Below are 59,760 nucleotides of genomic sequence, written 5' to 3'. Positions count from 1 at the left end.
TTTGAGAAAGAAATAATTTTAAGATTTAGAGGCTGATAGATTTAGGAGGAGAGGGCATACACACAGAAAAATAAATAGGATAAAGAGAAAGATATACGCAGATACATATATATAGAGAGAAAGAGGTTGGGAGCTAGAGAGAGAGAGGTTGGGAGGCTGAGAGAGAGTGAGAGGTTGGGTTATTGAGAATTTAAGAGAGAGAGAGAGAGAGAGAGAGAGAGAGAGAAAGGGAGAGAGAGGTCGGGAGACTGAGAAAGAGGGAGAGAAAGATAGAGGTTGGAAGACTGAGATAGAGGGAGAGAAAGAGAGAGGCTGGTCGACTGTGAGAGAGCGAGAGAAAGGAAGAGGTTGGGGGACCGTGAGAGAACGAGAGAAAGAGAGATGTTGGGGGACTCTGAGAGAGAGAGAGAGAGAGAGAGAGAGAGAGACTGGGGACTTGGGAGATTGAGGAGAGGAAGACAGTTGAAGACATGAATAAAATAAGGGGGGACAGAGACGGGGGAAATTGCGTGGCGCTCGCAGAGTCGCAGGCCACCTTCTACATGGCCAGTCTTATAGATTTTATTGCCCTCATCGCGATCATTCCAAGTCCTCCTCGTCCTCGTCGCCATTGCTGCATTCTCCATCAACAACCGCGCCATGAGCCTAGCGGCCGCCTTGACTCTGGCTATGGCCGTCTCCGGCACCGTCATCTTTCTCGTCGTGGGCCGGCAGAGGCCCCCCTCTATCGCTTCCTCGCCGGCCCGCATCGCTGGTAAAAGCCTATTCCTCACACTATCCTCGCTCTTTCGCCGTCTCTCTCGATCTCAATTTTTTGCAGATTCAACGAGGAGGGGAGACGAGCGCGAGAAGAAGAAGACTGGGATGAAGAGGGTTCGCTTTTCGGAGCGTGTCGTGGAGAGATATATCGAGAGCGGCGCGCAGGAAGCGCCGGCGCCGGCGGCCCCGCGCGCGAAAATGCCGGCGAACTGGGCGGCCCTCTACGGCGGGATGCTACGCGATCGCCAGCGACGAGATATTTGTGCTCGTAATTGGTGAAAGGAAGCCGTGGGAAGCGCCTTGCACTGTTCTTTGAGGAGAAGATCGGGCAGAGGAAATGAAGCGGCTTTCGGGGGGGGGTCTCTGATTTCAGGGAGAATCCCCGGCGGTGAGACACCTGGCGACGTGTGTTCTGTCGACAGGCCAGACTCAACGGTTGTTGTAGAAAATTGAATGTGGGTGTTACCCGTTGGTGCCCCCCATCGGCCATCACTGCTGCATTGTTTTCCTAGAGAGAGAGAGAGAGAGATCATCATTCGTCCCGTCCGGACTTATTTCCACATCGTGAGTTCATTGGGAAGAAGAACACAGAGGGAGAGGAGTAGGGGTCTAGGGGAGTAATAGAGAGAGAGAGAGGAAGGAGAGAGAGAGAGAGACGGAGGAGACAGAGAGACGAAGGAAGTGAGAGAGAGGCGGAGGAAGAAAGAGAGAGAGGTGGAGGAAGAGAGAGACGGAGGATGAGAGGGAGAGAGACGGAGGAAGAGAAAGAGAGAGAAAGTGGGACAGAAAGAGAGAGAAAGAGGGAATGGGAGAGAGAAAGAGGGAGTCGGAGAGAGAGACCGGAGAGGGAGAGGAAGAGAGTGAGAGAGAGAGAGAGGAGATTATCGCCGTTCCATTTCGACATCGTGAGTTCATGATCTCAAGAAGTTGGACGTACCGGATTGCCATTTCTAATTTATTAATGATTATTTATAATAGGCTACATAACTCTCTCTCTCTCTCTCTCTCTCTCTCTCTCTCTCTCTCTCTCTCTCTCTCTCTCTCTCTCTCTCTCTCTCTCTCTCTCTCTCTCTCTCTCTCTCTCTCTCTCTCTCTCTCTCTCTCTCTCTCTCTCTCTCTCTCTCTCTCTCTCGCACTCCATCCCAATTAGGCTTTGGGGATTCGGACAGATCATTCGAATGTTCGATCTGATCGGGCATTCGAAGAATCCGAACACCGATCTGCCCCGTACAAATTCGATCCGAACCTGATCTGAGCGTATGTTCGGATCGGACTGTTCAAACAAGGTGGCTGTTTGGATCAAATGTTCGAATAAGATCCGATTCGAACACGTTGTTTGAATCGGATCGATTCGAATTTTCGAATCCAGCGCCGCTAGCTCCAGCCAGCGACCATCCAGCCGCCGCTAGCGCGGGCCAGCGGCCGCTAGCGCCGGCCAGAAGCCGCCAGCGCCGGCAAGCGGCCGCCACCGCCGGCCAGCGGCCGCCAGCGCAGGCCTGCGGCCAGAGAGTGTCGCTGGCCCCAATGGCCATTTGTTCGAAATTGTTCGAACTTGTTCGAACAAGGTTGAACAAATGGCAATCGAACACGAACAACCCAATTTGTTCGTTCAAAACTTTTGATCAAACACGAACAAAGGGTTTGTTTGATCGAAAGATTCTAACAAATCGTTCAAATCGGCTTGTGTTCGTTCGAATCTGTTAATCAAGATTCGAACGATCCGATCCGATCCGATCTCCGATGCCTACTCCCAATACCAGTCTATTTATCGATGTGTAAATATATATCATAGCTCTGTATCCTAATTCTCCCTCCCTATATCCGTCTATTTATTGTCTGTGGAAGTGTGGCGGTCCCTAGATGGCTCAAGCAACTATGCCACTACAAAGATTATTCTATGGTGGAGAGATGTGAGTGATGAATTCTTACACATATCTTGAATTGGTTTCTTAAGGATGATGGAATAAAGTGATACAATGAAATGAACAGAACTTATATTCAAGAAAATATAAATGGTGAAGTTAATGTTGGAATGTTTCTTGGTTTTGGCTGATCATTTTAACGGACAAATCCTGCGGAATCAATGTAAATATATCAGATTGGACTGAAAATATCACATATGATATAATCACCCTTCGTGGAATGATAATCTCAATTTTAGGGTTAAAATTTGTCGTTGGTGATTGAGATTATTCAATAAAATATTTTTAACCGTACTTAAAAATACTTAGTTAGTGATGAGTACAGATCGTCTCCACAAGGAACGATGATTAAGGAATTACTTTCTTATACTAGTGATGATGGACGAGAGGATCGACAAAAGCAAAAAGTGAGGACGTGAGCTAGTGATATAGATAAAAGATACATAATTCTAAGCTAATTTAACTTAAAGAAAAGAGTAAGTGATTGTGATGGATATGACGATGAACGACGGTATGAGGGAGGATAGTGGTTGGATGTGGAGTGGTACGATGGCAAAGATAGATAGACGGGAGAATGGGAACGTAAGTAAGTGGAGTGATAAATGAAACGTTGATGAAAAACTATAACTATGATAACGATGATGTTGGGAGAGAAACAACGCAAGGCAAATACACTTACCTTAGATCCTTACATTCTGCCAGGATCACGGCGATTTTGCAAGTGCCGGTAAGCTCCCCCTCTTCTCTTTTGTCTCTTCCCACACACCCAAGACACCAAGAACACTCATGATGGATCTCAAAACTCACTCTCTTTCAATCAGCCTACAAAAGTAGGAAGCAAGTTCAAAATAATTTTTACGATGATCCAGGCCTCTATTTATAGATAAGAGGGTATGGATAGAAGGAGGAGGGGAAGATCAAAAGTTATAGCGGTTGGAAGTTAAGAAGTCAAAGCACTTTATGTGGCTTTCTGTGGCTTTTTGTATTATGTGGCTTTTCATATTCTATGGCTTTTCGTATTCTGTGGCTTTTCATATTCCATGGCTTTTCGTATTCCGTGGCTTTTCATATTCCGTGGCTTTTCGTATTCTATGGCTTTTCGTATTCCATGGCTTTTTGTATTCCGTGGCTTTTCGCATTCCGTGCCACATGTACATGACAAAAAAAAGAAAAAATCTCTTTCTCGACGCTGACGTGGCGGCGCATCGGCGCGCCACGTCACCCTATGCCATAAAAAAAACTAAAATACTTAAATTTTCATATTAAATAAAATAAAAGCCCAAAAAATACGTATAAATATATATTTTGACTCGGAAAAATCAGATCTTTACAAATTTAATACAAACAATTCCAGAAAAATAATACTTTGTCTCAAAAGTTATATTATTTTAGAATATATTGTTAAAAAAATCGTAAAAAATACAAAAATTCAGAAATTTGTTCAAAAAATAGATTTAATCATCTTAAGCTTGATAACATGCAAATATGAGTAATTTAATGCATAAAGACACATAAATATAATAATATAAGGCACTAGAAATGCATGTTATCGCAGAACTAGTTCCACTCTTACTTTGCTCTAGAGTAACCCTATAACTGTTTGTGTGCAACCCTCCTCTAGATGTATTCACACGATCAATGTGATGATGGATCTCCTCTTTTATTTCTTCAATTATCCGTGAAGGTCGTTTAGATCTTCTCACCATCAACTGATTTTGAGATGCAGAGGAAAATATTGCAATGAGGATGCCTAGGTTTGGCTTGTATTAGCAACTAAAATGGGTGCCCCTTTATTTACATTTTTTTTAGGAATTTTCATAAAATTCCATACAACTTCAAGTACTTCCACTAATGCCTATAGATCTTATATGTGTGACCCTCTGGGCCCATGTACCATTCTACTCAATCACTTTAACGTCCCAGTTATATTTATAAGCTAAGTTTATTAATTAAATTTATCAACATATAGTTAAATTAATCACGGGTCAGCTTAACTAAATCTACAGGTTAGGTTTTCAACTTTTCAAGTGCCAAGCGATACCTTGTGCTTTGGGAGATATAGATTACCAAAAAACCTCTTGTGGAACTTCATGAAAAATATGATATAGAATATTTTTTGTACTTCGTCATCAAACATTTACCATCATCGATTACTTATTTGTATAATCATTAATCTAAATTAGACTCCGAATGACTTAGATTATGGTTAGTCATCAAACCCCAATCCAACTCTTCAGTTACTTTTGATGTGTAATATGGATCGTTGGATAACACTTTGCCTAATATCTCCAATACCCTAGCCAGGTATTTGATGTATCTTCTTCCTTGAGTCAACCTCTTCTTATATCAAGGACGGAGGATCCCCTCTTGACCACTAAATTGCTTTGTGTGTTTCGTACTGCATTTGAGCTAAGACACATGTGATTCCCATGGTTAGGATTCATATATCTCAGTCAAAATATGGTTGCCCATTAAGAAGATGTCCCTACTATCTCAAGTCAACAGTCCATCTACATAACCGTGATATGAATCAACATAATTTATACTTAGCTTTAATACCATCTACATAACTCTTTCTCTAAAGAGCACCCACCATCTTTCCTTAGTCTCACCATATTATAGGCCACGTGATCAACCACACTTATCATATAAGTAAGACCAGATAGTATTATTGTATCACAACGTCTTAATGTATGGATCTGAGTATATGTGTAATAGGAATATTTGCAATACACACTTGAAGAATAGCGATCAATATATTATAATCTCATCATAATCTGCTTAGTTATGTTATTGCACCTATTCATGGACTTCGTTATGGACATCAAATATGAAAAAAGATTAATAAATATGAATTTAATAAAGATTAATAAATATTAATAAAGATTAATAAATATGAATGAATTTAAATAAGTCATGGAAGTGTGATTGACATGACGAACACATAATATCGATCACGTGAAGGGAGGGGGCTTGTATCTACTTTCTTGGGGAGTTTTTGGAATTAAAAATAAAATATTTATGCTATGTTTGCTTTGGTAATGTGAACCATTACATTGGCTGGTTTATTTCCCAAACCATCTCCCCATCAACGAGAGGGGGAGACAAACATGCCTATGTGTAGTCAAAGAGAGAGACGAAGTGAAAGCGGGAAGTATATATATTGAGAGACAGATAGACATACACATTTATAGACGCAAATGGAGATAGAGAGACGCATAATTATTAACACACATAGAGACACATACCTTTAGACATAGATATATAGAGAGTTTGGGAGACACATCTTTAGACACAGATATATGGAGAGATTGGGAGACATATCTTTAGACATAGTTAATCATTCATATAAACAGGTAGAAAGAGATAGACAGACATATGTAGAAACATCAAGAGATAGAGATACACGGAAAGAGAGAGAGAGCGAGAGAGAGGGAGAGAGCGAGATAGGTGGAGGGAGAGAGAGAGAGGTGGAGGGGGAGAGAGAGAGGTGGATGGGGAGAGAGACAGAGAAAGGTATATAGAGAGAGAGAGGTGGAGGGGGAGAGAGAGAGAGAGAGCGGGAGGTGGAGGGGAACAGAGAGAGAGATAGATAGAGAGGGAGGTGGAGGGGGAGAGAGAGAGAGAGAGATATAGAGAGACAGAGGGGGAGGGGGAGAGAGAGAGAGATAGATAGAGAGGGAGGTAGAGATGGAGAGGGAGAGAGAGAGAGAGAGAGGTGGAGAGGGAGAGAGAGAGAGAGATAGAGAGAGAGAGGTGGAGAGGGAGAGAGAGAGATAGATAGAGAGAGAGAGAGGTGAAGGGGGAGATATATATATATATATATATATATATATAAGAGGTAGAAAGAGAGATATGTGGACACACAGAGAGATATACATATAAAAGAGGTAGAAAAAGAGATATGTAGACACTCGGAGAGATATACATATAAAAGAGGTAGAAAGAGAGATATGTAGACACACAGAGAGATATACAGATATTGAGAGAGAGGAGTTATTTTAATTTTTAATTTTCCCATCATCGATTGTTCATCCCCAGATCTCGCTTTAACGGTCAGATCCGATCTTCCAAGGTGACGAACCCTAGCGCAAATACTCATTATACACTTGCTAACTAGTCAAACAGCTGTTTTATTCTTTCAGCCTTTTGCTTTTGCAATATATATTTTTTTGTGTATTTAGGCCCTAAAACCTCCTCTTCGGCTTCGTCTTTCTTCTTCCCCATTCGCTCCCTAAGCTCGGCTGCGCGATTCCCCCTCTCTCCGTCGCTCCCGGTACGTGTTATTCTCGTTGCTGGTTCGTTCTGTTATCACTTGCCTTCTTTGGCTGAGCTTTCTCGTGAATCCTTGTTTAATTTCACGCGTTTGATTCTTTCCTGTGCGGCGCAACTCGTGTTGAATGTCGCCATTCATTGCCCTCTTCTTAGAATTATTTTCTCTTGCTTGACCAACTCATTCTCTCTGTTGCGGTGCTATACCGCCAGAACCCGACATTCATTAGAATCCAGCTAGCGTTCTTCTCATCTTTTTTAGGGTATACCCCGCATGGAATAACATTGATTATTCAAATTAGAATGTATTTTCCTGGTTCAATTTGAATGTTTGCTGACCCGACGTCCGTCCAAATATATCTATTTCACTTCGTTTGTGTGCTTCTTCTCATCTTTTTTGCTTTTACTATGGAATGGGGCTGCTCTCTCTAGTTCTCGGTTCTAAAGTGGTGCTCTCTGCATCAAGTTTTGTAACGTCTTTCTGCTGCTCAACTTGTTCTTGGCCTTTATATTCCTTAATGAACATAGTTTAATTGAGGGAAAATCTGTATCGACGGAAATCTTTATTATCTTCCTTACGATCACCTGGTTTTCCTTTGTATAATCTGGGATCACCCAACTCCTCCGAATCTGCTGAAAACACGACTACAATTCCCAATTTATCTATTCATCTTCGATTTACTGTGCCTTTATCTTGCAAAATCTCATCTTGTCAGTAGCAATTGGAATCAAAGAGCCATGAAAGTACGGTCGTCTGTGAAGAAGCTCTGCCAATTCTGCCAGACGGTGAAGCGACGGGGAAGAGTCTACATTCTGTGCTCCGCCAACCCTAAACACAAGCAGCGGCAAGGCGTCTCTACCTTCGCCTACGAGGGACCACCGCCGCCATCAACGTATTCCCTTCCCCCTTCCTCCATCGTTCCTGGGTTTTTTTCTTCAAAAATAAAATTCGTTCATGGGTTTTTGACGTGGGTTTTTTTCGAGAAATTGTAATCGTTCGTCGTTTTTTTATTCCTAGAAAAATCGTTTGGCGCTGGTTTTCTCCTTCAAAAGAAAATAATCGTTCATGGGTTTTTTTCTTCATTAGAGAAAAATTGTTTATGGGTTTTTGACATGTGTTTGTTTTCTTCAAAAAAAAGTTCGTTCATGGGTTTTTGACATGCGTTTGTTTTTTCAAAAGAAAAAGTTCATTCATAGGTTTTTGATTTGTCTTTTTCTTCAAAGAGAAGTTCGTTCATGGGTTCTTAACTTGGGTTTTTTTCTTCGAAAGAAATATCGTTCATGGGTTTTTTCTTCAAAGGGAAAAAACTTTCATGGGTTTTTGACATAGATTTTTCTCTTCAAAAGAAAAAAATCATTCATGTTTTTTTTTTGACATGGCTTTTTTCTTCAAAAGAAAAAAGTCGTTCACGGGTTTTTGACATGGGTTATATTCTTCAAAAGGAATATAAATTGTTCTTGCCTTTTTTTTTGGACACGGGTTTTCTCCTCTGCTCATTGTTCTGTTCTTCACTCGACGTTCTACTCAAATTCCATGGCAGGTCGGTGGATGGAGATGGCAAGGTCAACCAAACGAGCGCAAGCAAGTGGGGAGTGGGACTGGCAGCCATACTGAACCCCAACAAGCCTTGATTGAACCCTCGGCCTTCTGTTTTCTCTCGCCAATAAAAGGAAAGTAGGAAAATGCCTTGCGGGGTTTCGATTTTCGATCAATGTGAAGACTCCAGCTTGGGGCCTAAACCCGCCGTTTACGAAGAGGTTTAAGAAATAGGGTTTATTTCGATGTTTGATTATTAGCTGTGATTGAACTCGCTGGTAAAGACTCCAGTTGGGAATTAAATCCACCGTTTATAAAGACGCTTAAGATTAGGGTTCACCTTGTTATCCGGCTGGAAATATAGGGTTTCAATGTTCGATTAATGGGTGTTATTGAACTCGCTCGTGTAAAGACTCCAGCTTGTGGATTAAATCCGCCGGTTGTGAAGAGGTTTGAGATTAGGGTTTATCTCGCACCCCCGGCTGCGAAGTGGGTTTAGTATTTCAATTAATGGGTGTTACTTAAAACTCCAGCGTGGAGATTAAATCGACGTTTATGTTTATGAAGAGTTTCAAGAAAAGGGTTTATCTCGTTCTCGGTCTGCGAATTCTGGGTTTAGGACTTCAACTAATGGGTATGATTGAACTGGTTCGTGTAAAAGACTCCAGCTTCGAGATTATACTGCCGTTTATCTCGTTCTCCGGCTGGGAATTCTGGAACTAGAATTTCAATTAATGTGTCCGACTGAACTCGTTCGTGTGAAACATCCACATTGGAGACTAAATCGCCGTTTATGAAGAGGGTTTATCTCGTTCTCCGGCTGAGAATCTGGGTTTAGAATTGCAATTAATGGGTCTGACTGGAGCGGCGTAAAAGACTCCAACTTTGGGGGATTAACGGTGAAAATTAAAACCACCCTTCTTCCCTCCTCCCCCCGTTGATGAAGGCTTGAGACCAGTTAATCGTCTAGGATTAGGGAGGGTGAATATCGCTCCCGGTCCAGATCTGGCACGCCTTTGTCGTCATCGCGCGGCCGGGTCCTCCTCGCTGGCCGCTTATATCTCCGCAATCTTCTCCTCAGCGAATTCGAGATATTACCAAACGGTATAACAGCGAATCACCTGCTCTCTTCCACAATCCACACTGCCGCGCCATCAAGCACACCGCCATCTTCTTCTCCGATCGCCGCTCGTCGGCATATGAATCTTAATCCGAACTAAATCCATGGTTACCGGCGGCGACGGCGGGGGGAGATCGATCTCCGCCTGGATCGGGCAACTGGTCGCATGCATGGGGTAAGTCGCTTTCTGGGTTCGTATTCATCGTCTTCTTCGTCTTGATCCGACGGGCTCGCGAACAGAGCAGAGGGTGCCTCGGATGCTGGAGCAAGCCCTCGCCGATCATCGCCGTCGACGAGCCCTCCAAAGGGCTGAAGATCCGCGGAAGAACCGTCAAGAAATCGAGCTTCTCCGACGATCTTCCCAGCTCGAGCACTTACGATATGGACAACCACAGCGCCGTCTTGTCCCAGAGAAGCGTCTCCTCCGTCGGCCCCGATTCCGCCAACCCCGCCGGCTCCGATTTCGTCAACCACGGTGGGTGGCTTTCATCCTTGAATCTAATCAGAACCAAGTTTCGGATTTTCCGATGTTTTTTCTCGAATCCGAGCGGTCCCGGATACCAATCTTCTGTTGGTTGGCTTAAGATCTTGGTTTTAATCAGAACCCAGATACCGATTTTCCGGCATTTTCCCCGCAACCGAGCGATCCCGGATTCCAATCTTCCGTTGGTTGGCTCAAATCTAATGAAAACTCACTTTCCGATTTCCCCCTATCTTTTCCTCAAATCGAACGAACCAAATTCCAATCTTCCGGTGGATGGCTTAAATCTGGAATCTAATCAGAACCCAGTTTCAATTTTCCGACAATTTCCACAAATCGGCTTGAATCTATCGTCGGGTGGCTTGAAATCTGATCATAACCCAGCTTCCGATGCTCCATCTTTTTCTCAAATAGAACAAACCCAGATTCCAACCTTCCGTTGGGTGACTTAAAATCTGGAATCTAATCAGAACCCAGTTTCCAATGTCCCTTCTTTTCCTCAAATCTGACGAATCAAGATTCCAATTTTCCGTTGGGTGGCTTAAAATCTGGAATCTGATCAGAACCCAGTTTCCAATTTCCCATCTTTTCCTCAAATCTGACGAACCCAGATTCCAATTTTCCGTTGGATGGCTTAAAATATGGAATCTGATGAAAAGCCAATTCCCGATTTTCCGTCTTTTCCTCAAAATCGAACGAACCCAGATTCTAATCTTGCGTCTTCGCCGCGGCGCAGGCCTCCTGCTGTGGAATCAGACGAGGCGGCAGTGGAGGAGCCATGAAAGCCGGGAGAAGAGCTCGCCGGCGATACTAGAACCTGGGCTGAGGTCTGCCCTCCATTCTACCCTTCTGCTCATCCTAGAAAAGACGATTACTCTGTCGCAGATCGGTTGAGTGAGTTCTTCATCTTGGCAGCTGGAACGCGACCTACGACGGGCTGCTCGGAAGCAGCAAACCCTTCCCCCGCCCCATACCCCTCTCCGTACGCCATCTTCTTCCAACTATTTTCTTCTTCTCTGTGATCTTCTCTCTTCTAATCGCTCTCCTCTTCCTCGCTCTGTGTTGTTTTCTACAGGAGATGGTGGATTTCCTGGTGGACGTGTGGGAGCAGGAGGGCCTGTTCGACTGACAGAAACCGCTCCCCCATCTCTCTCTCTCTCTCTCTCTCTCTCTCTCTCTCTCGCAGGGTCGCCATCCGTCTCTTCATCTCTCTCTCCTAGTGTCCAATGTGTATACTACATCTTTTGGTGTGCATTTACGCGATAATTTGATGACTGCAAAATGCGCCAAGCGAGTTGGGCTTGAGTTGTTGTAGGATTTTTAGAAGGGCAAAAGGTGGAAAAGCGGGAAACCAGATGAACGGCTCTCTGCGCGCCGACGCGGCAAAGCTTATCTCCATATCTTTGTCTGCGTGGCAGTTGTCTCCTCGCGTCGAGTCGTCGTCTCCGTGGCGTGAGCAGGGGGGAAGAACGGTCCTAGATCTGATCAGATCCATTGAATCCTCTAGATTTCCCCTCCTTAAGAGCGGTGTGGACGCCAAAAACTTGTTTTTTTCTTGGGTTTTCCCCTCTCTTCCTCTTCTCTTCCTTTCATGCAGAACGCTGCTCGCCGCGCCGCGCCGTCTCTGCCCTCTTCTCTCTACTCTTCCGTCTTTCTTCTCCTCCGGCGGCGAGCAGCATGCAAAGCCTCGTCTACCGCTCAGGTCTGAAATCTTCATTTCCGACACGATAATATCGACGGTTGTCTCTCTGAAATCTTCATTCGCGATACGATAATCCCTCCGTTTCTTTGTCTGAAATCTTCAATCGCGATACGACAATTTCTCCGTTTCTTTGTCCGAAATCTTCAATCGCGATTCGACATACTCTCGGTTTCTTTGTCCGAAATCTTCAACCGCGATACGATAATCTCTCTGTTACTTTGTCCGAAATCTTTATTCGCGATACGATAATCTCTCCGCTTCTTCGTCCGAAATCTTCATTCACGATACGATAATATCTCCGTTTCTCTTCTTCCGTCCCTACGATTTTCTCACTAATTTTCGAGCTGGGATTTCTTCCAGTTGTTGAACAAGAAGATGACGTTGTCGTCTCGCGGCGGCGGAAGCTGTCGGATCTAGCGGACGCGGGCATCTTCCTCTCGCTCGCTCCTCGCGTGGACTGGCTCTTGCCTCCTCTGAAGAGAACTCGCGTCAGCGCGCCGTTCATCCCTCTTGCGTGGGAGAATTTGAATCGCTGCCCTTCTCTCGATTCCCTCAAAGACGAGTGCCTCGTCGAGATCCTCTCTCGCTTGGACGGCGACAAGGAGAGAAGCGTCGCTGCCTGCGTCTCCAAGCGATGGCTATGGCTTCTCGCCAACCGCGTCGACCGCGCGTCGCCGAAGAAACCCTTGTTGGATCTGAACGTAGAGGCCGGTCCCGGCGACAAAGAGGACCAGATCACCGTCCGATGCGTGGAGGGCGACGAAGCGACGGACTTGAAGCTCTTTGCCATGGCGGTGGGAAGCAAGGGAGGAATCGGGAAGCTGTCGATAAGGTCTGGCGGAGCCGCCGTCTCCGATCTCGGCCTCGCCGCCGTGGCCCGGCACTCTCCAAATCTCAGAGCGCTCTCTCTGTGGAACGCCGACAACGTCACCGACAAGGGTCTCTCTCAGATCGCCAACCGCTGCCCGCTCCTGGAGAAGCTCGACCTATTCGGCTGCCCTTCGATCTCCGACAAGGGAATCAGCGCGGTGGCGATGAAGTGCTGCCGGCTGAGCTCTCTGGCGATAGAGTCCTGCCCCGCCGTCGGCGACGACTGCCTGTGGGCCGTGGGCCACTTCTGCGCTAACCTCGCATCCGTCTCCATCGTCGACTCGGCGATGGTCGGCGATAAGGGAGTCGCCAGCCTGCTCTCTTTTCCGTCTTCCTCGCTACGGAGGCTCGTCCTCCGCCGCCTGGCCATCACCGACCTGTCCGCCGCCGTCGTCGGACGCTACGGTAAAACCGTGGCGGAGCTCATCCTCGCCGACCTCCCCAACGTCTCCGAGCGGGGTCTCTGGACCATGGGCTGCGCCGGCGGCTTGCGGCGGCTCGAGTCCTTGACCCTGGCGGGCTCCTGGGCCACGGACCTGGCCCTCGAAGCGGTCGCCAGGGGCTGCCCTTCGCTGAAGCGGCTCTCTCTCCGCAGCGCTGACCGCTTAACCGACCACGGCCTTCGGAGGCTCGCCGGCTGGTCTCCTTCCCTCGAGTCGCTGCAGCTCGAGGACTGCGCTCTCGTCGCCCTTATCTCTCTCGGGGAGAGCCTCCGCTCGCTGTCCGTCGTCCGATGCAGGGGATTCAGAGACGTGGCGTCGTCTGCGAAGCTGCGATCTTCCTGTCCGCTGATATCGCTAACTATCAACGACTGCCCCGGCTTTGGCGACGCCGGGCTCGTCCTCCTCGGGAAGCTCTGCAAGAGGGTGCAACGACTGAAACTCGTATCTCTGCCGGGCATCTCTGACGCCGGTCTGTTGTCCTTCTTCGAAGACTGCCGCGAGACGGTTTCTCTGCTGAAGAAGGTTAATCTCAGCGGCTGCGCGAGCGTCACCGACGCGGCGATAAGGGCCCTGGCGGAGTTACACGGGAGGAGTCTCCGAGTGCTTAGCCTGGGCGACTGCAAGAGGATAACGGACGACGGCCTGGCGGCTATCTCCGAGTCTTGCGTTCGTCTCGAGGACGTTGATTTGTCCGGGTGCGCGGTGAGCGACGCCGGCGTAGCGGCGCTGGCGACGTCTGCGGCTGGGCGCGATAGCCTTGGCGTAGTATCGTTGTCGGGCTGCGGGGGGGTCTCGGGAAGGAGTCTTCTTCATTTGGGTAACCTGTGTCCTCGCCTTCGCGGGCTGAATCTTCAGTTCTGCCTCTCCGTCACCGACCAGGACGTCGCCTCGTTCCAGAACGGAACGGGGCGGTGCGACGTCCTCTTCTAGAATAGTAGCGGAAGAGGAGAGGAGAGCGGCGCTGCCCGCCGCTCTCGGCCCGGTCTCGCTGGTTTTTTTGAGAAAGCAGCAGAGAAAGGAGAGGCCTTTCTGCTGCTTTCTTTCTCAGGCGAGGGTGGGATCGCTCAGTCTTCCGCGGCTCGCTAAAGCCGAAGTCTCTTCTCTAGTCCGTTTTTTTGTCGTTCGTTCGTCTGTTTCTCCGTTTTCACGCTCGGCGGATGGGTTTTTAGTCGGTCGCTGGATTTGTTTTTCCAGGGCGGGCGGGTTTTTATCGCCGTAACGCCCCGGTTTTTTCGCCAGCCCCGTCGAAGCCCCTTGCCAGCGCGAGCGGATGGGTTCTACAGTCTGTCTCCGTGTCTGTCTGTTTTGTCCGTGTGCCTCGCGTCTTGGATTTTTGTGGTTTCTTACAGTGCGTGCTTGCTGCTCAGGGCGACCCGTGCGGTGATGTTATCAGTCTCGGTTGCGGCAGCTTGCTCTTGCTTGTGCATGAGGGCTGCCGCCACGACCCTTGTGGTCGTTTTTTGTTTTTACCGAGCGCATCTCTCCGTCATGGGGCCCCTTCATCAGTTGCATGCACCCTTACCGTCTGCCTATGATTGATACATTGAACAATGATAAACTATGTTTGCTTCTTGTTTAAGCCTACGATGCGCGTTTTCTTTCATTCCCCTGCACGGGCCATAAACTATCATTTTATGCTTCATGGCGTGCCAAAATAAACTGTCTAGATGAAGAGAATACGTAAAGTCAAGGGTTTTTAGACGATTATTGGTTTGTTATCAGTCTCATAGCAGAATCCATTCAGTCCTCTTATATTGACCCACGTGATTCTTGGTCCTTGTAAATATCCTAGATCATCCGTCAAGGGGAGAAGGGAAGGGATAGGTAGGCCCAAGCGAGAGAGTAATCATGGTTTCCTCAACCCTTGGTTTAAGAGACCTTCCATCACTTAATAGTATTTTTATAAAAAATCCACAGAGCTTTAAGTATTTGGTTCGCCATCCAAGGACCATCCACTTAATGGTCCATGGCCTCAGTAACGTTGAATTGACGGGCCAATTAATTGAATAAATATCTTATATGATTAAAGAATCACATTTAATTGATTAATTGATTAAAGAATCACATATCTACTCAGCACAATCAATAGGTCAAGCTGCTGACATATGAGGTGCATGTCCAACTAACATAACGTTGCATAGCAGTCATTATCATGATCAACAATCCGAAGACAACTTGCCAGGCAAACATTAACAATAATTGAATTGAACCTTTAAAATAAAAATAAAACATTGATGATCAAATCACCTTTTGTTGAATCAAATCTGTTATCCTTCTGGTTCCATGAACGAGCTGTCACATGCCACACAAGTATGTGGATCTAGATGTATCCACACAGATCTTGATGTGTCAAATCTACTACTCTTTGACTCAAAATGCCCCACGATTGATCTGGGACAATCTTTGCGTCGTTCTGATTGCATCTTGGGGGAAGAACACCCAAGGATAGAGGGAGGAGGGAGACCGAAGACTTGCATGGGTATGTTTTGCTTGTAGCTCTATAATTTTATACACAATGAAGCTTATATAAAAATACCTGTACTTAAAGTATATCCTCTGCAGTTCTATAAAGCTAAGGTTTGTGACTCTCTAGCCCATGTGCCAATCTAGCAAAGACTTCATAAATCTAATCACTCTTTATTGGCTAAACTAGTTAACTAATCATATCTAACAAATGAATTATTTAATTATTTATAGATTGAACCTAATCGATAGATTTGGTTACCAACATGTGAGATGCCATGTTACACTTCATATTCTAGAACGTACACAAGATTCATCTGGTAACCATTGATGTGGAAGTGGATGCTCTTTAGGAAAAGTGTTCGCTAAATTGACTCCTATGCATGCTTAGCTCTTATGTAGGAACAAGTCTACTATTGAGTACTAATGGTTGAATCATTCATCCTTGGTATTAGAAGAGACTCACTCAAGGAATATTTTGTGATGAAGGCATTTGCTGCAATAGTAAAAATGCCGTAGAAAGTGATCTCCAATGATTTTCAATTCATAAATCTAACTAGGATTACAAGTTAGGCTTTTACTGTTGACCATACATTAAGTCGTCGAAGAGTCACACATATGTGAGATTGTGGGTGTGTAATAAATAACAATAGATCAATAAATAATCAAATAATGGCCATTTGTGTGATTTTCCATCAAATTACTCTATGGTCAACAATAAAACCCCAGTTGCTCATCCTAGTTGGATTTATGCACTAAAAACACATGGAGATAAACTTTCTACAATATTTTACTAACTTGGCTAGTGACTTGATCACATAATATTCTTTAAGTCCCCTCTTAAACCAAGGATGAATGATTCAACCTTTAGTACTCAATCGCCTTCAAGGACTAGTTCCTACATCAGAATTAAGCATGCATAGGTATCAATTAGCAAAATCATTTCCTAAAGAGCATCCAGTAAACTAGCGCAGTAAACTAGCGCCTCTGCAATAATGGTTAATGGCTGAAACGTCCTTGTTGAATGAGCTAGATTATGTAGTATTATATTATCTATATATTTCATTCTCATTCTTCAGTATCCTATAACTTAGCATCTTTAGATTATTGGTTTAATTATAAGCACTTACTGCATTATTATCTCATCAAAACTCACCTAAAAATTTATATAATCTTGGGGAATGTGTATAATAATTTCACATGCTTACTAATGAACATGTTTTGTATTTATATAATGAAATAGATGTAGAATGTAATATTTGCTTTTATATAATATATTTCCATATGAATAGGAAAACTATAAGTATCATATATATAGCCTAAATATATTTATTTGAATTATTTAAATATATTTTATAATAGCATATTGAACGAGAAATGGAATGTGTGATCCTGATGAAGCAGAAATTTTTCTGGTTTGAAATATTAGTTTCTTTACGACCACAAGGGGGTAAAGATTGAATCCAAATGAGGCAAGTATTGAACTAGTGAATTTTAGTTTTAACTTCTAGGTTTTTAGTTTAAATATTAATTTTAGGAATTAAATATAATTTGATAAAATAAAAGTATTAAAATACATTCAAAATTATTCTACATAACAGAGAAAATATCTATCCCAAATAATCTAATTTATCCAAACGTATTAAAATGATTTTGTGATTTTTTAGAACTTAAAAATAATAAATAATAGCCAATTAAGATTAAATACTTGGAAGCATCATTACGTTTAATAGCCAATTAAGTGGACCAACAAATTTTATCAACGATTGAAAGGAAGATGGTGGAAACTATGCCCTACGAAGTGGCGGAGTGATGCAGATTTACTGATGGAATATTTTTGTGGGGTATGAGATGGTAAAAACCTTGGATATTGATGATGATAACCTAGGAAAAAAGATTAAAATGGGGTAAAAAAGACATATATCACATTAAGTTCATTTTGAAGTACCCAACATGCCGAGCGGTGACTTTTCTTCCCATGTTTTAATCTGAATATCACTCCTTATATCCCTAACTTATGGAATGTGAAAAGAGACCCAAAATGGAGATATATTTTCTACCCTTGATAATTAGTATCTCGTTTTAGTGGTGGTCAGACCTAAGTTAAGGTCAGATGAAAAATTCATTGGTGATTTATTATGAGATTTAACTAGAAACAAATAGTAACAATAAACATTTTGAAACATTATATAATCCATATTATATTTCATACTTACAACCTCATATTTTAATATCTTACTGTACTATCATACATGACTATCTTATCTTCACAGTTTTTGCATACATGATATATAATCCTCTAGTATCCACCAGGTACTGAAGTCCAGCTAGGTACGTGTCATGTAACTAGTGCCATTAACGCTTCTCCAATTTCTTAGGTCCAATTGACCATAAAATACAATTACTATGATTCAATCACTGTTTATGCACCGGCTGAGGTCTTATGTTTGAACGATAATAGCCTTGGAAAAATGTTCATTACAAATATATTCCTATATATAAGAAGTATTGGGTTAGAAAATAAAAACATTTTGATCATACATGCAGGTATTATTTGTGCAGATATTGGCCAATTTCATGGGGTCCTGAAGAACTATCCTTCCGGCCACTACAATTTGGACAGTGCTGTGTGCAGTTTCTTTTATAAAAGTAGGGCTCAAATAAAAGACCTCAGCTAATGTGCAACAGCCGGTTGGAAGAAATCATCAAGGACTCCACAGTACACCCTGTAACTTTCCATGTCTCTCGCTATCTCTATCTTCATGTCCATCTCAATCTTCATCTCCATCTCCCAAACCTACTCTTATCTTTTTCCTGAATTTTTTTGCGTTCTTTAAAGATACTCATTTTTGCCAAGAAACATGGCGCTGGTATTAATACATAGCGTGATCATGTGATCTATCATTTTTGTTTCTAACTTCTTTTGCCCGGAAGAGCCGTGCTCCCACCACACCACAATGGCTTTAGAGGTATTAGCTTGTGGTATCCTCTATCTCTATCTCTATCTCTATCTGTATCTCTATCTCTATCTGTATCTCTATCTCTATCTGTATCTCTATCCCTATCTCTATCTCTATCTCTATCTCTATCTCTATCTCTATCTGTCTTCATGCCAATCTCCATCATTATTATTGCCTCCATCTCTATCTTGGTCTTAATGTTCACCGCCATCTGTCTCCACCTCTCTCTCTTTCCATCTAAATTTCTCCATATCAATCAGTCAGTACATGTTGATCATCTCAATTAATCAATCAATCAATCAGTCCCTCCCTGTTTCTCTTTCTTCCCCTCTATCACTCTCCATCTCCAATCATGGCCACAACCGTCATTTGAAGCAGCCGCATACCATCTTCAACCAACTAATCAAGATAAGCAATATATGATTTCCAACCCCCCACGTACTATAAGCACCACTTGTAGCCTTCACAATGGAACATTTAGGAAGCACACGAATCTAGTGGATACATAAATATAGCAGGAAGCACTCATGGAATTAGCAATTAGGAGGCTACATACATCATTTAATGCTACGACACGTTTTGGGGATGATAATACAATCTCATTCCTCAATTATCTTTGAGTCGTTCTCTCCATTCTCTCTCTCTACTTCTTTTAGTGTTATTAAATGATAATCGCCCCGTTTCCTCTCTATTTTCGTCTCTTTTTCAGCCACCGATGAGATCAGGCCATCCTGGCTGAGTACTCTTCCACAAGCCTCGCAAACGAAGACGACCTGTTATCCAGCAACTCGCTCGGGGAGCCAAACTCGACGACAAGGCCTGAAAAAAGATCAAAACGAGCAAAATCTCAAAAAACCAGGAATCTCTTATCCAGGAGACCGTTCAAACTTCAAAGGAGGGAAACCCACCATTATCCAGGAGCAAGACCAGGTCGCTGTCCAAGATAGTGGCGACCCGGTGCGCGACGGTGATGACGGTCGATTTTGCAAAGTGCCGCCTCACCGTAGTCTGGATCAGCGCGTCAGTCGCCGCGTCAACCGACGACGTGGCCTCGTCAAGAACAAGGATCTTGCTCTTCTTCAGCAGAACTCTAGCCAAGTTCACCAGCTGCCGCTGCCCCACGCTCCAGTTCTCGCCCTTGTCCGCCACGGCGGTCTCGAGCTTCTCCTCGCTCCTCCGGACTTCATCTCCGAGCCGGCAGCTGTCGACGGCCTCCCAGATTTGAAGGTCGGAGTAATGGCCGAGCGGGTCGACGTTGGCGCGGAGAGTGCCTTCGAACAAGGCGGGGTCTTGCGGGATGATGCCCAGACGCGACCGCAAGTCGTGAAGTCCTATCGTGTTGATGTCTACGCCGTCGATTCGGATCTCGCCGCCCGCCGGATCGACGGCGCGGAACAGCGATTGCACCAGCGTCGTCTTGCCGCTCCCCGTTCTTCCGACGATGCCCGTCTTCGTCCCCCCCGGCAGCGTGCACGTTATCCCCTTCAACACCATCGGCAAATGCGCCGCGTACCTCACCTGCCCGCCATATCATGATCACGGCGTCAACGATGATAATTGACTATATGATGATAATGATGATATAACCATGATGCTGATGAAAGGATGATAATAGAATGATAACGATAGGATAACGATGATATAGTGATGACAACGACGATATAATGAAGATGCTGTGATGATGATAATAGAATGATAGTGATGATGACGATTGGATTACAATGATGATATCGTGATGACGATGATGATAGGATGCTAATGATGATATACTGATAATGATGACGATAGGACGATCATGATGATATAAAGATGATGCGGTGATGATGCTGACGACGACGACGATGATATAATAATGATGCTGGATGACCATGACGACGATGATGATACAATAATGATGCTATGATGACGACGACGATGATGATATAATAATGATGCTATGATGATGACCACGACGATGATGTTATAATAATGATGCTGTGATGATGCTAGGAGGATGATGATATTATGATGACGATGACATTGAGATGATGATGATGATGATGCTGGTTATCCCCCTCAACACTACTGGAAAATGCAGCGCATACCCTTCCTGCCCGGGATGATGATGATGATGATGATGGCAACGGCGTAGACGACGATGATGATTATCATTTGCAGATGAGGCCGATAATATTATGATACGATGATGATTACGACTACGATGACGATAGAATGATAGTGGTAATACGATGATGATAATAATGATGGATGATGATGATATGACGAGGACGAGGAGGAGGAAGATTACGATGATGATGAATGAGAGGATGAGGAAGAGGGTCTACTTGCAGTCGGTATAGACGAATCTCGCCGTGCTCCGGCCAGAGAATAGGCGGGCGGCTCTCATCGATGACGAGGGGAGGCTCGCTGGGGATGGAGGAGTACTGGAGAATCCTCTCGACGGAGATGATCTTGTTCTCGAGGTTGCAGACGTTCCACACGGCCCATGCAAGCATCGTGTTCAGGCCGAGCCCGTAGGTCACCGCGAGGCCCGCAGCGCCTTCCAAAACCACAGGAAGAGAAGAAGTCAGTCCGACGCGGACATGGCGGCACGCTAGGCGAGAGTCTACTCACCCGGGTCGACGAGCCCCACCGGCATGGAAATCAAGAAACCCAGAGAAGACGCGAACGCCAACGACGACGCCATGTCTAAGCGAAAGCACAGCCACTCCATCGCGCCGGCGCCATACAGTCTGGGCCGCAGGCACGCGTTTATGAGCCGCAGGTCCTGCGCCATGAACCTGCTCTCTTGCTCGTGGCACCTGATGGTCGCCAGCCCGGAGACCGTCTCCCCAAAGTGATGTATGATGGGCGCGTTCAGCACCCCCACCAGCCTAGTCAGGTCTCTGGCTGCGGCCATGTAATATTGCTGGATATAGATTCAACTGTGTTAAAAGCTCAAGCAGATAACTAGCCTGTTGAAGAACAACGTCCTGCTTAAAATAGCGATAGTCCTTCCGTCCTACATCCCAGTTTTTAGACGTTCGTCCGAAGCGTCCACATATTTTCGTCCACGTCCTGTCCAAGACATTCTTGTCCTGTCTGATGTTTGGGACGAAAAAAATAGGCCACTTATGAATGCTCGGCTTTCCGTCTTGTATAGCCTTTTTCCAAATTAACCATCCCGTCTGAGTCTGTGCACTATAGTTGGTAAACGCTTTAATCTAACATGGTATCATGTATAGCGTTTAGCACTACTTTCATGGTAGACGGGATGTTATTCTTCAACACCATGAACCCTAATAAAAAGGAAGAACTTGAGCTTGGGTTTATACCTGGTACCAGACGCAGACGATGACCACGGGGATGAAGACGACGATGACCTGCCCTGCAACCAGGGACATGACGGCGACGATCCCTGCGAGCTGGATAACCGCAGCCGCCGACATCCCCATATGCCCGGGCACCGACAAGTCCACGGCGCTCTGGTCTACCGAGGCCTTAAAACCCAAAGGTCGACGTTCAATTAACAAGAAGTCAAGAGTCAAAAATGAAAATTCTACATTTTGATCCTCACCCGGTTGAGGATTCGGCTGCTGGGAGTGGAGTCGAAGAAGAAGAGAGGGGCTCGGAAGATGGACTGGTGCATTCGGCGGAAGAGGAGGGTGGCGGTCTTGGACCCGGCCACGGCGAGGAGGAGGGCTCGGATGGAGACGAAGGCCGAGCTCGCCAAGGACAGGAAGACGTAGACGAGGATGAGGGTCGAGGGCTTGACCGTTCGGTCGGTGCCCTTGATCACGGGCGCCACCGTGGCCATCCAGTAGTTGCCGCCAATCTGAAACACCTGAAATAGAGCCTGGGAAACCAGTATCAGCGGCACTAAAGCTCCACGATACAACGCCGTCATGTACTTCCAGTAAACCGATAGCCCCACTCTTCCTCTCTCTCTCTTCTCTTCTTCTTCTTCGTCTTCTTCTTCCTCTTCTTTTTTGGGTTCCCTCTTCCTCTCTTCCATCTCTTCCTGTAAATTCCCCTTTTCTTCTCTGGGAGATGAAGGGAAAGACGAAGACGACGAGATCGCCGGTGGAGCTTCGACGTGGGAAAGTCCTGATAAAGACTGCGCGTGGGCCTCGACCAGCTCCATGAAGTTGGTTCCAGGAACTAGAACTTCAGTATAACTCCCCCTTTGGATGATCCTTCCTTCTCTCATCACCTGCCGAAAAACAGAGGAAAGTTTAAAGAAGCGCAAAACCGAGAGACATGAATATAGAGGGAACAAACCAGGATAACATCGGCTGCTGAAAGAAACTCCACTCGGTGGGTCACAAAGATGACGGTCTTCGAAGCGAGGAGTCCAAGCAGGCACTCCTGACAAAGCAAAGTTTAAAAACACGAGACGAGAAGCAACAAAAGAAGGAGAGAGATAAAGAAAGAAACGAGCGTTACTTTGAAGAGATGGGTGCCGATATGAGCGTCGACCGCGCTGAAAGGGTCGTCCAAGAGATAAACATCGGCGTCGCGGTACAGCGCGCGGGCAATCTGCAGCCTCTGCTTCTGCCCGCCGCTCAAATTCACGCCGCGCTCGCCGACGCGCGTCTGGTCGCCGGAGGGAAGTCCCTGCAAGTCTTTCCTCAGAGCGCAAGCGTCAAGAACTCGCTCGTACTTGTCCCTATCCATCTCGCTCCCAAACAATACGTTGCTCTCTATCGTGCCACTCTGTATCCACGGCGACTGCGCCACGAAAGCCCTTCTCCCGCTCACCCTGACCACCCCCGTCACCCTCGGAATCTCCCCCAACACAGCCGCGATCAGGCTCGACTTCCCGCATCCAACGGTCCCGCACACCCCAACCTTAGCTCCTTGGGCAATCTGCAAGTTTACATCATCCAGCGTGGGCTTCTCCGCCGTTGGATCCCAAGAGAAAGCCCCGTGCGAGATCTCCACCGCTGACCCGTTTCTCGGTAACGCATCCACGTTATCGAGCGGCCGCTGCTCTAAAGAGAGAAAGCGGGAGATTCTATCCAGGGAGATCTTCGTCTGCGCGAGCAGAGAGATAGTCTCCGGGAGATTATAAATGGGGTCCTTCAAAATCCCGAAGGTGGCGATGGTGGACAGCACCTTCCCCGACTCCAACGGAATCCCCATTAAGACGCAGGCCAAGAACGTAACTGCGGCGATGAATATCGGCGCCGCCCAGTAAACGACGGTGACGACGACGTCGGCGTACACGTACCTCTTCAGCCAGCCCGCTTCGCTCTCTCGCAGGTCTAGAATCTTGCCGAGGAAGAACGTCTCCCAGGCGTGGAGCTTGAGCACTCTCATGTTCCTTAATGCCTCGGCGGTGGCCTTCATCCTGCGGTCCTTGGCCTCCATCATCTTCTCCTGATACCCCTGCTCTAACCTCGCGAACGGGACGTTCACCGCCATGACGGCGACGGTCGCCGCCAGAGCGACGAGCGAAGCGACTTGCAGGCTCCTGTAGAGGACGACCAGGGCAAGACCCACTTGGAAAGGGACGAGGAGGAGGTCTATCATGTACCAGCTGAACTCCCCCACTCTCTCCGAGTCGACGCTCATGACGTTAACCACGTCCCCACCGCCGTCCTGCCGGGCCGACACCGAGAGCTTGAGCCCCTTTCTGTAGATAACGGCGGCGAGCGCCGCCTGCGCTCTCATGCCGAACACTTGCGTTCTGAAGAACCAGTGCCGCTGCGAGACGCACTCCACGGCCTTGGCCAATAGGAAGAAGGAGACCAGGGCGAATCCCTCAGCGCCGATACTTCGGCGCCGCTCAAGGTACTGGACGAAGCTGTCGATCAGGAAGGGACCCGCGTACTGCGCCGTGGTGCACACCAGCGCGAAGGCTGTAGCCTGGGCTATGTCCCTCCACACCGAGAGAAGTAGAGCTTTAGACAGGTCGCGGGTCTCCACGGCGGCGCCGCCGAGCTTCCGGGAGAGGGCGGAGAAGACGCCGGTGACGGTATATTCGTCTCCGAGCTCGGGAACGTCGTCCAGCTCCAGCGCCCTAGACCGGCCCAAACAGAGCAATCTCCCAACCCAGGAGAAGGAGAGCTTCGCGAAGAAGCTCGCCGTCGCCAAGGTTTCTCCATTCCCGCCATCGCCGTCCAGCAGAGGTCGTCGTAGGGACCCGTCATCGTCGCTCTCCGGGGAGGTTTTTTCGATAGTTCTCTTCCACATTAAAGAGTCGATCGATCATCTGAGTGTGCCCGAACGCACGGTTTACAATAAGGCGGTGGGAGTTCAACCCCAGTACGGAGTTGCACGTAACGAGCTAAGTCTAAACCACGTGTCCGTGGGGGCAGCGACCTCCGCCTACTCTGAGTGGTTGGTTTACGATACCAGGTAAAAGAATATGGGAAAAAACAGGAAATAAATCAAGAACAGGAAACGAGATTCAGAGAATGAGAATGTTTTTCCCTTGTACAAGTGAAGAGGTGTGTACAGTTATTTTAAGGTACGGATGTTACTCAGTTTTATAGAATGCAAGAATTAAATTTAAATGGAGTCCGAACGCAGTTAAGTCATGAAGACTGCAGTTTAATTATCACAGATTATGGGCAGATACGCTTGGTGTCAGATGGCGGCAGTCAGACAGCGGCCCCCAACCTCAAGCCTGTTAGAAGGTTGAGTTTGGATTGAAGAAGACAGAAACGGGTGTGAGGGATCGATTTTGTCAATAGATCAGCAAGTTGGTCTCGCATAGAGATAAATGAAACCTGCATCTAACCTTGGGAAACATATTCTCGAACAAAATGATAGTCAATTTCAATATGTTTTGTGCGAGCATGAAACACAATGTTTTTACTAAGATAGGTGGCACCAATATTGTCACACCAAAGTGTGGACAGAGAAATTGATAGAATGCATAATTTATGAAGAAGGGATTTTACCCATATTAACTCAGCAGTGGCGTTGGCCACAGCTTTGTACTCGGCTTCAGTGCTGGAGCGTGCTTTAGTCGTCTACTTTTTGGAGGACCAATTAATTATATTCCGACTTAGATAAATTTAAAAACCGCTGGTAGATTTTCGATCTATAGGGTCACCAGCCCAGTTTGCATCACTAAAGATATGAAGTGCATTGAGTGAATTAGAATAAAATTGTAATATGAAGTGAAATGTTCCTTTAATGTAAGAAATAAGATGTTTTTAATGTCTCCAATGACATGGTAGAGGATCATGCACATGTTAACATGCCTTATTAACTGCAAATGGAATGTCGGGACGAGTGAGAGTCAAATATTGTAAGCTACCTACAATTTTGCGGTAGGTAGTACTGTCACATTCAAGATGTGAGTTTGTTTGGCCTTTGGTTAAGTCTGCTGACAGGTTTCCAGTCAATCATCTTTGCCATAGGAAGTATTTTTATGGCATAGTTGTCCTGAGAGATGGAAAGACCAACCTTATATATATTACATCTGAATGCGAAGGAAACTTTTAGCAGGTCCAAGGTCTCGTATTGCAAACTGGTTACTTAGAGCAAGAATTGTCAGAGAAATGTGAGTTGAGTTTAGTACAGTCACATTCAAGATGTGAGTTTGTTTGGCCTTTGGTTAAGTCTGCTGACAGGTTTCCAGTCAATCATCTTTGCCATAGGAAGTATTTTTATGGCATAGTTGTCCTGAGAGATGGAAAGACCAACCTTATATATATTACATCTGAATGCGAAGGAAACTTTTTGCGGCGGGTCAGCAGATAATGGAGATGTCGGCTTCGAAAGCGTCTTTGCTGGTGTAGGCACGTGCACTCCATCACCATGGATGCAGACGTCACGGGTCACAAAATTCAAATCAGTCAATGAGAACAGGTCCTTGACGCCAAATTTGCTCCAAATTTGGACACCGTGCAGATTTGTGCTATCACAGATTTGGACCACGAACTCCTCGCAATGCTCCACCATCACCAAACATCAGGTCTACTCAACCTCCAGTTCAAGCATACTGTCTTTCACTAGGAACTACATCGGTGCCATCAACGCCTACACAAACACACTTGTATCTGGACAGTGGAGCGAGTCATCATGCCACTTCGGATCCTTAAGTGATCAATCAGCCAACACCCTACCAAGGATGGGAAAAGCTATACATCGACGATGGTTCAGGTATATTGGAAATTCCTTCCTCTATACAAAATCACACAATATCTCTCTTCAAAACATCTTACATGTTCCCAAGATTACCAAGAATCTTTTCTATGTTCGGCAACTCACACTTGACAATAATGTTTGTGTTGAATTCCATCCACATGATTGTTTTCTTAAGGATCGAAAGACAAGGGCCATTCTACTCAAGGGTGAGGTTCGACATGGGCTATATCACCTGACATCAGATGTGTCGCAACAACCTTTTGTTGGACAAGTCTCTACAGAGCTTCGGCATCAGAGGCTTGGTCATGCTGCTTTAAGTATTTTGAAAAACATTGTTATGTTTCAAAATTAAGTTGAACGGAAGTTCAAATGCAAGATTTAAGCCTTCTAATCAGACTAGGGGGGATAATATAGATCTCTACATCAAGTACTGCATCATGAAGGAATCCGACATCGCATATCATGTCCTCATGCCCATCAACCAAACGGCGTCGCTGAATGAAAGCATCACCACATTATTGAAATTGCCCTCTCGCTCATGCATCATGTAGGTGTTCCTTAGCGCTACTAGGATGAAGTTTCTGCAACTGCATTCTATCTTATAAATCATCTCCCAATGATGCAATTGGGACTAAAATATCCCTTCGAGGTATTTCACTCTCAACCTCCTAACTATACTTTCCTTAAAAATTTTGGTTGCTTGTGTTTTCCCAATCTCAAGCCATATCCATCCTCCAAGCTGAGTTCTTGCTCTGAAAGATGTGTGTTCTTCGACTACAGCTTTCACCATAAAGGGTACAGGTGTCTCAACCTTTGTACAAAAAAAATTATTATCTTAAGAGATATTGTATTTGATGAAAATACATATCCATTTGCCTCTGTTTATTCTCCCACGGCATCGTTGTCTAACCATCAACCAAGTCCTTCATTTGTATCGTCCTGGACTACACCACATCCACTTATAGAAAATGAACCCTCATATCAGAATACATCCTTAGCCCATCCGTCAAATGTAGAATCACCGATTACAATGACACCCTCATCCCTCCTACCTTAACAACTCCAAGATGATTTCGGAGAATTTCCAGCTATATCACACCTCAACTAAGTGTCCTTTACCATCGTGTCATTTATCACTCAATCTTCCTACAGAACCCACAAACAGAAACACTGCTCTTAAGGATCCTCTCTGGTGGAAAGCCATGTCTGAAGAATATGTTGCTCTCATTAAGAATCATAAATGGGATCTAGTTCCTACACCGTCTAACACCAAACTAGTTGGATGTAAATGGGTGTTTCGTACAGAGTTACAATCTGATGGATTATTTGATTGATGCAAGGCATGCTAAGCCGCACAAGGCTTCAGTCAAACACCAGGTATTGAATACCACGAAACATATAGTCTTGTTCTCAAAATGACTTCACTCCGAATTTTACTCTCTCTGGCTGCCAGCTATAGATGGCATATACGTCAACTTGATATTTCTACATGCGTCAACCTCCTGGGTTTGTATCTACAACACATCCTCACCACATTTGTTGTCTCCAAAAATCCTTATATGGATTAAAACAAGCACCTCAATCTTGGGTTTAAAAGCTAAGTTCATTCTTCTTCATCCATGGTTTTACTTGCTCTCGCACTGATTCATCATTATTCTTTAAAATAATTGATCAAATTCCAGCCCGACCGGCATGCCAAGGCAAAAGTGAAAACACCTGGGTTCAAATGTCAGCACGTTCGAATGTTTTGATTTCGTTGGCCCGTGCGCGACCTGTTCGGCGTTTTATCATGTTCGTGTGTTTGTCTTCGTCGAGTCTGTGTCTGTCATGTATTGTTTGTATCCTCATGTGCCGTATCATTTTGTGTCACCTTGTCATGCGTTATCGTGTCGTTTATTTTTCTCAGTGTTTTATTTTGGTTTTAAAGGGGGTCCTTATGTATATGGACCCCCTTATTAAACCGCCCCTAAGAGGCCCATCTTGAAACCCTATATACGGGAGAGGTGGGCACCCTAGTCGGTTATACCTTGTTATCGATATTGAAAAGTTTGTTGAAAGCTAGGTCTCACAAAGGAAGAAGAAGGAGAGAAAGAGGAGAAAGAAGAAGAGGGAGGAGGAGAAAGAAGGGAAAAGGAGAAGAGAAGAGGAAGGACTATGAGCGCCGCTTGGCTCGCTCGTGCACTGCCCCGTCTGCATCTCTCGTGCGCGCCGCCAGAGTTGGTTGCTCAATTAGAGCGCCACCCTGCTGTGCATCGACCTCACGCCGCTAACAACCGTAAGCCCTCGTCCTTCGACCGAGCCCATGGGAGCTTCGTCCCTACGTGCATGCATGCATGTCGTGGTCACACAACATCGCAGACAATCTGCGGGCATTCACCAGCCCGAGTCACACCGCGACGCACTCCACGCGGCGTGAACTTGCACTCCAGTCGGTCGCCCACACTCCTCGTGCGACTACGCGACAACGCCAACTCCAGACCATTGACCATCCCTGCTCGACGCCGAGTCACATGCAACAGCCGTGGTTGACGTGTTTAGCCGTACGAAGTCACGTGGGTAGACCATGACTAACGTGTTTGCTCGACGCCATGTCTTCGACCCAGCACTATCGACCACCGCCCATGAGTTCTGTTGGCTGCGAGGCCTGCTTGGATAACCGCGGTCCTACGGTCTCGACTCCATTGCACGGCTGTCCAACCCATTGAGAGGCACGAGCCGGCAACATTGTCGGGTGTCTGTGTTGTGCACCCGGGTGTCCATGCCATTTGCTTGGCCCAACCACCCTATTCCTGTAGTGGCTCCACCTGACTGGTTAGACAGACCGCACCGTGTCGCAGTCTGGCTCTTATGCTAGTCGCCCTGCCGCCAAATGGACTCGCACCCCCCCTCGTGCCGATTGTCGTTGCTTGCAACCATTGCATGTCTTTGCTCACGCCGACCCACCATCTGGTTGCGCCCACCGAGTTCAGCAGCCGTCTCTCCACTGCCCTTCCCTCTCTCTACCTCTGACTACTGACGTCATCTCCTGCGCCACCTCCCGCAGCCAGTTGAGCGACATCTAGCCATCTCTGGACTGCTCCCACTGCACCCATCCGCACCAGCCCCTCCACCGATGAAGACATTGACAACGAACAACACCACTGATGAGGTATGTAGTTCTCCTTGCTCATCATTTACATTACTTTCTTTAGTATATTTTCCGCTGTACTCCACCGCGCTTGAGTTAGTTTAGGTGAGAGTTTAAATATCAAAAACTATGTATTTAGTAAATTCCCAAGTATGGGTCGAGACCGTCCGTTACATGTGAGCGCCAGCAGAATTATTTTGTTCGATACCATAGTCACCGTCATCGCTCCGATGAGGGTCATAAGGTCACTGCCATCATCACCGGTCGTCAGCCCTGGAGCTCGGAGCTAGGCAAATCCCTATGAGTCAGACCCACACGTAGACTCCGCCTAGGACGTCACACTCACATAGTTACATTTCCCTTAGGTATTTACCCGTCAGACGACATCCTTGACGACATCTGGCATGACATGCCCTCGACATCGTCTAGTGGACCTCATTTGTTTTTGATCTGTATGAGCCTGGTTTGCTTCTAGTGGTAATTGCTCTTCACCTTCCTCCACATCACTTAAGGTTAGCATATTTTCTTCAGATCGCAACGTGGCTTCTATTGCATCAAAGGAAATAAGTCCTGTATGGGTGTCCATACTAGTCCGGAAGGCCTGATATTTAGGGCCAAGTCTCCGAAGAAGGACAAACTTCAAGGTGAGTTCATGAATAGTGCTTCCAATTGCAGCAAGAGTAGTGCAAATGCTGTGTTTTTCTTGAACAAACTTGTCAACAGTTCGCGTACCTCGTCGATTGTTGTGTATCTTGTTTTTCAGCTCCATGACTCTTGATTCTTAGCTGGAGGAAAGTTTAGGGTTGAGTGTTATACATGCTTCAAGGGTAGTCATACTTGTATGATCGGGAGAACTTCGTTGCTCATAGACGACATCATAGTGGCCATGACCGCCATATCCTTCTTCCACCATGGGTGTTCAGGATCTGTAAGCATTGGAATAGAAGCAGGTCTCTTGTGGGTAAGGTGCTTACCTAAGCCTTGGGAAACCAAGGTAGCCCATACACAGCGCATCCACAGTGGATAATTTGTACGAGTAAGCTTGATTCCAACAAGAGAAACATGTGTTGCTAGGATTTTTATGGAAATCTATTTCATCACCGTTGGCGTTGGACGACACCTACATTAGAGGAACCTTCGGAACCCGATAGGGTGCACTCTGCTACCATGTTGAGAGTATGGGAAAATAGGAAATAAATTAAGAACATGAAACGAGATTCAGAGAATGAGAATGTTTTCCATTGTACAAGTGAAGAGGTGTGTACATGTATTTATAGGAACTAATGTTCCTCAGTTCATAGAATGAAAGAAATAAATTTAAATGGAGTCCAACTACAGTTTAATCATGACGACGCCTGATGTCAGATTATGGGCGAAGATGCTTGGTGTCAGATGGCGTCGGGTCAGACAGTGACGGGTCAGGCATTCTTCAGGAGCCTGATCTTGACATGTGTCTTTAACAGATTCCATATTTGAGATAAGTATGTCAAGTAACCCTCGTCTTCTTCTGTGTATAAAAAATAATTTATTATCACAGTGAGGTTTTACGAGGGGGCCAGCGGGAAATGATGGGTGGAGACCAGTGAGAGACGTAAGAGGAGAAAGAATTGGAGAACGATGAGAATGAGAGATAGAGACAGAGTATGCCTAGGATAAGGTCATAATACTAATATAATGTTCACAATCCTGATCGTCCATTTTTCATCCTATTTACATTTGATCTCTTAAGTAGTATAGGGGTACGTGTTGAAGTTTTCTGGACGAGTTTGATGACTCCCCATCAGCGCCCCTTCAAGCTCAACAACGCAAAGAAATTGAGCTTGCCCAGCTGTAGAAATCTGGTCATCGCACTAGATTTTGTCAGAAGAAACTCCAGTTGTCTCTTGCTGTTGACTAAGCTGATCCTCATGTTTTGGTTATGGCACAAAGTGAAAGTCAATTTTCATGTGCTTGCCCTCGCATGGAAGACTGATTTTGTGACAGAACAAGTTGCTCCGATATTTTCACATCAAAGGACTGGCAGCTGATCAAGTTGAGTCTGAATTTTCCTCAGGTGAGATTGGGTCAAAAGGACCTCTGAAGCTCATTTGGTATAGATTTATATTCAGCTTATGTGCTAAATCTTTCTAAGGTAGGTTAATTCCTAGAAGACCAAGTAACTAAAATTTTTCCCATGTATACTAAGAAGGTACTTATTGATCTCAAATCACATGGATCCTCTGTTCTATATGCGTGACTAAAGGAATTTATAGTTAAATCAGATTTTTTATGAATTACCAAACTGTAAAGACCAGTTCTTTTTAAACAACGAAGTCACCGATTAAGAGCTTGCCAATTGTCAGTATTTCTTAGCATCAAAAGGCAATATTAGGTCCAGTTAGAGTAAGATATTGAAATGGTCTAACAATTTCCTATAATTTTGAGTAGAGTTAACAGTGGAAATCTAGAGGGTGCATGTAGTAGATGAAGCTTTATCATATTACATGCGTGATCAGTGTAATATTAGAGGATGCACATTTGGATTGAGACAAGAAATAACCATGGGCATGCGAAACAAGCTCAATCATTAGAACATAAGAAGCTAGGCTTATGTCCTTAATGAAAAAAATGATCATATAAACTATTTACCAATTTTCCAATTTTTTTATAATAAGGACATATTTAAAATGTGATCAACATAAATCAAAATAAAAATTGGAATTTAATGTTGTCATTATAAATGATGGAAATATATATGTGGACAACAAGCGAATAACACATTACATATATTGTTTCCTGTTCATTAATATAATGTATTCATTATAGTACACATGTGATGGTTATATGATCAGACTTAGTGAATTACGATGAGATCATAATACATAGATCACTAGTCTTTAAGCATGTGTTCTAAATATTCATATTCAAATGATACTTGAGAGGGAAATAAAAGTATTCAGATAGAATAGCACTATCTAGCCTCACTAATATGATGAGTATGGTCAATCCCCTAGCCATTAGTGTGGAGACACTAATGAATTGATTCATACAAATCCCTATATGGCATTATATCAAACTGTCGATCAAGTAAATTCACATCATGGTTGTGTAAGTGGTCCTTAGACCTGAGACACCAAAGACAACTATGGACAGAAAAGTGTACTTTGACTATGACCTAAAAGTATCTAACCATGAGATTCTAAACAGTCTTATTTTTGGTGCATCCATAAGCTCACAAGACGAGTGAGTGGTCAAGAAGAGATTGTTCGCTCTTGGTATAAGAGGAGATAGCTTCAGGAAAATGATGTGATGAAGTTCTTTGCCAAGGTAGTGAAATATCATAGAAGAGTTCTTCGATGATGTCCAAACAAATAAAACTAAATCTGACGACTGATGTAGGAAAATTGCACGTGTAATTGTAATGTCGTTTTAATTTGTAATTTACCTGAATTAAATAAATTTAATAAAAATATAAAACTCACTCAAACATATAGTTAGAATAAGGTCGCCTCCACATGGACTGGCTTTTAGATGTGAATGTAATACTTGAGTTAAGGAAAATGATTATAATAAGTGATAAGAAAGAGAACAAGACAGAGAAAATATGAGGTATTATTTTGAGGTTTCTAGAGCTCTTAAATATAGTAGGAAAATAGGATATTAAGATGAACTAAGAGAATTTTAGTCGAGGATGATGTTAGTGTAGGTGATGGAAGAAGTAGAGAAGATTAATAAAGTGGATAAGAATAGTAAAATATTATGAATAGAAGCAAGGAGGTCACTTACTTAAGTGTTAGTAAGCTATATGAGAATATGAGTTGGTCATAGAATGATGGTATTAGTACTTGTTTATTTCCATTTGACATGACCCTTCAATAGCATAAAAATTATATGCTTTAAAATGCATAACAAGGGGCCACGTCGAGACATTGTTGGACTTTGCCCATGATTTATGAAAAATTTAATCCCTGAATTATTTTAAGCTAGACCCTTCTTTTTCTTCAAGATATCCTTCACATACTAGAGATGGCTAAAAGTTACTACACAGGTAGATATCTTCAATTTTTTTCTTTAAGATATTCACCACATACCAGGGATTATTAAACATTACTACTATGGAGAACCATGAAAAAAATTAGGAGGGATTATTGAAGTTTTAATAATCCCAAGTATGTTAAGGATATCTTAAAGAGAAATATTTTTATCCCTATAAGTAATTTTCAAAGACCCAATTGAAAGAATTTTCAAACCTGCACTATTCTCATGCTTTTTTCAATCATTTATTGATAGTTGGTCAGTCTCTGAATCATATTTGCATATGAAGTTACATTTAGAATGGCTCTATTATTAGAGTACAATGCTTGATTATCTGGAGAGTTTCTGAAGTAAGCTTGTAGTATTCCTTGTAAACCTTTTATAACATTCTCTTGATCTATGACTAAATTGTGAGTATATCTGACATCGATATTGAAATCGTGTGTTTCTAAGACTGCCTCAACAACGGTTCTTAGAGTATCCTCTAGTTTGCTAGTTGTCTCATCTAGGAGTAAAAATTTGTCGTTGACGCCTCCATGTTCAAGCATTATTGAGTGAGGGAAGTTTGTAGCATTCATATTTCGCTAAGGGAAGTTTTTAGCATTCATAGTTCACAGAAATGTGTTATAGGATTTGAGTTTGTTCACAATTATTTGAAACTTCAGATGGTTGAGATTTGTATTAATACTAAAAATAAATTATACATATTCTACCCTAAGTCCTCAAGAAGGTAAAAATTAAATATGCTTCAATCACTGGTTCACAAATAGATTTAAGGGATCCTATTATGGATCTGAAGTGTTCAAGATAATTATTAGAGGACATCATAGCTTTTTTCATATTTGGAATTGATATGGATAATGTGTTTTCTAATGTGTCACATTCTTCTTTTGTTGATTTGACCTTGATTATGCATGAATTTATTGATATCGAGAGTGTTGAAATTCAGAATCCCTAAAGCTGTTAGTCAACCTCCTGCCAAATGTTGAATGCATGATTCTTGATTACATTTCCCTTCAAATCTGGAACACTAATATGCAGCGATATGTTTTATATGAGTTTGATCAAATCATACCTGTCTAAAAGCAGCAGGATGGAGCTCATCCAAGATATATAATTTTGCTGGTAAGTTTCATAACCATCGTAGCTCTTGTTGGAACAATCACATGGACTTGCCATGTGGCCATACTCAATGTTCTTTAAGAACTTACAACAAATAACTCATGAGACATTCTGAGTCTCATTCTTATTACTTTTATCCTTATTCTTCATCACTTCTTTCTTCCCATTCTTCTTATTCTTATCATTCTCCTTCATCATTTCCTTATTTTTCTTATTGTTTTTTTCTCCATTTACTTCTTATTCTAATCATTCTCCTTCATCATTTCCTTCTTCTTGTTTTTCTCATTCTCCTTCTTGTTCTCATCCTTATTCTTCTTCTTGTTCTTCTCCTTCTCCATCTTCTTATCCTCCTCCTAATCCTTTGGCTTATTCTTATTCTTATTCTTCTTCTCCTCCTCCTCCATCTCCTTATTTTTATTCTCCTCCTTCACTTTTTCCTTATTCTTCTTTTCCTTATGGTCATTACCTTTTCCTTATCCTTCTGATTGTTTTTTACCATTATGATTTTCTTACTTCTCATACTTATCCTTCTCTTTCTTGATCTTACCCTTCCCTTTCTTCTTGTACTTACTCAGCTCCTTCTTCTTCTCATTCTTGCTACGTTATTTTTTTTTTCCCTTCTTTGTCTTCTTCTTTTTTTCTTATCCCTCTGCTTCTCCTTTCATTTCTTCTTCTTTGCTCTTTTTCTTTCTCATTTTAATTTAAATTTTTTTATTCACCTCCTTATTATTCTTTAAATTGTAACCAAATTTGACTATAGTTATAAGTAAACCCCGGATTAGAGTCGAGTTTGATCAGAGGGGTCAGACAAAAGTTCTGATCAGAGTTGTTTCTGGTCTAATAGACAATACTCTTGTCACATGGTGACCGCTGATAAAAAATGGACTATAATAAGAGAAGACTCTATTATTAAAGTCGAATTACGTTCAGAGGTTGGCTTTGATCAGAGTCCACTCAAGCCAAAAGTTGATTCTCCATAAGAAATAATCTAATCTATGAAAAACCTCTGCATTTAAATTGTGAATTTATTTCAAATTTGTTAAAAAAATGATTTTAAAGTAATTATTTTACCTACAAGCTATTCCAATTTATTTTGATCCAATTTTTTCAAAATTTTAGTTGACTCAACCTTGGGTTAATTTTTAATGAAGGATATTTTCTTCTAGTTTATTCTTTATGAGTTCTACATATTTTCATTAGTTATAGTGTTTCTCTCCATTGTATTTTATTTTAAAAGATATTTTGCCTACTCTAAAATTTCTCAATTGGGTTATACTATGCTAGCCATAAGATTACGGTTTTTTTTATAGATATTCTTAATTTCATTTGATCACCCACACATATTATAAAGCATCATTGATTTTGGTCCTGGATCTATTAATCATTTAATGGAACCTCTTATTGAATATTCACCTGGAAAAGTTCAATATGGTTCTTATGGGTGGTCTAAAATATATTTCCATTTTTAAGAAGTATATTTTTATTAGGCAAACTTTATCTGAATGGTGTTTTTTTGTCTAAAGATGAAATTCATAGTGAAACTTGGATGTATTCACTCTCTTTTTCCTCTATGTACTTGCTCCGCACTACGAGCCTCGTATAGAACCGCACCAAGACCCAAGAATATTATGTTTTAAATCTTTATCATATTTTTAGTATTAAATTTTGTTAGAATAGTGTGAACGTCAAATTAGGGAATTATTTTAATTTTGTTGTAAAATTTAATTGACGTAAATCAAATAAATATGTAATTATCTAAACTCACACAAATATTAATTTTATTTTACTATACTTTCAAAAATAGAAGTAAGGCTTGCATTAGTAATGATATGAATAAGGGATAATAGGAGGAATTAAGTGTAAAATAAAATAAAGCAAGGGATGAAGTAAACATAAAGAAAGATAGTGAAATGTGAGAATATGGGTAATCAGTTGAATTAGTTAGTAGGAGTTAGATAGAAATTAGAATATAAAATAAAAGTAATAAGAAATATAATTAGCGAGAGCTAGAGAAAGGTAGAGTAAGATATATATAAGATTAGGTAATATATATTTTATTTTTAGGATTAATGTTTATTTATAGATATTAGTGGTAGTGAATAAGTGCAATAATGTAAATTTTTATAATAGCGTTATAAAGGGAGTGAGTAAGATAGGTAGTGGATTAGTTATTTCAGACTTTCAATTAAAAAATAAGAGTAATAATATAGATGATGGACATCATGTGGCTGTCAAGCCAATCACACTACCATATTTATTTAAGTTCATTGAATAAAATATTTTCTTTCATTATTATTCCGTGTGATGTTTATAATGAAGTCTATGAATACATGCAATGACTCAGTGAATTGTGATGATATCATAATACATTGATCACTAGTCTTTAGACATGTATTCGATGGATAGTTGAGATGGACATCTAATTCTCTAGATAGAATAGTACTAGCTAATCCTACTTATACAATAAGAATAGGTGATCCTGTAGCTATTAGTGTGGCGACACTAAGGACATATAGTGGGTGCTCTGTGGAGAAAGAGTTCACTGAATTGATCTATATGAATCCCTGAATGGTATTATACCTAAACATCAATCAGGTTGATTCAAGTCACGGTTGTATATGTGATCCACTGACATGAGACACCAAGGACATTTTGTGAATGGACGACTACATTTTGACTATGACTTACGAGCCTCTAATCAAGGTATTCAAATAAGTTATAGATCGGATGTAGTAAGAAGCTTACGGAGATGAGTGAGTGGTCAAGATGAGATCATCTGCCCTCGGTATAAGAGGAGATTGACTCGAGGAAGACAATGCAGAAAAATCCCTAGCCAGGGTAGTAAGGATATTGGAGAAGGCATTCTCCAATGATCCCCATTACACATCAAAACTTAGCGAATGATGGATTAGGGTTTGACGATAAACCATACCTTAAGTCATTTGAGAGTCTCCCGCAGATGATGTATTATACATATACAATAACCGATGATGGTAAAGGTTCTATGAGAGAGTTTGCGACTACTTAGTATCTTTTAGAGCACGAGGTGTAGCTTGGCACCCCAGGGGTTGGAAACTTAACTTATCGATTAGGTTAAATTGATCCTTATTTAATTAATCTATATGTTGATATAATTAATTAATAAGGTTGGTCAATAAATATTATTAGGCCATTAAAGTTGTTAACTAGAACGATACATGGGCCAAGAGGGTCATACGCACAAGGTCATAAGGGCATTGGTGGATATATTTTACTTTTGGAGAGTTTTTTAGAAAATTCTTAAGTGAAATATAAAAAGGGAAAGGGATCTCATTTTAAGCACCCATGCAAGCTTGATTTGAGGGCCCCTCCCTTTATCCACTCTCTTCTCCACTCATCCAAGGAGGAGTATCTTCATGGTGAGGAGATCTTCTAGATTTCGAAGAAGAGTTGAAGAAGAAGACATGGAGATCCAAGTGCTGAGTGATCGCGTGGATACTTCTAGAGGCTGGACGCGTGAACGGCTTCAGAATGATCTCGGAGCGGCAAAGTCAAGGGTGGAATGAGTTCCCCAAAAGGTACTTTCAATTTTTTGTTTTGAAGATCGATTGAGAATCGATAGACTACGCTTCCGCATCCATGGAAACATGTTTTCCATGGACGAACCAAGGCACAAAACCCAACACTAGAGAGATACTAGTTAATGCAATCTTATTAGTAAAATGTATCTTTTAGGATGATTATTTATGTAAGATGGGCTATATACATAGTAAATAAAGATTTTAGGAGATACTAAATACGTGTATTCATTTTAATCAAATATAAGAGGAAGGGTGAAGAGGAAAAGGATATGAATAAGATTAATAGGTGAAAATTATTATTAATTATTTAGATTTATGAAACGGAGGGAGATTGTATATGTGATAGGACTTTAACTCTGAATATGAAAGATAATTTATTTCAATTTTTCTAGGAGAATATACAAACTTAGATAGAGAAAATGAGAGCAAGATGATGAAAGAGAGTAATCAGGGATAATTAATATTTAAACATATATATTAATTTATGATTTGGAGTAGATCCATGTGTCCTGGATGATTAAAAATAGAGAATAACCATTAGATAATCACTTCAAATCACATTCCTTTCTCGTCTGTTCGTTAAATGCCAAGTGTCTCTGTGTGACTTCAGCAACAAAACCTTTCCACATTCAACCAATCAGATCATGCCGGACACCCCCATTTGAAATTTGCAAGACATCAAGCATTAATTGCATAAAAAATGAGGGATATTTTTTGGCTCCCGCTCAGCTGCATTTGTCGGAAAAACCAGGTAGCACTATTTTTATCCATCCATGTGATCTCATACTCATTGATTTTAAATTCAAGAAGTTAAAGGAATCTCCTCATGCCAGATGTCCCTACATGATAGGTATACATAATCTTGTTATTGTAATGATGGTGTAATGGTTCTCATTCAACGATCGACTGAGCCAATCATTGCTGAGGCAGGGCGCACATATGGTACAGCTGAGTAATATTTCAACAACATGCTTTAAACCAATATAAAACTTAAAATAAAACATCAAAATATCTTATGATCATGAAAATTTAATTTCTCTGTGAATCGCTAGTCAGGAAATTGTATTTAACTGCAAAAACATCCATAAAAAAGTTGTAAATAGTTTAGTAATTCCAAATAAATTTCTCCCAATTGTAAAATTAGTTTTATGATGAATCATTTGTTAAAAATTTTGTAAAAAGTATGATAAATTAGGTAAAAATCATAAAATCATGCTAAAATTTATTTTAATTAATTTAAACCGTGATAACATGCAAATGTGGACATTTTGATGCAGTGACTATTATAATATGCATGATATTTAAGTTTATGAATGATATTTTACAGTAAATTTCTGTGCTATCAGACCACACATTCATTTTTTTTGTTGTTGTATATATCGACATATTTTTCTCTTTATTTTGCTTCACTCACTCCTTTATTTAGAAATTTATATTTCTTTATTTCATTACTTTTTGCAACATGTTTTTTTATCTATATCTGTTATTATCAGATTTTAATATATCAAATCAATTTTAATAGATATCCAATCCCTCTTGCTCTGTCTCTATGTCTCTCTTTAATCACAATATATGTTATCTTCTGATTTTTTAGTTGTCTCTACCAACATCTAATTTTCTCTTTCTTTTATTTCACTCAACTTCATTTAATTTAGAAATTTATTTTTCCCAATTTTGTCATTTTCAAAGCCATCTTTTTCTCTAAGTCACTGATTCTTATACTTACTAAATCTATACTGATTGAAAGCAGCCCCAATAAACTATTCTAGATCAAAAGACATAGTTATTTGATGTGGCGAAAGGGAAGTTGTTCCCTAGTGGAGTAAATGTGAACACATGCCCAAATTTATTTCAAGTGTCGTCTCATTTATTCTACACATCTTTTCAACTACCATTTTTGTCTATAAATGTGATACCGTTTAATGATCTTGTTTTGTCCTTTCTTGCCAGGCATCAAGTAGCAGTTTGATGATATGCATATATCTAAAACTTTTAAATTAAGATAGCTAATTTATCATATTTGTATTATTTTCATTATTTCTCCATATTTTATATTTTTCACTGAATTCTGGTATAGTCCTTTTTGCTAGACGAGACCAGACCTTGATATGGGTCCCTCATAATATGGGACCACATTCTCACTTTTGTCTGATATGACTAAATTTTGTCAGACATTCTATTCCCAAGAGACATAGAACCCCAGTCCTGGCCATATAGTGTGATCCATGTGGCATGATTCAGACAATAGCTCTTTTTGCTTAGGATGTCCACTCACAAGTATGTGCAGTTACACAGTCATTGCATAATGTGCTTCAAAATGTTGAACCACCTTTTGCTTAGACTCCAACAAATCCACCCCACATATCTTGATGTGTCTAGGGACGTGTGATTGTGCACTTCAAGGGCAGAATTTTTTTAACAGGAAAACATGTGCCATTTCCCTGCCACATCAACCATTATGTCATTTTTCTTCCACCAATTCCACTTCATTTACACTGTTCATCATTTCACCCCTTCCACCACTCCACCCATCCCCCCAAATCTCTCCTTTCTTTAGGGGATTTTGGTTAGCTTTTCCTTGTTTTGCGCATGTCTCTAGCTTCTCTTTTGGGATACTCTAGCTCCGGCTCATGAAAGAAAAAAAAAATTAAATAAAATTCATAGCTAATTCCATATCCCAAGGTGAAGTATATAGAGAGTAAAGCCCCTCATCTAAACAAGTATTGCAAGTCTAGAACTGGGCTATATTGATTCATGTAATTATAAATTCCTCCAATTAATCCTTTGGATGAAAATGAGGTATTTAATTTAGATACATGCACAAAAAAAAGGGTTTTATTGAAGGAAAAGTTATGAAATAACCAGTGCCTTAATCCTAAAGTCACATTTGCTCCTTGCACATTCATTTGGATGTTCAATTCATAACTTTCACCCCTTTAATCAGTTCCACCACTTTCACTGAGTTCCTCTTCTTACCCCTCCACCTTTCCTTTCCACCCCCTCCTCTAGAGGATAATGTGTGGCCATGATGCAGGGCAGGGGTGTGTGTGCAGTAAGAGTGTCGAGGAAGATGGTGATGGGCGGAGGAGGTGTTGATGAAGGCACTGAAGACCACAGCAACGATGACATCAAATATGAAGATGGGGCAAGGAGTAGATAATGTACGCAGAGATGGTGTTAGTACGAGGCAACTCTACACGACAATGACACCTATAGCTGGTGACGAGTCGAGCCCTCCTTTTGTAATAAAAATATTTGTTCTTCAAAAACGTCTCCTTGTGGGTGTCACATGAGGGCTTTAGATAGCCTCCTTGTGACGTCCCTTTTTTTCAAATTTGAAAAAGGAAAGTAAATAAAAACTTAATTCAAAAAGAAAAAAAATAAAATAACAAAATAGGATAATGGGCACGTTCTCTATCAGGTCGTCTAGCCAATCACAATTCCATGATTTATTTAAGTTCATTAAAATAAATATTTATTCATTATTATTCTAGTTTGATTTTTATAATCAAGTCCCTAAAATAGATTTAATGGCTTAGTGAAATATGATTATATCATAATAGAATGATCACCAGTCTTTAAGTATCTATTTATTGAACACTCGAAACAAACATCTAGTTGTATAGATAGACTAAAAATATCTGATTCTACTTATGTAATAAGTATGGTTGATCCTATGGCCATTAGTGTGGACACACTGAGGACTGAAGTGGTGCTCTTTAGAGAAAGAGTTCACTGAAGTGATCTGTATGAATCCCTTAATGATATTATATCTAAGCGTCAATGAAATTGACTTATATTATGATTTTATAAGAGGTTTGTTGACCTAAGAGACGAAGGGCATCTTGTGTATGGACGTATAGATAGACTAACAATATCAGATTCTACTTATGTAATAAGTATGGTTGATCCTATGGCCATTAGTGTGGACACACTAAGGACTGAAGTGGTGCTCTTTAGAGAAAGAGTTCACTGAAGTGATATGTATGAATCCCTTAATGATATTATATCTAAGCGTCAATGAAATTGACTTATGTTATGATTTTATAAGAGGTTTGTTGACCTAAGAGACGAAGGACATCTTGTGTATGGACGTCCACATTTTTTACTATGATTGTATGATTTGACTAAGATCCTAACAAGGGGATTCAAACATATCTTAATTCATACTAAACAAGAAATACATGAAGATGATTGAGTGCTCAAGACAAAGTCATCTGTCGAGTTGCAGTATAATAGGACATTGAATCAAGGAAGAAGACATCAAATTTCTAACTAATGCAGTAGGGATATTGGAGAACGTGTCTTCCCCCATCCCCATTACTCACTATTATTAAATGAATGATGGACTAAGGTTTGATGACTAACCAAACTCTAAGTCATTTGAGAGTCTCGCACAAACAAAGGTGATGGCGCAACACGACCTGCAGCCCCAAAAGTGTCTTCGGAGACGTCACCGTTGCCCCCGACATCGCCACTGGTACGCAGTCAGCCTGCCCGGCAAGCCTAGGCGACGGTACGAACGCCGGGATTCAAGTATTCCGGGTAAAGGGCATTTTATCTTCATTATTTCGTTCATCATATTCGTTCATGTTTTAATTTGTAGTTCGTCATTTGTCGTTTTGAATTCCGTTACAAGTCATGTGTAACGAGGGAAGATCCATACTATAAGGATCCCCCTCGACGTCCTCCGTTTTCTTGTTGGTCTTTTTATGTGTGTTTTGGACCCATGTTGTAAGGGGTCACCCACGTTCACCTATAAAAAGGGAGCGTGGATGACCTAATGCGTTACCCTTGTTTTTTTGAAGAAAAATCATTTTGAGAATCGAAGGGTCTCCCACTGTAGTGAAAGGAAGAAGGGAAGGAGGAGAAGAGGAGGAGTAGGAAGAAGAAGGAGAAGGGAAGGGGAAGGGAAAGACAGTCTCCCGCCGCCGCCGCAAGCAGCCGCCGAAGTACCTCCCCACCGCGCCAGCTCTGCCCTAACGCGCACCGCGCCGTCCGTCGCACCCCGCAAACCACCGCGCCCGCACCACCGTTTCGTGCAGCGCAGCGCACCGCGCCGCGCCCGCCTCTAACCCTACCACCGTCCTGCCGTGCCGAGTCACCCACCGCGCTCCGTGCAGTCCGTTGCGCCGCGCCATCCCGCGCACGCTACGGAATCAGCCCCTTTACACCGTGCCCCGAGGCCTGCCGCCACCCTTGGATTGCTGCCGTGTGCCCCTGCCGTTCGCGTGCGCATGCCCGTCGCCGCTGACGATCGCTCGGCGGCCGTCAGTCGACCTCACCTCCCACCCCGTCCCACGTCGTCTTCGACGCTGTTGCGTTGCCCTCCGTCCTCGGTCCGGGACACCACTGTCATCGTTGTTGAGCCACCCACAGCGTCGCCGCTCGGGCCGCCAACCCTCGAGCCAGCCTCCCACCTGCGCCCGCACCGATTGCCACCGCCGCACGCCTGCCTCGGCCACCACCGCGCTGCGCAGTCCACGCCACTCACGCCGCACCACACCAATCACACTGTACACCCGCCGCGCTGCGTCACGCCCGCCGCGCCGCGCCACTGCGCTGCGCCCGCCACACTGCGCCCCTGCCGCGTTTGTCACTGCCGGCGTTGTCCATTTGACTACGCCCCGGAGCCTGTTCGCACACCGGATCTGCTGATCGCCGCCACCGACCCCGTCACCGACTATGTTGCTCCCGAGCTACTTGGGACTGAGAAGGCAGTTCCCTGGAAGACTACCAGGTACACCATTCCCTCCCGTCTCTTATCTTTTTCAGTGCACTTTTGATTGCCTCAACGGCGCTCGGGTTAGACGTAGGTGAGCGTGAAAGGTTGAGTGAGAACTTACCGCAACTCGAGCATCTTCCCTGTTTGGTACGAGTCGGGTCCGCCCATCTATGCGAGCACTATCCGGCGGGAACTTTCCCGTTCGGCATTGTAGCGTCCTCGTCCCGCCCGGATGAGGTTCAGGAGGTCTGCCAACCGTCTCCGGGCAACTCCATCGACATCCCGAAAGTCGGCACCACATTGCTTGTCAGCAGTCGCCTGTACTAAACATACATGCCCGTGCATTGCATCGTAGGTCTTCATCGTAGGACCCCCGTGTCGGACGACTACCACGGGTTGACGTCTGACACCGTTACCCTCGACACCGAGTCCATTCCCCTCGGTGATGGCAGGACTTCATCCTCGACATTGTCCTGTATCAAAAGGATTATACAAATAGGGTAACCGATGATGGTAAAGGCTCCATAAGAGAGTGCAAACACTATTCTATATCTTTTAGAGCACGAGTTGTAGCCTGGTATCCCATGGGCAGGAAACTTAACCTATCTATTGAGTTAACAGATATTTAATTAATTAATTTATATTTTGATGTAGTTAATAGGTTTGGTCAATAAATTTTATTGAGATTTTAAATTTATTAACTTGAATAACAGGCGGACCTATAGGGTCAAAAAATAATATTAAAGGACTTTGGTGTATATATTATTAAGAAGGATTTCTAAGTATAAATAAGGGGATACCTATTGTAGGCACCCATGCTAGCCAGATTTGCCCTATCTCCTTTCTTCTTCATCTCACTCTTCACTAATCCCATTGGTGAGGAGATCAACAAGGTATTGAAGAAGAGTTGGAGGAGTGTAGATCCAATAGTCCTTTGACCGTGTGGATACTTCTAGAGGCTGCGCACATGAACAACTTCAAGATACTCTCCCACAGAGCGAATCAAAGGATGAACAAGTTCCCCACGAGGTACACAAAGTTCATCTTGGTTTAGATGTCAATATTGTATTATCTTCTGCTTCTGCATCTAGGACAAGTATTTTCCATGCTGCCTCCATGCCCCAAAACCTAAAATCTACTACATTCCACTCCTTACCCATTCCACTTATTTCCACTCCATTTCACTCCTTACCCATTCCACTATGTTCCACTCTTTAACCCCTTTCCTCAAATTCCCGTCCCAACTCTTCCGCCATTCGATCCAATTCCACACCTTGCGAGCCATGGTGATTCGCGGTAATAATGACTGTAAAAAATATTCTGAACATATGACATTTTTTTAATTACTACTCAAATTAAACTACTGAAAAAATTGGGCGCTTCAGGAGGCGGGCTATTTGATTTCCACTCCAGAATCGCACTACTCATCATGGGTTTTGTTCTGGTCAGAAATTTGCCCAACTTGAGGGTAATTTCTGCTCTGAAAAGAGCAACCATCACTGCTCGAAGTCTGTGTAAGTTGGGACACTAGGCTTGACCTTAACCATCCCCACTATGGACTCTTAAATTTCCCATTTCTGATATCCAGTCTAGCATATCCAATATCGAGATCAGGAGGGGAGAACGCTAGGTTGACCCTAACGCTGCCCAGACAGAAAGAGTTGGACCCAGCTGCCCCCCTTTCCCATTACCACCAACTCAGCGCGGGCCTCACAACGAAATTGAAACGACGATGGAAGCATCCACGTGGCTGAATCGCGGCCCTACGTGGCCCATCATTGGGCCACAGTTGGTCGTCGCCTCGAAAGCTCGAGAAACAACCGGCGAGAAGAATCAGAAGACCACGTCCGACTGAACGAGATAGACCACGAATCCACAAGACGATAATCGAAATCGAGAAGGACCAGAGAGAGAGAGAGAGAGAGGGCGAGGGCAAGAGAGAAAGAAAGAAAGAGCGGGATGGAGAGAAGGAGAGAGAGAGAGAGCGAAGAGAGAAAGAGCGATCGAGAGAGATCGAGAGCGACGAGAGAAAGAGAGCGTGAGAGAGATCTAGAGCTAAGGGAGAAAGAGAGAGAGAGAGAGAGAGAGAGAGAGAGAGAGAGAGAGAGAGAGAGAGAGAGAGAGAGAGAGAGAGAGAGAGAGAGCGAGAGAGAGATCGAGAGCTAAAGGAGAAAGAGAGGGAAGAAAGGAGAGAGACGAGAGAGAGAAAGAAAGAGAGAGAGATCCAGAGGGAAGGGAAAAAGAGAGAGAGAAACGAGAGAGAAGAGAGAAAGAGAGAGAGAGAGAAAAAGAGAGAGATCGAGAGCTAAGGGAGAAAGAGAGAGAGACGAAAGGAGAGCGACGAGCGAGAGAGAAAAGAGAGAAGAGAGGGAGAAGGGAGAGAGAAATGAGTGGAGAGAGAGACCAGAGAGAGAGGCGAGAGAGAAAAGAGAGAAGAGAGAGAGACGAGAGAGAAAAGAGAGAAGAGAGAGCGAAGAAAGAGAGAGAGAAGAGAGATATGAGAGAGAAGAGAGGGAAGAGAGAGATGTGAGAGGGAAGAGAGAAGGGAGAGCGAAGAAAGAGAGAGAGAAGAGAGAGAAGAGAGGGAAGAGAGAACAGAGCGAGAGATGAGAGAAAAGAGAGAGAAGAGAGGGAAGAGAGAGATGTGAGAGGGAAGAGAGAAGGGAGAGCGAAGAAAGAGAGAGAGAAGAGAGAGAAGAGAGGGAAGAGAGAACAGAGCGAGAGATGAGAGAAAAGAGAGAGATATGAGAAAGAAGAGAGGGAAGAGAGAAGAGAGAGAAGAGATAGGAGAGAGGGGAGAGAGAGCGCCGTGGGGCTAGCGGCGCCGCCGGGGCTTGGGCTTGGGGGAGGCGAAGACGGCGCAGAATCCGCAGCCGGCGACTTTGGGTGAGGGCGGGTCGGCGGCGGGGGGCGGCCCTTTCGCCGCCAGATAGGCCGAGCTGTCCGCGCCGGCGGACGAGCTCCGCTGCATCCGGCCGCACCCTCCGGCGGGGTCAGCGGGCGCCGCCTTGATCCCTTCCTCCGCCATAAATCGATCCTCCCACACCAATCCCGACGATCCCGACCGTCGAAACGTCTCGCCCGATCTCTGCAACGACGGCGACGCCATTCTCCTTCTATCCCTGCGATCCGCCTCTCTCTCTCTCTCTCTCTCTCCCCGTATTTAAAGCCGTTGCCGCCAATGATCACCCCCCGACGAAGAACAATACGTAGAAGAAGACGACGGAGGACGAGCAAGGGTATTTTGGTAGTATGCACTCAGGTCAAAAGTCAACACCACCGGCCCATTCCCAGCCCGCGTTTTCCCTCTTGGCTGCACTGGGTCAGCGACCACCAACGTGGACAATCTCTACGTGGGCCTCCCCACGGCCCATTACGGAAGTTTCTCCTTTAATTTTTCCATAGAGGCTTGGCGATAATGGGCATTTTGGTATTATTAGCCGTCTTCATGCTTGTCAATCGTCATTGTTATCTGTCTCTGTCAATCTTTATGAAATCTTTGTTATCTCCTGTCTTGTTTGATTTGATGGACTGGACAGACTGGACAAAGACACCGTTGCTCATAATGTATGAATATATTTAAGAAATAGTTTGATTTCGTTCTATTGATTTGGATACCTTATGAGTCATGTACATCAGCTAATTTATTTTTGGCCTCTATTCTTCCTCACCAGTCGTCACCCCTAGCTGCCTTTGGCCCCCCCCCCCTTTCTCCACCCCTATGGTTGCTGCAAACCCTAGTTAAAGAGCTATATAGTGATAGTAAAGCGAGAATAACAACAAGAGGGATATACTAGATAGACAGAGATAGCATGAGACGTACATGTTGAGATGGATGGCTAAAGGGATACAAAAGATAAAATATGCAGAAGATAATGTTCGATCGTCTTCAATGTCTATATCAGAGGTCTATATATCTTCAGATCTAGGTATTGTAAATTACCGAGATCTGAGATTGGAAATTGGAAGAGGGAAAATGCTATCCTCCATAATCAATATCACATTATCAAATATCAGTTGGGATTGTATCAATATTGGATAAATATTAGGCTTTTTTGATAACTGATGGACGACAATTTGGATGGATAGAATGAGAGTGAATGGACATCCGTCAGTTATCTGTCCATAACGTTTCCTTTCAGACCAATTGTCATTTGTCCCTATTTCGTCAGCATCGCCATTCCATCATCAGTCCCATTCCTTCATTTGTTCCTGATGAAAAACAAGACTGATGGATAACAAAACTGACAAGACAAATGGTCCTAGTCTCTTGCCTGAAACCCCCCGTACACTCACACGTAAAAGCCTTTATGCGCAGTTCCTCTAGCTGCAGGAAGCGTATGACATTCTCTCAGATCCTCATTATCGAGCTCTTAATGACCATGATCCCCCCACCGGTGCTGCATCACGCCTTGGACAGTGCCATCCCCACGTGGTACACTCCCGTCTTCGAACATCATTGGGAAATTGTAGGAAATATTGACGTTGCTTCTTAGAAACTTTTAATTATGCAATCTTATCATTTGAGGATTTATCTTTCATTTGATTATCTCATCCTCAGGACCTGATCTTATCAGCTTTTGTATTGTCTCTTTCGAACAAGGAATCTGATATGCTACCTTGCCCCCTCTTTGGAGGTCTAATCTTACATCTTGAAGAAGGTCAAGGTCTCGTTCAATGGATAAAATGATCCTCTCTTGTTGGCTGCCTCACTCATTTGTGGTCTGATCACTCGCCACTTTTCAACCAAACTTTGATCTATTCTTATATGATTACCTATTTCAGTTGATGATATACTTGACTGCTTTGCATAATCTTTGAGAATATCATTTCTTTAATGGCTGCTCATTGATCCATGGGAAGTTTAATTATTTCCCATGATTTTAAAATGCTTTTAACTAAATTTTAAGCCATTTAATTCTTCACAAATCCTAAAATGTCTTATCACTATCATTTTCTTTGAGCCTCTTTCTTAAACCACTGCTCTTATTTTTATGGGTTAATAGCACGGTACATCCCAAACCATGTCCAAAGTCTGCGAGTTAACCTTAGCTTTTTTTTGGCACAGTATATCCCAAACTCACTAAGTCGTCTGCGATATATCCCGGTGATGATGTGGAGTCCATCGTGGCTGCCAGGTGGATCTCCGGCCAGATTTTTGCCTGGCGGAACCCACCTGGCCGCCACGCTGGATTCCATGTCATCACCGTGATATGTCTACCTGCCAAGAGAGCGGTTCTAGAGAACAATGCCTCTCTCTCTCTAGAACACCTCTCTTTCTCTCTCTAGAACCTCTCTCTCCTTCTCTCTAGCACGCCTATCTCTCTGTCTCTCTCTCTAGAATGCCTCTCTCTCTCTCTTTAAGTTAAACCCTTGGCAGGTAGACATATCATGGTGATGACATGGAATCCAGCGTGGCGGCCAGGTGGGTTCTGCCAGGTAAAAATCTGGCCGGAGATCTACATGGCAGCCACGATGGACTCCACGTCATCACTGGGATATATCGCAGACGACTTAGTGAGTTTGGGATATACCGTGCTAAAAAAAAGCTAAGGTTAACTCGCAGACTTTGTACATGGTTTGGGATGTACCTTGCTATTAACCCTATTTTTATCAACATCTGATCCTAATTTTTTTGTTCTAAAAACTCCTACGGACAAGTGATAAGTCAAAATTTAGGTGGTTAACCTAGTCAATGTGTAATAATATTTATAATTAACCCTAATTCAATTATTATTGACCTAAATTGGTGAGTAAGGAGTCAAACCACAAAGAATGCTTTGTGATTAATATTGTTATATAGAACAAAGTAATGATTAAGATGAGAGAACGTAGAAAGAAGAGGTACTATATATATTGTGATTTTAATTAAATTAATTTATATGTATAAGTTCTTAATTCTTGCTCATAAGAATGAACTTATAATAGTGATTAAGATAGTAATAAAATCGTGTAGTGAGGATATGATGCGAGGAAAAAATGGATGTGATGAAGAAAACCTAATTGGGGGTTTCCTATGAAAACCCTAATTAGTAATGGGTGGTATAAGCCATTAATCCCTACTCATAGGGTTTAATAACTTGTAACATAGAGTGAAATGATATGAGAATGTCAAATGGATAGAAATATGTTTAGGACTTACCTCTTCCTTGGGTGATGCTCCCAACCATTAATCTCCCTTCATGGACCCGTATATTGCGCCCGATGCCTTGGCGTGTTACAATAGACACCCAAAGATAAATAAAGAGATGGAAGAAACTCACTTTTGGAAGAGGAAAAACTCTAAATTGGCACTGATACGTCTTTATTTAACAAGGTGCCTCACATGGAGAAAGGCTAAATGAAGTACAAGATGAACCTAATTTCGGAATCTATTAATAGGCTCAGCCATAGGTTATGGAAAGAGAAATAAGGGATGGATCTTCGTACAAAATTTTAGCCAAAACTAGCCATGGGATCAGCAGTTATGGTCATTTGAATTTTGAGCATTTCTAGCAATTCATGAATTTGAATAGTTCCACCTAAATAGGGAGCCACCAGAGCATGCCACATCATCCACCATTGTAGGGCACAAATTTGACTTGTTCCACAGGAAAAGAAAGCCACCAGTTGTTCCGCATCATCCCTCTTTGTAGGGCACTAAATTGACTTGTTCCACAAAAAAAGAGAGCCACTAGTTACTCCACATCATCCCTCCGTAATGGGTCTTGATTTTGCCATTTTTAACCCATAAAAGAATCGGAAAATATCAAATATAATACAGAAATTTCTCTAAAATTTAAAACTGAATATCTCTTTATCTACAACTCCTTTTTGGATGAAAATTTACCAAATTAATTCTTTTTAATTATACTATCCATTCAAATCATTATGAACATCAAAATATACCAAATTTAATGCAAGAATACTTATTTTGTAAACATATGTATTTTGGGTAAAAATTAAATAAAATTCACGATAACATGCATAAAATTAGCTTAAGTATGCTCTAAAATGCATGAAACAAACATGAACTATCATGCTTATTTGCATCTCATCAACAAGCCTTTCTTAGGACATTGACTTCATTATTTTTCTTTTTTTAGTGTGGGACCTCTTTTGAGTTATGAACTTTCAAATGATGAATGCGTCTTTGCATACGGTTCATTTCACGTTTATAAAAAATCAATAGCTATTGGAATACTTTTATATTTTATGTTGACAACAATTTTCCTAGTCAACATACTTTTTTTTCCCGTAGTAGGCAGTTGTAATCCCTCTCCATGATGATCACTGTTCTCATCATTAACAGTTATTGTTCCCGTCATCAACGATCATCGTCCCCCTTGTCAATGGGTCATCTTCCCCATCATTGTAGATTCTCATCTTCCCCATTATTGATGATCGTCTTCCCTCTCATTGACGATCACCGCCCCGTTGTCGATGTCTCCATTATTGTCATATGAATTCATGTCCGCGTTGTTAATGTTTGTCTTTCGGTTGTTAGTGGCCATAATCCTCATTGTCAATGCCCTTGTCGTTGTCGTCGATGGTTGTCATCCCAATCCACAATGGTCTTCATCCCTTTCCATGATGATCTTCGTCCATATCCATGGCACCATCTCCATCATGCATAGTTTACTGATCAACATACACAATGACCACATTATCATGCAAGGAAAAATGAAAATGGAAAGTGACATATCAACATTATGCATTGGAGTGTTCCAATGATAAATTTATTCAGTGTGGACCCTCCCTCCATAAGTCAATTTTTTATTGTGTCAATGTTACTGCGTATTTACATTGGCTTCTTGAGTCTAAGAAGGTGATGCGGACCCTCTGCGCATCTTCCACTCACTCACCATGGGCATACATGTTTACTAATGGGGAGAAAGGGTAACAGCTATTTACAATTCATGGATAAGAAGAAATTTACCTCACATACACAAATATATTTTTAAGGTGTCTAATATGGGACATGTATTTGACATGCAAATGCATGCTGATGTTTGAAAAATACCCCAAAATTGGTCCTCAATGTTAGCACCTATATGAGGCTCAAAGCTGGTATGGATTTTATTTTTCTTAATCTTAATGACATTAATATTTGATATTCTTCCTTATCTTTTGTGATAACACCATATTTACCTTTCTTTACTTATAACTCTCAACATAATTAATAGTATTATATTATAATCACATTCCCAAATTATCATTTAAGTCATAATTAATCCTTCAAAAGGGTATTTATGGTAAAAAAGACATTCTAAAATCCAATGTTTCTGGATACCAGATTAAGGGACATCAAATATCTGACATCTAGACATTGGATATGTGATATCTAATAACTGAACATGGGATATCTGAAGCCAACAAATGGTAACAATGTCTCCTGTCATCCATGAAAGGTAGCATCTACTTTAATATCTGTTTTACTGTATAGACCCCACATCTGCATTGATATCTGACATCATAATATGACACTGTATAAGTTTCCCACATATCTGATATAATAGTGTCTAAAACTAGATATCATGAGAGATATTTGGGAGCAAAAAACAATATGAGATATGATGTATATTATGTGGCTATCAAGCCAATGACACTAACATGTTTATTTAAGTTCATTGAATAAAATATTTAGATTCATTATTATTCCATGTCATGTTTATCATGAATTCTATGAATACGTGCAATGACTTAGTGAATTATGATGATATCATATTACAATGATCACTAGTTTTTAAACATGCATTCCAAATATTCCTATTCGATGGATAGTCGAGACGGACATCGAATTATCTAGATAGAATAACACTAGCTGATCCTACTTATATGATAAGTATAGCTGGTCGTGTGGCTATTAGTGTGGAAACACTAAGAACATATAGTGGGTGCTCTTTGGAGAATGAGTTCACAGAATTGATCCGTACAATTTCCTGAATGGTATTATACCTAAATGTCAATCAGGTTCATTCATGTCACGGTTGTATAAGTGATCCACTATCTTAAGACACCAAGGATATATTGTGAATGGACGACTACATTTTGTCTACCACTTATTAGCCTCTAATCATGGAATTCAAACAAGTCATAGCTCGGATGTAGTAAGAAGCTCACGGAGATGATTGAGTGATCAAGACGGGATCATCCACCCTCGTTATAAGAGATCAACTCAAGCAAGACGATGCATAAAAACCCTGGCCAGGTAGTGAGGATATTGGAGAAGGCATTCTCAAGTGATACCCGTTACATATCAGTACTAATCGAATGAGGAATTAGGGTTTGACGATAAACCATACAATAAGTTGTCCGAGACTTTCACACAGGTGATGGATTATACATATACGATAATGGATGACAGTAAAGTTTCCATGAGAGAGTTGAACATTACTTGGTATCTTCTAGAGCACGAGGTGTAGCTTGGCACCCCACGGGCTGGAAACTTAACCTATCGGTTGCATTAAATCATTCCTTAGTTAATTAATCTATATGTTGATATGGTTAATTAATAAGGTTGGCCAATAATTATTATTGGGCCACTAAAGTTGTTAACTAGAATGATACATGGGCCTAGAGGATCACATGCACAAGATCATAAGGGCATTAGTGGCTATATTTATTTTATGGGATTTTTGAGAAAAAAACTTATGTAAAATATAAATAGAGAAGGGACACTCATTTCAAGCACCTAGGCCAGCCAGATTTGAGAGCCCCTCCCTTTCTCCACTCTCTTCTCCACTCATCCAAGGAGAATGTCTTCATGATGAGATCTTCTAGATTTTCAAGAAGAGTTGAAGAAGAAGATGTGGAGATCCAAGTGCTGAGTGATTGCGTGGATACTTCTAGAGGCCAAACGCGTGAACGGCTTCAGAATGATCTCGAAAAGCCAAAGTTAAGGGTAGAACGAGTTTCGCAAAAGTTACATTCGATGTTTGATTTTAAAGATAGATTATTAATCGATTAAGACGCTCCCGCTTCCATGGAAACATGTGTTCCATGGATGAATCAAGGCACTGAACCCAACAAAATATATAAGATGATACCAAGAATGACACAGAAGTATGAAGGTAACGAGAGACATCTAAAATTAAATCAATATATATATATTTATAAGAGAGATAGTAAGAAATGAACACATGACAAATAGGATCAGAAAAAGAGAGCCAGAGTGAGGGATATATATTGCAAAAACTATAAAGAGAATTGGGATATACGATGAGATATTCAGAAGGATACACAGATAAAGGTATAGATTGAGACAAGAAAGGAGAGATAGATATAAGTAGAGATTGGTGGAAAGACAATCATCAAGGATTGAGAAAATTTCTTCAAGACATACACCTAAAACTGGATAGAGAAGAGAAAGAGTGGTATAGTGAAGGTGAAGAGATAAAGAGGAATATATAGGTTGACATAGGTATTTCATAACATGAAACATGGTAATACAAATAAATACAGAGACATGGGTAAAAAATAAGCTATAAAGAAAGGGACAGATACATATACAAATTAAAGATTATGCTAGATAAGTGGAGACATAGAAGATAAATCTATAGATAGGAAATATATTAGAAAGATAAATGAATGTCCAGATTTGCAGAGAGATAGAGAGAGAGGGTAGGATAGATTGATAGAAAGAAACAAAAGAATTGAGAGAAGTCTAAGTAGACCTATGGTGTGAGACATAAAGTAGTGGGGTAAATGATGGCAATTATGTGCCCATAAATCCAAAGAAACCACCATGTTTTCATTTAAGTTCATTGAAATAAATATTTATTCATTATTTTTATCATATAATAATTATAATGAAGTCCACGAATAAGTGTAGTCACCTAACGAATTGTGATGAGGCGACAATGTTTTGATCAATATTCTTTAAATATGTATTATAATTATTCTTATTCAATGGATAGTCAAGTTCGACATCAAATTTTATGTGTGGAGTAACACTATTTTATCATACTTCTATCATATGTATGGTTGATCATGTAATGGTTAGTGTGAAGACACAAAGGACATATAATGAGTGCTTTTTGGAGAAAAAGTTCACTGAATATATTCCTATGAATTGTGAATGGTATTATGCAGTACCACAAACTGAATGATAAATTAGGGTTTGACGATTAACCTTATTGTAAATTGTTTGGGAGTGTTACATGGATGAAGTATTGTACCTATACGATATCGGATGATGATATAGGTTCCATGAGAGAATTCAAACACTACTTTGTATTTTCTAGAGCAAAAGGCATAGCTTGGCAACCCAGGGGCTGAAAATTTTAACCTGTAAATTGGGTTATATTGATCCTTAATTAATTAATCAATATGTTAATTTAGTTAATTAATTATATAGGTTGGTTAACATTTATTATTGGCCTTCCAAAATATTTATCTATATAATCGTATAGATTAAGTATTAGAAGATCTATGTTTTTGGTTTCTGTGGCCTTGATTTGGATGAAACTAACGTAAATTGTGTAATGTAAGACTATGAACAAGTGTATAGTTTATATATGTATCCATGTTATCCTTCATTATTTGAATCTTCTCTTTGATCATGATGACCCCATTCTTGCTCTATTGTGGTTGTTATGTCATCCCAATCACATTGGGAATATAATGGAGCAAAGGTGAGAAGGAAAAATAAGAGTAAGGCCCAAAATTATTCTTGGTTGGGTGCACTGTTTTCAAGGCCATTCCCCATTAATATTAAGTGGGAATTTTTTTATAAATACACCTAAACTTTAGGTATATCTTGTGACATCTAAAAGATCGTTTGCATGTGACCCTTTGGGCACATGTATTAGTATAGTTAACAAATAAAAAATGCCCAATAACCTTTATTAGCCTTCCAAATTAATTGACTATATAACATGGATTAATTAAACACATTTTAATTTAACCTAATTGATAAGTAAAGTCTTCAGCGCGTGGGGTGCTCAGTTAGACCTCGTGCTTTGAGATAAAATGGTTTATTGACTCACTCATAGAACATATATCTGATCAGTTACTGTGTACATATCTTTCCTCATCTGCTTGATGATACTCGGACTACTTATGTTATGATCAAGTGTCAAACCCTAATGGGTCATTCTAGTTTATATTGATGCATTCAGAAATCATCTGAGAAGTTTTCTCCAATATTCCACTACCTTGGTCAATGACTTAATCCTATCATCTTCTTTGAGCTGTCACAATCTTATGCTGAGGAATTATGACTCATCTTAACTACATAATCATCTTTGTGAACCTTTTGGTGTACCCAAAGTAAGATTATTTAGACATCCATGATTAGAAACTAGCATGACATAGTAAAAGGAAAATTGTCTGTCAACAAGATGCCTTTGGTGTCTCATATTTAAGGACCACTTACATAACCATGACATAAATCAAAATTTTGGATAGTTTCGTAGAATACCATTTATGGAATTGTATGGATTAATTAAGTGAACTCTTTTTGGTTAGGAGCACCCACTATCTATCCATAGTGTCTCTTTTACTAATGTCTAGGGGATTGGCCATACTCATGATATGAGTAAGGCAGATAGTATTTTTAACCATATAATTCAATGTCCACATCAAAGATCCTCTGAATAGTAATATTTAGAACACATACGTAAAGACTAATGATCTATGTATTATAATCTCATCTTAATTCACTACTTCAGATCAGGCATTCGTAGGCTTCATTATAAGCATCATCATGAATATATTGTATCAATGAATGTTGAATGAAACATGATATGTTTGATTGGCTTGCTGGCCAGGTGTATTTCCATCACCATCCATTGCATACACTGCAAGTGCCTCAATCGAACTCAGTGGAATAAGTCAGTCGAATTTTTTCACGTCACAACGTAGTCGATCATCTGTATTTTTGAATTTTGACCTTTATTTTATCTCTGCGATTGTAACTACCCACCCTAAACCGAGGAAATGCACTGCATCATAATTAGTCTCTCAGGACTATATCCAACCCTTGGTCGTCCCATCTCGTTTCCGTTCTAGTCATCTTAAGTCATAAATAAAGATGGTGAAAGATGTATATATACACATGTGATGGGAGAGACAGAAATTGGTAATGGCTGGAGGGTCAGAATTTTAATTACAATTTTATCATGTGCTTCCAATGTTTTAAAAAATTCTAAATACTCGTAATGCAAGTGGTCTATCTTTTAAAATTAAATTAAAAAAGTTCCAAACTAATCTTGATTTTCCTTCATCCCCATCATCAAACGTCGGCATCCCTTACAGGAACTGTGATGTTAGATCTTCTTCTTCGCGTCGGTTTTGATAGCTTAACCCTCGGCTATCGGTGAAGAGCAAGGAGAGGGAGGAGATGGCTTGGACAAGCGCCAAGATCTCGTCTATCGCCACTCGGATCTACTTCATCCTCATCATCTTGCAGATCCCCCTCTTCAGGTAGCCCTTCTGCCCCTTGACTTCGTTCTTGGCGCAATTCATCGCATTGCCCTAATCAATGCTAGGGTTTACTGAATCCCGCATTCTCTTAGCTATCTTCCAAGTTCTTAACCGCGATTTTCGCGATGAATGAATCCTACTCGTGTTCAATTTCTCATTTTTCAAGAGAAAAAATAAGTGAATTTGCCAATTTCGCTCACCCTCTCTCTTTCTCCCTGCGTATGTGCCAGAGTGCCATGCAGGAAGGGGATGTGCGATAGCCCGCTGGAGGTGACGTGCTCCCAGTTAGTGGCGAGCGAGGTCTTCCCTCCGGCGGTGGTGAAGGCTCTTCTCTACCCCGGAGCCGTCGCCAAAGGCCTGGCCTTTTCCACGGGTATTCCCTCCTGGCACGACGTACTCCAACTCTACAACATAACGGACGCCAATAAATCCTCCCCTCTGCCCGATCTTCGACGCCTAGAGGTCCGATGTTCAACCTCGGTTCTTACAATTCCTCTTCTTCCCAATTTCGTTCCAGCTTAACCAAAGTCATGAAATCTTTTTACTGTTCAACCTCGGTTCTTATTTTTTACGATTATTCTTATCATCGTCCAGAATCGAACAGTGGAGTTTTAGAGAAATTGCCACACACCCTTCCACTAAAATTGGAAGAAGCACATCTTACAGTTTGATATTACAGATGCATTTTATAGAACAAAACGGGAACGCCTAGATCAACCTCCATAGTTAGTATTTAGTGATTCTTATTATTATTATTATTATTACAGGTGCTTGTGGGGAGCTACTTTGCTGTGGCAGGGGCAGTGGTGGGGCTGGTGAAGCCGGGGAGGATGACTCTGTTCGGAGTTCTTCTTCTCGTATGGGGCCTGGTGAAAGAGGGCTTCTTGGGTAAGCCACAAGAGAAGAATTCAGATCCTGCTGTGGCCATCTTCGTCTACCCCACGATCTTGATCGCCCTCGTCTGCGCCTTCGCCTCTGTGAGGTATGATTTGAAGAAGGCCAGCAGGAGGAGCAACCAGCCCCGGCCCAGCGCCACCCCTTTGCAGAGCTCTACCAAATCCAAGCTAAAATGATCCACCGAGCATGAAACTGGTGCACTAATTATTACTTTAATTGAAATTATTGGCGGCATGAACATTTTTCCCACCCTGAGATGGCTGTGTCAGTGTTGATTTGATCTCTTCTCGCTGTTGTTTGAAGAATGATTTCTTTGAGTTACTTGCGATTCTGTTCTCTCTGGGGTGATTCGTGGACGCGTCTTATTAGATGGATATATTTCAGCAGAGATCTCATACCTGTATCAGAGAAATTATACTGTTTTTGTTATGAAGTAAATTAATGGGATCTTCTTGTATTATATTCCAAAGGACGACGGAATTCTAGAGCAGATAATGTACATTTAAGAGGATATAATTCATGGAGTTAAGAACGCTTACCTGGTCCGTTGCTGTATAAAATGTTGAGGGTTAGTGTTTTGAGTTGGCAGGCTAGAAGTTGCTTGAAAGTAATGGGCGTTCTCTAAAGCAGCTCAACTTTACATCCGACCCAACGACTGGCCCCTACATATTTGCAACAGGGGAAGCTTATTCTTGTGCAATCATTGTCTAATTTATCCCATCATTATTATTGGGAAAGAAATCCTCAAAAATTTACCAAATCCCATCCTTAATGAAACGTCTTAATCCCAAATATTACTCAAATAAATCACCTTAGTAGAGATTTAGTGATTGCTTAAATCTACAATAATACATATGATTATCCATTTAAAATCACAGCATAACATGAGTGTGCAATGCTATTTTTTAAAGCATAAAATCTTCGCAATAAAATGATTCCTCTTAGTTATTCTTTATATGAATGTACATCATTTAAGTACGAAATTACTAAACCAGTCCAATTTATATTCCTCTATTTCATTAGAATTCATCACGTGGATTTTATATTGAACCTTGAATGATTGCCTGATTTATCATCACATAATACAGTTTAGAAATAATAAAGAATTCTAGGTGAATAACACAAGGTTAGAAGATGTACGTGTTACAACATAATAGTTATACAGAGCTAATATTGTTGAGAAAATAAATCCTCAAAATATAGGATAGAACTAAGAGGAAATTGCATCCTTATGTCACTTTTCATGTCTCGAATCATGACATTATGACAAGGTTTAAAGAAGCCGACAAATCCA

General features: G+C 42.1%; 5 protein-coding genes and 1 long non-coding RNA gene across 7 annotated transcripts; 4 read left to right on the top strand and 2 right to left on the bottom strand.

Annotated features, from left to right (window-relative positions):
- The first annotated feature begins 6,634 nt into the window (after nt 1–6,634).
- LOC144700494 (uncharacterized) lies at nt 6,635–7,770 on the top strand. The gene is made up of 3 exons (XR_013580780.1): nt 6,635–6,756; nt 6,866–6,957; nt 7,670–7,770. It is a non-coding gene; the product is annotated as an uncharacterized LOC144700494 (long non-coding RNA).
- Nucleotides 7,771–9,493: 1,723 nt separating this feature from the next.
- LOC144700493 (uncharacterized) lies at nt 9,494–11,373 on the top strand. Of its 2 annotated transcripts, none has more exons than XM_078571892.1 (5): nt 9,494–9,785; nt 9,851–10,085; nt 10,828–10,918; nt 11,007–11,073; nt 11,167–11,373. In XM_078571892.1, exons 1-5 carry the CDS (start codon nt 9,777–9,779, stop codon nt 11,218–11,220), a joined length of 456 nt encoding a protein of 151 aa, XP_078428018.1. In that variant the 5' UTR covers nt 9,494–9,776; the 3' UTR covers nt 11,221–11,373. The 2 variants fall into 2 exon arrangements, with proteins under 2 accessions (XP_078428018.1, XP_078428017.1); XM_078571891.1 differs by having other exon boundaries at nt 9,495–9,785; nt 9,856–10,085.
- Nucleotides 11,374–11,509: 136 nt separating this feature from the next.
- On the top strand, nt 11,510–14,678 carry LOC144700492 (EIN3-binding F-box protein 1-like). The gene is made up of 2 exons (XM_078571890.1): nt 11,510–11,793; nt 12,154–14,678. Exons 1-2 carry the CDS (start codon nt 11,769–11,771, stop codon nt 14,034–14,036), a joined length of 1,908 nt encoding a protein of 635 aa, XP_078428016.1. The 5' UTR covers nt 11,510–11,768; the 3' UTR covers nt 14,037–14,678.
- Nucleotides 14,679–19,022: 4,344 nt separating this feature from the next.
- Nucleotides 19,023–24,706, bottom strand: LOC144700460 (ABC transporter C family member 3-like). Its single transcript, XM_078571859.1, has 8 exons — nt 22,955–24,706; nt 22,790–22,876; nt 22,086–22,721; nt 21,844–22,008; nt 21,143–21,437; nt 20,854–21,068; nt 19,438–20,047; nt 19,023–19,348 (listed from the first exon to the last, which is right to left on the bottom strand). The coding sequence occupies exons 1-8, from the start codon at nt 24,704–24,706 to the stop codon at nt 19,251–19,253; spliced, it is 3,858 nt and encodes a 1,285-aa protein (XP_078427985.1). The 3' UTR covers nt 19,023–19,250.
- Nucleotides 24,707–46,553: 21,847 nt separating this feature from the next.
- On the bottom strand, nt 46,554–47,349 carry LOC144700491 (plant/protein). The gene has a single exon (XM_078571888.1). It carries the CDS (start codon nt 47,269–47,271, stop codon nt 46,978–46,980), a length of 294 nt encoding a protein of 97 aa, XP_078428014.1. The 5' UTR covers nt 47,272–47,349; the 3' UTR covers nt 46,554–46,977.
- A 10,033-nt stretch (nt 47,350–57,382) lies between these two features.
- On the top strand, nt 57,383–58,802 carry LOC144700490 (tail fiber). Its single transcript, XM_078571887.1, has 3 exons — nt 57,383–57,569; nt 57,800–58,031; nt 58,337–58,802. Exons 1-3 carry the CDS (start codon nt 57,487–57,489, stop codon nt 58,640–58,642), a joined length of 621 nt encoding a protein of 206 aa, XP_078428013.1. The 5' UTR covers nt 57,383–57,486; the 3' UTR covers nt 58,643–58,802.
- The last annotated feature ends 958 nt before the right edge of the window (nt 58,803–59,760 follow it).

The sequence above is a fragment of the Wolffia australiana genome, chromosome 3 (genome assembly GCF_029677425.1).
Source record: "Wolffia australiana isolate 7733 chromosome 3, ASM2967742v1".
NCBI lineage: Eukaryota > Viridiplantae > Streptophyta > Magnoliopsida > Alismatales > Araceae > Wolffia > Wolffia australiana.
The sequence above is the reverse complement of the archived record's forward strand: the minus strand, read 5'-3'. Positions and strand labels throughout refer to the sequence as shown.

What these genes read in the sequence shown, in the direction of transcription:
- LOC144700493 (XM_078571891.1), top strand. Translation starts at nt 9,715, where the DNA reads ATGGTTACCGGCGGCGACGGCGGGGGGAGATCGATCTCCGCCTGGATC. An exon ending in CTCCGATTTCGTCAACCACG is followed by an intron (nt 10,086 to 10,827) that starts GTGGGTGGCTTT and finishes GCCGCGGCGCAG; the next exon opens with GCCTCCTGCTGTGGAATCAG. An exon ending in ATACTAGAACCTGGGCTGAG is followed by an intron (nt 10,919 to 11,006) that starts GTCTGCCCTCCA and finishes TCATCTTGGCAG; the next exon opens with CTGGAACGCGACCTACGACG.
- LOC144700492 (XM_078571890.1), top strand. Translation starts at nt 11,769, where the DNA reads ATGCAAAGCCTCGTCTACCGCTCAG. An exon ending in AAGCCTCGTCTACCGCTCAG is followed by an intron (nt 11,794 to 12,153) that starts GTCTGAAATCTT and finishes GATTTCTTCCAG; the next exon opens with TTGTTGAACAAGAAGATGAC.
- LOC144700460 (XM_078571859.1), bottom strand. Translation starts at nt 24,706, where the DNA reads ATGTGGAAGAGAACTATCGAAAAAACCTCCCCGGAGAGCGACGATGAC. An exon ending in TCGGCACCCATCTCTTCAAA is followed by an intron (nt 22,877 to 22,954) that starts GTAACGCTCGTT and finishes TTGCTTTGTCAG; the next exon opens with GAGTGCCTGCTTGGACTCCT. An exon ending in CAGCAGCCGATGTTATCCTG is followed by an intron (nt 22,722 to 22,789) that starts GTTTGTTCCCTC and finishes GTTTTTCGGCAG; the next exon opens with GTGATGAGAGAAGGAAGGAT.
- LOC144700491 (XM_078571888.1), bottom strand. Translation starts at nt 47,271, where the DNA reads ATGGCGTCGCCGTCGTTGCAGAGATCGGGCGAGACGTTTCGACGGTCG.
- LOC144700490 (XM_078571887.1), top strand. Translation starts at nt 57,487, where the DNA reads ATGGCTTGGACAAGCGCCAAGATCTCGTCTATCGCCACTCGGATCTAC. An exon ending in TTGCAGATCCCCCTCTTCAG is followed by an intron (nt 57,570 to 57,799) that starts GTAGCCCTTCTG and finishes CGTATGTGCCAG; the next exon opens with AGTGCCATGCAGGAAGGGGA. An exon ending in CCGATCTTCGACGCCTAGAG is followed by an intron (nt 58,032 to 58,336) that starts GTCCGATGTTCA and finishes TTATTATTACAG; the next exon opens with GTGCTTGTGGGGAGCTACTT.